Genomic DNA, 72089 nt, shown 5'->3' with positions numbered 1-72089 from the left:
TGCCAGAAGACTGAGATTGAACTGTCATCATGCAAAATCGTTTACAGATCAACTGTTTGCAGAAAAAGAAAAATATGTCCTTGTTTTTGTCAGTTAGAAGAACAAATATCTGTAAAAAAAAATCAGTGACATTGACTTTTTCCTCCTCCTTTTTTTTTAAACAAGTCAAAGCAGAAGCAGCCAGGTAAAAATGAATGCCAGTGTGCCGCAGACTGTGAAACATAAAGTCCAGCTTCAAGCCTGAGGGGCAATAAGGATACAGGCTGAATAAATAATGAACAGGTTTCAAATTTAGGGCTGGATCTACCACAGGTTTGCATGCATTAAAACATGTGCAAACTCATTGTACATGCCAAAAAATGCACAAACTGATTTACAAACAGCGCAAAATGAAGGTTAGGTCTTTTATAGGTGCAAAAAAGTGCATCTGAATGCAGTTAGTATGTCTGCCACAATGAATATGCAATGTGAGGCATTTGGATTCTATTTTGCGTGCTGGGAGGAAAACATTAATTTGGCATAGCAATTTGATCTTATAGAAAGAAGTTCATAGCAACTGCGCCTATATCTAACACGTTTAAAAAAGACAAGCAAACAGTCGATATATGTAATTTCACACACTTGACTGCAGTTAATGTGCCAACAAGGAGAGATCAAAATGAAGCAAAGATATGCAGAGAACACATTATTCATCCTCATGGAGTATTTTTATGATGAACAATGAGACAGTAATGAAAAATATCAAGCAAATCATATCTAGCATTTTGGAGCTGTTGAAGAGACTCAGGATGTATTTGGAGCCACAGGGAGGAGTCGTGTAATACCTGCAATGACACAACTGCTTGTAACTCTGCACTTATTTGCATCTGGGTCACTCCAGCGCATGGTAGCTGTCACACCTTGGATTTCCCAATCCTGTTTTTCAGATGTGCTGTCCAAGTCCAAGAATGCCTGGTGCGTTTTTAGATAGCTGGCTTGTAGGTGGGTCTATTTATGAAATCCTTAGTTAAAGTAAATTAGGTCTACATTAGAAAGGTGAGCCCAATTTATGTCTTCTTTCTTCTTTATGTTGATGCAGCAAACTACCTAATCCCCACACCCTTATCTTTTTTTTTTCACAAACATTTAAATCTAGTTCACTAATTCCTTTGCTCACCTACTAATGTCTACTGTGCTCTTTTTACTATGTTCACTGTGCTTTATTTTACTGACAGCATTAACTTTTTTTTTTTTTTTTTTTGTAAATTTACTGCCATAAATTGTTGATTTGTGTGGCAGTCAGATTTCTTTGCTGTGGGTCATTTAAGTGTTAGCCCTTTCTTTCCAAAGTCGTCATGCTGCAAACCCCAAAACAGGCAAAACCCTCATTTGAATAGGGAGTTTCCAGCATGTTTGCACTACTGCCCATTTATGCTTTTACTGTTAGTAAATCACCTGAAAACCATGGTTCAGCCCCATGGACAAAATTCTAGAGCATACACACAATTAAACTACTTGCAATTGGAATCTTAGTAGATCTGGCCATTAGTACTGAGGCTGATCATCAGTGTTGACACAGTTCACAGTTCAGCAAAAATCCTAGAGATAGTGGTTTAGTTATATTCCATTTGCTTAAAAATTTTAAATCTGTCAAAATACAATTTGCTACTTTAATTATGGAAACTGGGGGGAAAAATATGAGCCTGTCTTTTGCCATGAAATCAGGCTGACCACGTTTCAGGCCATCTCTTCTGATCAAAGATATTCTTATGGAAAGGCACACATTGATTTGGCCTATATCCTGCCAGGATTGATGAGGATGAAGAGGACTGAGCGTACTGTTTCTGTCCTCTCCAGCTGAGGTGAAATCAGTGTCCGACTGACACTCTGAAGTCTCTGTTCAGCCAGATGAAAATACTGTATTACAGATCTTCAGAAATACAGAGTTGCATATAACTTCTCTTATACTTTCTTCTCTGTCCAGATTCTCATTGGGCTTCTTCTTTGTAGCAAATTAAAAAAAAAAAAGAGGATGATCAACTATTTAAAAATCTAACACAAACCATATTTAGTGAATAATTCTGTAAGCATGAAGAGAAGTTTTTTAGATGTACCAATTTGACTTTGGGGTTTTTATAATATAAACTTCAAACCACACTTTAAGAAAAAACTAGCTCTAGATGTTTGTGAATTTCAAACTTCTTCAAACACTGAGAAACAACACAACACATTCAAGTAATGATGCAAATATTTTAGCTGCCTAAACTAAAATCTAAAGTTTGTGACCAATTTCTATTTGTATATTTGATTGCTACAACATCACACTGACAATGTGATCTTTACCTAAAAGTCAAATTTTATTACATTTTTTAACAATAAAAAATAAGACAATGATGCTTGTTTTAGAATAATACAATATGACATTAAATTGTCTACAAAGATTTCATGGCACCTCTTGTGGTTATATTAGCATTGTGAAAACTTGCTAATATTTCTTACTGAAGGAAAATGAGCTAAAACATCCTCCCTTGACCAAATTTGTGCATTAGGAACATCCTGTGTCACCAATGGAGACCATACCCTCTCTTTATCCCAAAAACAAAAGAATTTTATGTCTGTTTTCCAGTAATATTGCAGTTATGGCACGATGTTACATCAAATGTGAACGGTCCACAGCTATACTAGCTTAGCTTTTTAAGACATCTAAGGATCTGAAGTAAAAACAGAAAGAGCTGGGACAGGAGCAACAACAGAGTTTAGAAAATGTTCAGAAATACCTGTTTGGAACATTCCATAGGTGAATTGCGTGTACGATCTTCTAGCTGGGATTGGCTACACTCCACCACATCTTCTTCACCTGCTTCCTGGTTTGTTGCCCTCTGGACCAGTTTTCTGCTGCTTCATTCCAGGGATGAAATGGCAAAAAAGCCCTTTCAGTGAGAGCTGTGTCAGTATTATTAGACAGCTGCTGCAAATTCCTCAGGTCAGGGTTCGGCAGTCAGGTGCAACGCACAAAACACACTAATGGTCATTATGGCTAAGAACATTTAGGTCTGGAAACAATTGCATAATGACACAAGGTACGTTAAAGTAACAGTTATGTAATGAACATGAACCTGAACGGAAGAAGAGACTCAGTTCAAAGGGCACATTCACATCAGCCGTTTTGATTCGAATCCTGGTCCGTTTGCTCAGGAAGTCTGTGTTGTGTTTACTTTTTTGTGTTCTGCCTGGGAAAAATGGTCATCTGGAGTTACTTGAGGTCAGTTGTCTTGTTAAGATGCCGTTAATTGAAAGAGGTCCAACAGCTAACACTAATTGGCTCAGCAAAATGGTTTTTGTTTGTTTCATGGTAATAGAAAAAGAGACTTTCGAAAGAACACAAACTGTGTATCTGATTTTTAAATGCAAAGACATAATCTAATAAACACTTCGACATTCCAGTGTGTCAAAGGAGGGACACTTTTGGTGTTCCTACAAGACTGCAGGAATGCCAGGGGGTTAACTGAATAGGAACAATGCTATACTATCAGCAACTGGTAGCAATAGAGTACAAATTAAACATTACTGGGCATTTTTTTCAGTCATGCCATGAAACTACTATGCATCTGGCTGAATCTGAACAGACATTTTATCCTCATGTGTTTCACAATTCATCCGAGGAATTTCTATTTTGAGGAATTGGAAGTCCAAGGGCTGGGAAATACTAGCTGTTCACAAAGCATCATTGTACGTATCATGGCTTGCATTTGTAGCTGAGATACTTCAGGGTGATACCAGGATCCAAGTGTGGACAACAAATAAGTCAAAAAGGTTTGTTGCATTTCACTGGCAGGGAAACAGGCTGGAGATGAGCAGAGGAATGAAAATGGTGTGCATGCCAGGCAGACAGGTAGAGAGGTCTCAGTTCCCGAGAGGAGCAAAACAAATGGCGATTAGACAAAGGGTGAGGGACATGACTAACTAACGGAAATTAGAAAAGACCGCTGGGTAAACCAACAACCTGGCAATGACTGGAAGGTCAAACAGGTATACATACTACTACTGTTTACAGATAAGCTGCAGGTGAAGATCTTGGTTGCCAAGGAAACAGAGGCCACACACTGCCACACACTGCCACACACAGCGGAGCAGGGACATGGATCACAACAGCATCCAGCAGAAGAAACCAGGCAGCCCAAACTTTTTCAGATGGGGGTGCCAAAGATCCAGGACCAAAGAAGCACCCTGGCTATAATCTCCAGAGCAAAGGAGTGCTGCTTGAGCCTTCTTCCATATGCTGACGACAACAGCAAATGTGTAGCTGAACGTAAAGCAAGGAAACTTCCTCCTCCTGGGACGGAAAAAGTGGACGTTGGTACTGTTGGAAGCACTCAAAATGCCTTTTTTCTGACACCATGTCAGCTGTCCATGGAGTCTAAAGACATGATGCACCAGAAGGTCAGCTGTTTCTCTGGCAGAGGAGAGCTTAGGGAATGCACTGCTTTAGAGAAACGGTTCAGAGTGGTGAGAATTGTGCTATTACTTTAAACAAGAACTTCAAGAAGTCCAGTTACAAAGTCCAAGGCAAAGTGGGAACAAGGCTGGTTAGGAACAGGTAAATGATGAAGGAGCCCAGCACATGGTTAATGCAATGCATGTGCAAGTTGTGCAGGCTGCAACAAACTCCCAAACATTTCACCCCATGGTAGCCAGCAAAATGTTTGATTTAGTGAAGAGAGAATTTGGCCTGGCCAGGATGAAGGGCAATGTCCCACTGGAGGACCATTGAGCAAACATCATTGGGCACAATAATAGCATTGTGACCAGTACTGGGGCTATACCTTTGCCTCTTAGGCTTCTAACTTTTATCTCAACTTCCCAGCTGCTACAACACAGGATGAGGGCAGGATACAATCAGAAGGTGCTAAAGATCCAGGTGTGAATTGGTGATTTACTAAATAGAGTATGATTCTGGTTTATGATTCTTAGATCTAGGCCTGTCTGACAATGTTGAACTGATTAAAGAAAGGTGACCAACTGGCTTGTCAAACATGAATGTGTTTGGCAGACTGTAGGTACACCAGGTTTTATGGTCTGCCCAAATGATGAAAGGTAGTTTGGTTCCCTGTAACCAGTGTCACCACTACTCCAGAGCAAGTTTGATAGCTAGAAGGTCCTGGTCTCACACATGGTAGCTGTGTTTAGCAGGGGTCTGGTGCCTGGGAAAGATAGCACACAGATAGAGCTTATATGTGTCAGGAGACTGCTGGGACAACACAGCCCCAACTCCCATTTCAGATACATTTACCTCAACAGCAATGCCAGTTGGAATAAGGGTTAAGTGCTCCTTTAACCAGGAAAAAAATTTGAGCTGCTTCCTCTGAAGCAGCTTCCGGTTAAATGAAGTAGGAGATGTCAGTCATACCACAGGGGGCTACAAAGCGAATATAGTTCTGAATGAAGCTGTGTTAAAGTTGTTTCACTGAGGTGGGAACTGCACTGACATTTTCTGGATCTGACCTGCCCACTTTCAGAATGTTAGTCAAGGAAAAATATTGTCTGATGGAAATCACATTTCTCAGCTCTGATAAATAACGGTTTTCTGTGGCCTCCTTCTCAGATTTGGACATGATACAGAGATGGGTAGTGGGTAATGGTGCACCAGAAAGCATATCAATGGCACAGTCATAGGGTTGGTGAGATGGAAGAGAAAGAGCCCTTTCCTTACTGAACACCTCCGTAAGATCATGATGTTGAAGTATAAATACCGCTGATTACAGACAAGGTGGAGGTGAATATCCTGGTTGCCAGGAAAACAGAGGAACACCCACCAGAGCCACACACACCACAGCTGGGACATGGATCACAACAGTGGTGTGTGTTTGGCATGCTAGGATTGTGAGACCAGTCGCGTTGATGCAAATGTGTCGCAGGCATGAAATACAAAATTGACCTCAATGCTATTTGTACGTACACAAATAGAAGCATTATCACAAAGTCAGAGGTAAACACAGTCTTGGATAGTTTGATGAGCACCACTTGAAACTTGCTTGTTACTAATAGCATATTTATGATTGTTCCTCCCTGTTACAAATTGATAAGCACTCACACATTGAAAGTTGGCAACAGATTGGTAAACTAATATCAAAATTACGAATTAATTAATTAATTTACATAAAGATAAAGAACTAGGGTGTAATTTCCTTTGGATTGTAGCATGATGTCAAACATTGTCTGTGTTGATCTCCCGCCCTGTGTTTACCAGCCAGTCCAGCCATGCTTATGTAGGTTCATGTACATTTGTGTGAATTGCCACCTCCTCTCTCCTCTCACAGGCCTTGGCAATTGGTCCCACGTGTTTTCAAAGCAAAATGGAAAATGTTCATCTGAAGAAAACCAGATTCTGATATTACCTCCAAAGACACAATGGTTGTTGGCAAAGAAGTTGGAACAATGGAAACACCATAGACGTCACATCTGCTGAGACTGAGAGAGAAGGATCCCAGATCCAGAGAGACAACGGCAAGGGGGTCGACACTGTATTTTTTCAAAGTGGAGAGCATTGCCGGAGCAAAAGGGGCTACGACTCATAGCTGACTCTTCTTCTTCTGTAGGTAACTACATAAATATTATAAGTTACTTCAACACTCAAAATGGTTACATTGTCTTGCTCAGTGTGTTAGCATTTTGCACGTTTTTTGCAAACAGGTGAGTTCTGGCACGAGGTAGAGAGTGGTATGGCTCATGAGACACTTTGTTTTGTACAAGTAGTGCTTAACAGCCTTGCAGTCAAACAATTTCACTTTTTGTTCCTTTAAACTGACAGTAATCGATGTATACATATGGGTTACTTCAACTCTATTGACTTGAATATCCAAACAATCAATAAACCCATTCAGACTACAACAGCCATCAGTCTTTCACAAAGACAGAAAATGTTTATATATTACTCCAGTTCTGGTTACCTCATTTATTCTATTTTATTTTGCTACTAGTCTATAAAGGACTTAATGGTCTGGCCCCAAAGTACGTCCCAGACTTGTTCACAAACAACATGATCGGGTCTCACAGGTCATCCGGTGAAGGTCTTTTAGCTGTTCCCAGAAATAGATCAAAATCTGCTGATGGTTGCTTTCGACATCTGTAATCCTGCTCTCTAAAACCAAGTGCTCAAAGTCACTTACAGCTGAGTCTACTTTCAAAACTAAAATGATAGCTTCTCTAATCTTCTAAATGCCTGAAATGAATACCTGTGTCTGTGTATGTATTTGTATATATCAAAGTAGAGATGGATTTAAAATAAAGATAGATTGATTTGAATCAATTCAAATGTAACAAATCCAGAATCAAGTAATAAAACTCAGACATTAATTTATATTTATGTTTCTGTTTCCAGTGCCAACAGTGACGCTACTGTCTTCTGACTTACTCTGGCTTGGCAACAGTTTAACATACATACACAAATGAAATGTTTCATGTGTCGCTTCTCTTGTGTCACATAATGTCACATTCGGATTTTTTCATCAACCATTCACATGCTGTTTACCAGTTTAAAGCTAATACTTAAACTGCTATGTTCATTGGGCTCTGTGCACGCAGTGGCATAATGTGCATGTAAACGTCCAACATGTTGCTGGTCCATTCTAGACGTACATGTATGACAACTCAGCTTTGTTTTGTTTATTAATTGGAGGTCTTTGCTCACGTCGTGGTAGTTCTGTTTTCTATTTTCTTTTAATTTGTTTTGATGACGTGCAGACCAGCAAAGATAATGCTCAAAAAACAAGTTGGAAGGACAGTGGGCCACCATTGTGGTGTACCATTTTGCAAAGCGTCAGCCAGACTCCTACTTCAGTTTCCACATTTTCTCCAAGATAATCAACATCAGGCCTGACAAATTCATAGTTTCTGATGATTCAAGAGTTTGTCGCTAACACTTTCAGGCTAAAGACCTAATTCAACTACAGACTCTATATGGACAAAGACAGCTGAAAAATGGAGCTCTCCCTGTTCTCTTTTATTAGAAGAACTACTGTGTCCCTGCTCCACAGCTGGGAGTTTGGGAGAGAACAAAGCGATCTATTCATGATGATCTGACTGATGATTTTATGATAGTTGACGACCCTCAACTGAAAAACTATGACCATGACTATTATGCTGCGGCAGGATCCTTCTCTCAAGTGTAACGAGGACCTGCTTTCAATCTGAAGATGTGACCGTCAACAAGAAGTTTTGTTTGGAGCTTTTCTAAGCATCACAAGGTGACATCAGGTTCTTTAGGTAAATAATCACGGCTGAGTTTTGTTGACAAAATCATTGGGATGTACAGGCTGTGACCATTACTATCACAGTATTTACTGTTAGTCTGCACTTTATAGATACTTAGCAGCCAACTCCGATACCCCCCCGGCAATGACTTTCAGAAAAAAACAGCCCACACTATGTTCTTAAATTTTAGATTGGACTCAGCACTAACAGATTCTGCAATCTCAGCAGATTCATCAGACCAGATAATAAAGTACAGTAGCTCATATTTCTCAATTTTTTCAATGCAGGTGTTGGTAAAAACATGAAAAAAAATACTCTGCACAATATTTTGGCAGCAAAATGATAGACCCACCCTCATACAGTCTGGTGTTGCTTTCTGGGCCCAGAATTGTATTCCATCGGACTCACAGTGCGCTACGTACAGTCAGTCAGATGGTCATGGAGGTTCCTCAATCAAACCTAAAAACTACAGGAGACCTAGCATTTGTAGTTGTGACTCCCACTCTGTGGAACATGTTGTCTTTAACTGTGCAATCTGCAAGCAGTCTGTCAGCTTTTAAATCTGTGCTTAAGATGCATTTGTTTGCCTTGGCGTTTGGCTCAGTACAGGCACCATATTGGAGTTTATGTGTTATGGCTTTGAGTTTCGTCCCTGCGTTTTTATATTTTAATGGTTTGTATAAAGCCCTTTGGAGGCTTTGGCAATGTTAATGTGCAATATAAATCTAACTGACATTGACACTGACATTGGCATTACAGATATGACTGGTTGGTAAGGATTTTTTTCCCCATATTCAGGTTGTTCAACCCATTGATGAGTTTTTTCTGTTTATGAATTACTTGTCATTGGGTCTGATGCAGAGATTTGCCACAGCTCTTCAAAATGTACCAATCCACTTAAAGTTGCATCTGAAACACAAGGGCCTGAGGTATACTTCTGAGGCTGATGAAATGAAGAAAAGGTCTCCAGACACTAACTTGACCCTGTTCTGGCCAGTATGGTTGACAAGGGTTTCCTTGTGTGTCTTGCAATGTCTGCATACCTTCTTTATTGAAGAAAGCACACGGTCAGAACCAGAGATTACAAAGACTCTCTTTCCAGAGTTTGGGTCCACACTGAACGCTTCATCCCCACAGTGATGGAGCATAAAATATTTAGTTTGGAAATTCTCCTTTCACTCACAGGCAGCATCAATTTTACACAGCTGCCTGCCTTTTGAGTTATTGTCAGAATAAGCCATTGGTTTAAGCCTGGACAAGCACTCACTAATTCTGAAATACAAATAGCAATGCATTGTAAACAAAGGTTGTATTTTTTTCTCACAACTTGCACAGATTAATTAGCACCTATGTTACTCTGAATTGGATTAAGCGGTTCAGAAAATGAATGAATGAATGTTAAATTGACTTGTTATTTATACTCATTACTTTGGGATATGTGCAACTATGGAATAAGAGGCTGTGATTTCAATGAATGTATGGATGCAATTTCTTTTGACTTTTAAATTATGAAAATACAATGAATGTAAATACACAAAAATAGACTATTAAGAATACACTACAGAAAATACATTGGTATTAAATATGTTGCATTCAAATCCAAAGTGGAATACAATTCAAATAATAAGTTTTGATTAAAAAAAATTATATTGTGATTTAATTTCTTTAATACTTGCATGAGGACAGGTATTAATTAGTCTAATTCATCATCTCCTCAAGGACAAATGGTAAGACAGCACACTGCCAGTTTGCAGCATGCCACAGATGGAATTGACCAGTGGCTTGTCAGCTGAAACAGATGAGGAGGACACATGCTGCAGCCGTTTCGGCACGGACAGGTCCATTCTTCAGACAGCCGTCCAAAGTCACGCATCAAAAGCGCAGAAACGTTTAACGCTTGTTCCCGAGGGTTCAAGAGCATGTGCACCATGTTTTGATTTGTCCCACAATACTTTCACGGGGCCAGATAACTGTGAAATAAATAGATTCTACATTTATAGAAAAAAAAAACCTGGGATTTTTAATAAGGATTGTCAAAATTATGTTAAGTTAATCCAAAAATTAATTTATGGAACAATGGATTATTTTTTAATGCATAAACAACAAAGTTAGCTTTTACTTGAGCCATTTCAAAATTAAGGCAATACCTTGGCAAGAGAAGCAGATATATTGGCTCATAGGTGCTCCAACACAATTCCATAATCCACAAAAATATAACTTTATTCTCCTTGTTTATGAAGATACAGACAAATTTGTAGCCTTAAATTTAGAGGAGGATGACTCCAGTGAGCCAATCTCTGACTCTCGCTTCTTTGCCTTTAAAAGTGTTCAAAGCCTCTGAGATTCATGCATGAAGAGGGGCTCGTACAGAGGGGTTGAGGGGCAAATGGCAGTGGAGTTTGATAGACATATTTCTATCCATTTGTTTAGAACGAGCCGGTTAAAATGATTAGATGGTGATGTAAAAGTCAACATGGTCATTTATCAACACAGTTATTGTGTTCAATGCAAATGGGGAAATTTATTCCTATGAGATATTTGTGTAAAAAAAATAAAATCAATACTTCTCAAGAAGCGTCTGACATGGTATCTATTCCTGCTAGTGTTGTTTCATTGGGTAAACAAGCCGAAGCTTCTCCCTCTGTCACAGCCAGTTTTACAACTTATTATCTTATTTACTGACAGAAGATATAACAATGCTTTGATTAGAAACCTAGTTTCCTGTCACAGCTCCTCTATGTAAACACCAATGAATATTATGTAGATGTAGAATATAGTAAATGTAGACAACAATGTTTGGAATATCTTATTCAGAGATGCATGTAGACGACTCATAATCACAAACTATCACAGTCGGATCACACCCCGATATCAGATTGGATGGTTATCCAAACAAGTGTTTCTAAATCCTGGTCCTGAGGACTCACTGCCCTGCGTGTTTTAGAGGCAATCGTCTCGTACTACACTTCAGTTAAATGAACGTGTTAACAGCTTCTCTAACTTGAAGAAGTTTATTAATCAGAATCAGATGTCTTGGAAGAACACATACGACATGTAGGACAGTGTGTCCAGCTGACCAGGATTGAGAAACACTGATGTAAATGGTCTCAGTGTTTCATGAAAACAACAACAAAGCACTCATCTGGGAAAGTCTTAAATACTGTATTCAAGAAAAGACGGTGTTGTTACTTAAATATCAGTAAATGAATCAATATTGAATTGAAATTCATTTATTTGAAAGTGAATTAAAATTGGGCTCTTGTAAATCAAAACAGAAATTAAGGTTTATACCCAGACCTGTGTGTGTGTGTATGTGTATCCATTTGTGTATGTTTGTCTGTTTCCATGCATGACTGTATTACGTGCTTACCCATGTTTTGTCTGTTATTGTCACACAGTCTGACTTGACCTGATGTGTGTTGACTCTTTCAAACCTGATTAACAGGAGAAATGTCCATGTGATTATCTTGTGCAACCTTTATGTTTTATTTAACCTTTTCTTATTCATCTTAATGTTTAAGAATAAGCATGCGCTAATCCCCTTTCTGTGTGGTGTCGTGAACATGTCATAGTCAGCTGTTTGTATTTGTCAAATATCTGGCTGATATTTGGACTTGTGTGTGTTGTTTTCTTGTATAAATATTAAAAATAATGAGAAGGAAAAGAATTGCCAGGATCTCCGTTATTGTGTGAATGGAACACATTGCATGGTGTGCAGTAGAACATATTAGCTTAAAGGATTGCGTGTCTGGCATTACAATCAAAAGGAAACAGAATCTTGGTCGTCTCACTGTGTTGAGCTGTTGTTAAGAATGGAGGAGAGACACATGTTGCGTTGGCGCTAGCATCATACAGGAAGGTTTGTTCTTGTAAACATCAGGTATTGTGATTTAACAATATAACAACAAGCCTTCTTTGGTCCAATATGGTCATACTACGATCAGACTTGGCTACAGTACATACTCATCCTAAATTACTTGGAATAGGACCATCCAATAACAGTTGACATTGTTGACATCATTTGCTGCCCGAAACACAAATGAAGGATTTCTGCAACCACATTTAGATGGCCAGGAGTAGTTCCCTCCTCCTGCTTTGCAGTATAGATTTTCTCTGCAAGGTCAGCTGGTTTTGCCATATAATCACCAGATGACCTCTTAAGCAGATCAAATGAACTTTCAATCAATAATTATTCTCTTTTTTGCATCTTCTTCAGATTCACCTCTTTATATGATAATTTTGGATTGATTTCTGTGGTATCTGTGGAATGTGGACCCAAATTCAGACTCTTTGTACATGGAATGGAAACAAGATGCCGAGTGGGAGGGGGAATCTGACACCACAAGGGTGTAAAAGCCCTGAGGACACATAACAGGTGATGTTAGTTAGCAAAATAAGACCTGGTGTACTGATGACAGGAAGGAGAAAGCAAAACAGAATACACATTGGCAGGGTGGGAAACCCAAGGCCACAGTTTAGCAGGTTTTAGGAGTTTCCCTGCTGCAACTCAAACCAATGGCTAATTAGAGGACTGGTGCAGAGTTTAATGTGAATCTCTGCACCAGTCTGCTGAAGTCTGACCCTCAAGGACTTGAGTTGCCCACCCCTAGCAGAAGGGGAAACCTGCAAATACACAAGAAAAAGAGAACTAAACATGACAAGACAACTAAAATCTAAACCAAAATCCAGAGAAGTTGACAATTTTATCTGAAGATGATTTGTGCTGATTGGGTAGGGAACAACATGCAAAAAGCCTTTTTGTCCTTCAGATGTAGTTGTGCACAAGTGTGTGTGATGTTTGCATACATTACAAAAATAGGCGCCTACTAGCAGCTGCATGTAGATCTGCAGAAAAAAAAGATTTGCAGTGATAATGCATGGCAAACAAAGATCCAAGTTAGACTGGGGTGTCTGTTTTTATCCCATCATTTGTTGGACCCTCCACAGACACATCAAACCAAAATAGTTACATGATCAAAAACAACTTCTTGCAAATGATTAACCCATTTTAACCATCTGCACCGTATTTAAGGGAATTCTTGGCTTTAAGGTTCTTAATAGCCCCCTAAAACCTGATGTACTTGACACTAATGTTAATGTTCATCTTTGGATGCTGTGAATGATTACATTTTCTGTAATGTCCAACTTTTCTTTTGTTTTTGTTTTTTCTAAATCTGTGGTCGTGTCACCTATAAATGGAGACATCACATAAGGCATGCTCATGTTTTACTTTGGGTAAGTATGCAAACACTGCTGCCTGGGATCCATCCGTAATGTACTCAGACAGTTTTTATTCGGCTGTTCAGAGTGGATGTTTTGTTGGAGTGCACAGACCTACAGCTTCTCCTATTCTCCTCTATCACAGAGCTGCTTCGTGATTAAGTTTGAGTGCTCTTTTAGAAGTACTACAGTAAGTGAAGTATATTATTTTTACAGCGAGCATATGTCCTAATGCACATTCAATGTACACCTACCTACCTGTTAAAAGTAAATTTTAAAAAAATGTTCCATCTGTCTAGAAAACTGAAATGATCTCAACCTGGGTGGAAAGTTTGAGGCTTTATGATTAGGCCTGCTTATTCTTCTTTGTATAGCACCCACTGGGGTCATTTTTAGTCATTGTCAAGCGACAGGCAGGGATGGAGGAAATGGAGGAACGTGGGCTCAGAATGTATTCAGCTGCGACCAACCAGTCGCCCCAAGGGAATGAGACGCCATTCACATTTTACCAAGAGACTAAAATTGAGATGTGAATAAATCATTCAAGTCAGCAAAAGCTCAGAGGAGATAAATGACAAGCGTGCGAGAGGAAGAAAGACAGGGTGAACAGGGAGAATTCATAATGGACCCTAAAAAGAGATCAAGAAAAAAGGAAAAGAAAAGTGGAGTTGTCAGACGGGTGAAGATTTCATATTATTGAGCAGCATTATGTTTGGTGAGGTTAGGGGATCAAGAAAACGGCACAAAACATTTTTCCAGATATCGAATTTAGAAACAATGCCTGCCACAAATAATACCCCATGCTTATTGCAAAGACAGTGAGAAGCCCAACACATAATCATGAAGAGAAGCTTTTGCGGCGTCTGGACCGAAGATGCCCTGACTGCAATATGTGCACCGGTGTTATTGGTGCTCATAAAAAACCACAGTCATGTCATAACTCATATAGAATATTTCCATCTTAAAGGCACACAAGGAAACGCAACAATTACCTCGGAAAAACCACAAGCCCCTCATCTCCATTGGTGATGGAAAAACATTCCAGACAGATGAGGTTGGGGCCCTGGAGGAAGACAGGGTGAAATAAAAACGTCGGGCGATTACATTAAGCTAGCTGGACTCCTCCACCAAAGAAGGCCTGATTGCACTGATCGCACAGAGGTCTGCTTGCTTTATATACAATCACAAAGGTGCTATATGTGGAAATGTCAAACCATTCTTCATTCGTAGTAGTTTATGTGCTGTCAGAGAAGAATGCACATGTTTTGTGTCAGGAGAGCTCCCGGCTGACATTTTGGTGGTGTAGGTGTAAGATCAATGCGATGACACAGCTCCCACATTAACCATTAAGATGGAAGTTGTCACAATAAACAAGAGTTATTGTTTAGATTTACAGCAATTAATTTATCACTTGCAATAAAAGACCCATAGTTAATAACGGTGCTTGTTGTTCTCTATGGTTTTCTGAAATGTGCACCTATTAAACCCTCCTCAAATCAAGCTGTGGTTAACTGCTAATGGCAGGCTGTGGACATCATTACCCGAAACGTTTGCTAATAGGCTAAGCAGTTCTGCCTTTTAATAACACGCTTTTGTGAAGCTGTCAAACTGTTTAAAATTACACTTAATAACACCCTCACCTTCTGCAGAGGAAGGCGGGATATTAAGCAAAACAGAGTTGCACACACACACGAAACACAGCTTGCGGTATAACACGCAGTAAATTTAATCCATATGTTGAAGTAATGTTCTGTCTCTTCTCTGTCTGCAGTGGATTTTGATAACTTCTGTCAAATCCAAGAAAGTTTCTCCATGTTCTGTGCATGAGCTTCAGCAATGCGTGCAAACTGCAATTTATAACAAGAAGCTGGAAAACCAGAATTTTTGTTCACCTGCCAGCTTCAATCTTGCTAGATACACCAGATGATAACATGTTATGATGTATTTTTCACACAGACAGAAGGTTACTGGTGAACAGAGTGGTGAAAGGAAACGTTTTAATCCTAAAGAGATTTCAGAAAAACAGGTATTCAACTTCATACCGACCAAAGTATGAAAATATTCCTTTAAATTCAAGAGCTGCCTCTGAATAAGCGTGCTTCTAGAACTTGTAGAAAAAAGGTGGAAAAAAAAAGATCATTACTAAAACATGTTGGTGTATTTTGCCTGTTGGGATATGCAAACAATTACGATAGTCTTTTAATCATCACATCGACATTTTGATGTGAATTATGTCTTACTTTATACGGAGGGTTAGGGGAGGGGGGGGCAAAGATTAATAATGTGTAAAGGTGGCATATCAGCCTTTGTGGCTCCTTCCCTCTACTTGTGCAACAAGTGCTGTGTCAGATTGACCTGCTTCACCTTAAGTGGCACATCCAGTCTGTGTTTGAGGGAAATGTGCGCTCACTTAATTACAGGACTGAAGGCCATGTGTGCCACAGCAGCACGTTGTACTCTGTTCTACGACTTCAGCAAGATTGCAGTATCATAGCAGTATTTTGCATTATTTTTAACCCCCCGCTTCCCCTCGACTACACCCAGTTATACTCTTTCCTGTCTTTTGCAGTCCAGTTCTGTCTACAGTCCTTATCTATGGGTCAGCCGGCGTACCTCACTCAGTCCGCAGCCTTTCAGCAACTTCCACTTTTTTTCCCAAGCAACCCCCCCCCCCCCCCCCCCCCTTCCCTCCACCATCTACAACAAGGGTGCCTGAGTTCTTCTTGTCCTCATGAGAAACACGCTGCTTTTCCTCACTTGCCTTTTAATTTACATGAAAAAGCTGATACAATGTACATTTGCACAAAGAGCATTTTATGTTAATGAAAGTCATTGTAATCGCTTCCCGATTCATCAGTTTTTCAGCTGAGGCACGTTTGTTTGTCCATCCAACTCGTTTTCAGACTATGCAGAGAGAGCATTCAGCCATCACTGCAATGCAGTGAAGATGAAATATTAAAAATATGAAGATCTTCTGTTTCTCTGTTGGTCTTAAGTGTGACCAGTCTGTAGCTCTGCATAGAAAAAAAGAAAAGATGTTTACACCTGGAAAACAAGTGGCAGGATGTTTTGGTTTATCTCTCCAAACAGTGTTTTAAATGCTACTTCGCTCATATTGTTATGCCAAAACCTCGAGGAATAAATGAACATGGTTGGCACTTAAAACAAAATAATAATGACAATAAAAATTGGAAAAACTTGCTGCTGGGGGTTTATAAAGCTTGTCATAAAATGGAAACTAATTTCAATTAAGCCACTCATAAAGGGAGGTAAAATGAGACAACAGAAGCATAATACATTAAAACTCATTAGAAAAATCCCACACTTTGTTGTAACATCACAATATAAATTGGCTGTTTATGATTCCACCAGTCAGGATGGAGGCATTTTAAGCCCACTTTTGCTCCTACAATAGGAGCAATTGCTGACTTAAAAGCTGTGGTTATATTTCAGTCAAAATCTTGCTGCCTTGATTCTCAGTTCCCAAATCTACATGTCAGAGTATCTTTAGGTAAGAAACTGACTGCACTGACTGGGTTTGCAATAAACTTTTGTATAAAAAAATTTAGATTTCATTGAAAGATAGTTCTGCAAAAAATAGACAAATAAACACATTTAAAAGAAAGGTTTGTTGTACTGATTTAAGCACACAAACATTTTTAGAGTTAGCAGTTCTGGCAAGCATCAGGTTGTGGACTGAAAGAAGTCGTACTGGTATGTGAGGCTTAGACTGAATGTCAAGCTCATGACAGCCTAAATCCCCTTTACAATCCTTAAACAGAGACTGAATCCAAGTCCCCTCCTGTGACTCTGTCTGGCTCTGACCTGCACTCTGACCTTCCTGTATAGAAGCTAAATAAAAAGCACAAGGACAGCCATATCAATAAATAATGCTATAGATACCGCTGATATTCTGAGTGATGATGGATCGGTAGACTGGGACAGTGTGTGGGAAGGGGGAGACAGACAGGCACCAAAGCTGACAATAGAGATGCCACCTCCGTCTTCTCATAAAATGCTGACATGTTAGTGGTTGAAGGATAACGTCAGACAATCGGAACTGGGTTAGACATATAGAAAAATCATATAAATATGTGCTATGTAGGTATCTGAGTTACTTTGTCCACCCTAAAAGTATCCTGATAGCGCACATTTATATACAAACATGGACAAAATTGTTAGAACTCCCCTGCTAATGAAAGAAAAACACACAATGGTCTCTGAAATAAGTTAAAACTGACTGAATTAATCTTAAAAATATATTATTAATAAATTAAATTGGACTTTCTCGTGGGGGGTGGGCCGAAATACCTGTTGACAGGTGGAGAAGTCTCATTGACAGTTGTAGTAATTGTTTAACCCTTTAATAACCTGATCCACCATTTGGTTGAGGCAAATTTGCAGTGACATTGAAATTTTTTTTTAAATGTGAAAATAAACTGTACCAATTGGTTTTCAGTATGTAAAACCCAAACTAAGTGTTTGTTGCAACACAACTGTTTCAAAATTCAGTCCTTATGCTGTTGTTACATTAACTTCTTCTTTATAAAATGTTTCCAAAAAAGAAACCAAAGAACATTTATTCAGTTTTTTCTTGTTCGAAACAAACAGAAAAACATAGAGAAACATTTGTCTCTGTTTTTTTTGTTAGTGTGAGAGTTAAATGCAGTGTTTGCGGAAAAAAAAAGGTTTAAAATTAAGGACGCCATAAATTTTCTCCAGCTCTGTTTCTTAGGTTTTATAAATGATTCTGCTGAACATCAATTCCAGAGCAATGTCAGATTTTCATTGGTTAATCAATTCATTACCTTTTTTGTCATGACTTTTGTCAGTTTTAAGTTATTGTCCTGATTGTGGGTTTTTCTTTCACAAACATGGTTCTGCAGCAGTTTTGTCCATGTTTTTATGAATACTTTTTTTTTTAAAAGAAATACAAAAAAAAAAAAAAAAAGCCTGTAATCACCTGATAGTAAACAGCCACACAGACAAATGAGATTTTGTTTTTCATCGAGTTGTGTTTTATCACCTCAGCCCTGACTGAAAAGAAATGACAGTAAATTGATTTGCCTGGGGAAAGGTGAAGGAGAATAAGAAGCATGTCAACCAACAATAGGCCCATCAGTTCTTGTGTCTCAGATTTCCACAGACCATGCCAAATCTGGCAGGTGACTGGATGAGATATGTGAGACTTCTTGCTCACCTGATCTCACCAACTGTTGCCATGCCAACTCAAGATGTGTCTGCACTGGTGTATGCGTAGAGTGTGCCAGCCCCTGGCCATGCTTGCATACAAGAAAAGGTCTTGATCTAATGGTGTCTTTTTCACAACAATCATTAGAAAATATGCAGTAGCAAACTGCCAGTTTAATACTATATCGGCTCCACTGTTTAAAAGCAAAAACGAGTAAAATCTGCCCATCTATCCTACTATATCTGTCGTATCTTGTGTGATTTTTGCCCCAGCCAAATCTATTCTTGGCAAGCTTTGGTTGCTCTGAGGTGATACAGATCTTCTCATGTTGCCACGAACATCAAATTCTGACAAATAAATACCAAAACCAAGGTATTATTTTAAAGGAGCAAATCTTCAGTCATTACATCTTGCTACATAATAATGTCAGATATCTGGAGAACTATAAAAGATTCTGATTTAATCTATATTTCAATCATTCTGAGCTTTGGTCCATGTAGGCGTTGCTGTTTAATTACACTTTTAAAGCCCCTTTTGCAGTTGAAGGAACAGGTTGCATAACAGCTGTGTTTAATAATATTTCATTGACTATGATGTTCTTTTTAAGATATAAATCACACACAGCTTCTGTTGCACCAAAAGCAAAGCTGGTTGTCTTTTCAAAAGCTTTTGTGTTACGGATAAAGAGATGAAATATTGATACATTTTATTTTATTACATATAATATGAAGAACAAAAGCTTCCAAGCTTTGCTTAATGTTTTCATTAGAAAGGGGTTTGTGGATGAAACTTATAATCAGTTATTGATAGTGTTTTTAATACTACTGCATCTATCAAAAGGGATTATGATATCATTAATGGTTTTACTGTGGTGTGAGCAGTCCAAACAGACAGGAGAAAGTGCATCACGGGACAAATGAGGACTTTTCTGTAAACCCTGCTTGTTCTTTTCATGTATAACTATGATACCCAACTCACATTTTTTATCTGATTTTTTATCTGATTTTCCCACTGATAAAACTTTTAAAACTGCAGAGGAAAAGACGCCTAAACAGCTTAGCAGCGGCAAATGCAACATTTCACATACTGAGTGGATTTTATGTCGGTCTTATCAGTTTCCTTGACTGGTCTTGAGGCAATTTTCCCACGAAAGATTGCAAACTGCCACAGCTACCAGTCCCGCTTCAGGAACAAACACTGTTTGTGCTGCATTATTACTTCCAGTTCCACAACAAACAAATTTTGACTGAGCCTACATTAAACTGTGTCAAATGTGAAGCCATCAAAGTGAACTTGAAACGGTTTTAACCTCAGAGCAATCCGGCGTGGTGTCACTGTGACGTGAACAGAGGGAAGGAAGAGAAAAACGTTTTGTGGCAGTAGAGAATTTCATGCCATTTTACGCTTGCCTGAAAATAATAACAAGTGAAAATATTGCAGAGTGACAACACCCCTGTGTAAAAGTTTGATAATCTCAAAGTGTTTCTCAATGGAGAAAGATGTTGGTAATAAACGTTAATATGCATCGTGTTTCTTTGAGCTTATGTCCATTCAGTGGCTTTTCAGCTTCAGCAGAAAACTGCACCCAGTGAGTAAACTAGCAAGATTTGTCTCCATCACTTTCTAAACCCAAATACCTGACACATTGTTCTCTGACAACATCCTATATTTTTATAAAAAATAAAAAAAAAGAGCCAGTTTGAGAGCCACCAGATGAGAAGCAAGATTAGAATTTAATTAACTGTCTGTAAAAGCCTCCTCCTCTCACTGCCTCTCAGCCATGTCTCACCTCTTGCCTTCATGTGCCAGCTGGAGGAGGGCGAAGTAGAAAGCAAAAGGTTTGCAATTACCTTTGGATCATGTGGCTCTGAGTGTGAAATTGTTGCCATGGTTGAATGATGCACCTGTGTAGATGTTAGTTTCAAAGTGTTTGAAAATATGCCAGATTAAAGTCTGTTGGAAGAGGAAGCAGCTATTTTGGAGATATTAGTGTTTGCTGTTCATTAAGCTCTTGTCTCCTGAGGGATCTTGTGCGAACTCAGCCAACACTTTCATTCCTTTTTGGCTTTGCTACTGTGAAAAGGTTGAATATGCTGTGATCTACAGACAGCTGTCTCTAAATGAACCCACGGCTCTGTGAGTCTCCAACAATCATTCCGGGGGAGTTATGGTAAACACCACTTTGATCCCTCTCCGTGACGTCAACCCCACAGACCGCCAGTCAGATTAAATGAGCCTCAGACTTCACGAGGAAAAGGCCTATTTAGCATCTGTTTACATCCACGAAGCTATAAGGAGTTTGAGCCAAAGGTAATGTTTGTTGTCAGTAAAGCTCTGGGCCGGTGGGGGCTGTGAGATTTTCAAAGTTAGTACCTGTTGAGGGAAAACACACCACCCACACCTGTGTTTCCATCTGAACTTGCATGGGAGGAATCCCTGCGAGCAGTGATAAAGACTACTTTGTTTTTGAAAGGATGTGTTTTTATTTCAACAGGTCATAGCAGGAGTACAGACATGTCGTAGAAACTAAACAGTAGATCAATGAATCACATATTCGCAATAAAAATAGAAGTCCAAGCTAAACTCGGACTGATTATTGCTGGCAGTTTGCCTTACATTTAAAACTGGATTTCCTCCTTAAAAGTTGCAAACAAGAAAAAACTTCAGGTTTTTATATAAAATACGCTACCCGTGTATGGAATGATGATGAGCCTGTAGTTAACAGTGTATATATATCTATATATCTATATATATATATAGTGGTATAAATCCAGTCCTAACAAGGATGTTAAAATCACATTTTAAGTAATTATGCTGCAGGTGTGTGAAGGCACAAACTTCCACATGTTATAACCAGTTTGACCAGACGTGAGATGCCACCGATGGGTGGTTTTATGACTGGAACAGGTCGCAGATTGCCAAGTGTGTTCTCGACACAGACATGGCTGGGTATAGAGGCTCAGAAAACTGCTGTGCATAGGAATGCAGTAAAACAAGACTGCCCCCTGCTGTCACATTAAAGAATGATAAACTACCCTCTTCAAAGTCGAGAAAGATTCCCACCCTTTGTAGCCCCTCTGTCTTTACAGGAACCGACGCCTTGTTATGCATAGCTTCCAACTTCTTTTTATCACAGGCCAGGCACCAGGAATAGGTGTTGAAGCCCAGACGAGAGCTGTCCTTTTGGCCTTTCCGCTCAATCTGGCCCTCGCACACGCCCACCTTCCAGCGGCCGTCATCCACAGACACGTTCACCTCCCAGTACCAACGGCACCCCTTCAGGGCTTGGGATGCTAGGACTTGTGGGAAGGAGCTGAAGCGAGCTTCATGCTCTGTGTAGGCCTGCTGGGCCTCGCTATAGGTCACCCTTTTGTTGTCATCAGAGAGCTGCAGCTTTGGATGGGCTGTGTCAGCATCCAAGATGGGAATGGTTCCATCTGCATGCAGGAAATAAAAAATAAAAAAAATCAGCAGAGGGACTAAGCACGCTATATTTGGACGTTATTTGGAAAAAATCCAGGTTTAAGTAATTGTGATTTATTAGTTGGAGACACTTTAGCTGCATTTATCTTACACAGCAGCCTGTACAGGTCTCGGTCTTTGCCGGGTACAACGATGACTACAGTGTCCAACCGTTTCTCTGTCCACCTCTGCAAGTATTTCAGTCGGGCATGGTTCACTTCCTCTGGGGCGTCAAAGTGCTCCATACAGCTACCCAAGTCACTAGTACTAGTGGGGAAGAGTCAGCGGAAGACAGAAAATATTAGACATGGAATGCAAATTAAATATGTTTTGTTGAAGGTTTTTCGCTGACATCTGAAAAATAAAGTGCATAGTTTTCTCTAACTACTAGTCTTTTACATGAATGTTCAAGATAGTGAGTTTGTGATGGAAGTTGTTTGATTTCTGCTCATATGGAAATGATGATTTCCTTTTGAACAAATCAACTGCAAAAACCATTTCTAAGTCAGACTCTGGTTAATCCACAGAGTAGTGTTCATGCTTCTCATGTGGGACATTTCTACAAATGAAAGTCAACCAGGTAAACATGTTCAGAGTCCGTAAATTATCCAGACAAATGGACACTGAATCCTAAGAGACAGGATGAAGCTGATGTCGTTGTTATGAGTTTTAAAACACATCATCTGTTCATGCTACATTTCGCTGCTAATTACAAGCTGTTACTTTTCACACAACAATACAGAAAGATAAACCACTTACAGCTGAGAAACCCTGCTGTACTCCTGCAGTCAAAACAAAGCAAAAAAAAAAACAAAAAACAAACCATCAGATTTACTGTTAATTACAATAGTATTTAGATATTTTTCAAAGCCTTTCTCTGAGCATCAAACTCACCATAATGAAAGCCTGGTCCTGAACATGTCGATCTCCCCTGGCATCAGCCAGACCCTCCAGAGTGTTGAGACCATTCTGGATGGATTGCAGGGAGCTCCGGAGAAGGCCGAGTTTTTTCTCTAGTCCTCCCAGGACCCGGTTCTCCTCCTTGGTCACACACTGAAGAGCTGATTGCTCCTCCAGCTCCAAGGCCTCTTTGATAGCTCCATACTGCTGCTTTACTCCTGCGTGTGCCTCAACTAAAACCACCTGGACAAAAGAAACCACACTGTTCAGACCTTGCAGACATATGTGTACTAAAGGGGATCAGATCACAGGTGGACATCACTGCTCGGTAGGGCCGTGACGATACACTTTTGTCCCGATTTGATTCGATTCAGATTTTTTTGGGTGCTGATTTGATTTAAATTGCGATTCTCACAATTCTTTGATATTGCTGATTTTTAAAGATTAAAAACAAAATAAACGTATAAAACTTTTTTTTTTTGCTCGTAATATTTCTTGATTTCAATTAGAAAAAAACAACACAGTAGCCAGACCATCATTCTGCTGCTTTAACGCCCCAGAAGACAAGTAAAAAGATCAATAAAAACAATACAAATGACAAAATTTTTATACTGGATTATTTTTATTTGTTTGAAAAAAAAATCAATTTTTTAAAACAAAAAATCTATTTTAAAATTGTGAAGCAAAAAAAAAACCCCGATTTTCGATTCTTTGATCCGATTTTCCCATCCATACTGCTCAGAGATAAAAAAATGCACTCATGATGGAATCAGGGCCTTTCTGTTCACATTGTTGAATTTAATCTGAATGCAATATATCTAAGAAGTGACAAAAATGACAAAATGCTGCTACTGCACCTAACTGCAAAAGCATTTTATATTCGTAGTTTTGTGAAAATCTAAGGTTTTAGATTATATCTATGCTGGAAATAAACATTTGTATTGTTTTTACAGCTTTTAAAGGCACCGCTATGTGTGTATTCTAACTTTTCACTTTAACAAAGCGTGAATTTTACCCACCACATCTAAACTTGTAGAAAATATTACCTCTATTCAGAGTAGCTATTGTGTGATTTGAAGAAGTTTTATGTTCTTACTCTGGATGCCTCCTTCTTCTGAGTGAGATCATTCACTCTGTTCTTCACTTGCTGCTCAGCCTCCTGCAGCTGCTTGATGTCTTCTTTCAGGTTTGTCTGGTGGAAAACATCCACAAAAGTTCAAAAGAAATCCAGACTTTACCGCTGCTATCCATCTTTGACCACTACACTTTACAGACAACAAATATCTGGACTTTATTAAGTATTTTTTTCATTACCGAGGCGCTTTATTAGTGCAGAATTCAGTCTGAAATAATGTAATGTATACAATATTTTCAGGTTTTGTCCACATACAGAGACCAAAACATATGATATGGATAGTAAGCTTTGATTTGGTTTTTTAAGTTAACAGTTAACACATAATTTGATCAATCTTTGTACCATCAAAGTGAAAGAAAAGCTCATTTTGGATAACACCAAATCTGTATTCTCTTTACTAAAATAATCAATAGGAAACATTGAGTTATATGATGTAAGTACAACATACAACTGAATTATATGGTGTTGCTATGGAGCCAGAACTCACCCTGAGTTCTCTTTCTGCCTCCCTGATGCTAATGCAGACGTGGTCTCGGTGGGAGCCTATGACGGTACACACAGTGCACACACACACTCCACACTGTCTACAGTAGATTCGATTGATCTCCTGATGCTCCTGGCACCTCCACAGTGAAATGTCCTCCATCGGAGGAACCAGTGTGTGATTCTGGAAGACAGGGGAATCCAGGTGGGGACGCAGGTGTTCTTTACACATAGAAGCCCCACACACCAGACAGGTCTTCACCGCTGACTGACAACCAGTTTTAGGGCAATAATGACATGGGACAGGGCTGGTGGTTTTATTGTCAGGCTTCAGGAAGATACCACCGCGGCTTGTGGATGTGGAGGCAACTGCAGCACTTTTATTGGGTATCAGCGGTGCCTTGCTGGCTTGCTGTGCAGGAAAGGACTCTCTACCTGGAACGGAGACCCCAGGACGACTGTCAGAGTTGGCAGGTGAAGCAAATTTCTTTGGGGAAGCTGGAATTTTTGTGGTTCCATCTTTCTCAGCGGTAGCAAGAGGTGAATCACATAGATCTACTTCACTGGAACTGTCAGAGTCATCCACTGAGTCTGAATTGTGCTGGTTCTGCTTGACTGGGACAACATGTGGCTCCCCGCTTGTCGGCACAGCTACTTTGCTGTCAGAGTTTTCACTCAAGGCTGGCCCATCACTATGCAGAGTCTGTGTAGATGCTGAGTTTGCATTTTTGGATGTCGCCACATCAGTTGACTGCCCAGGTTTGTCTGACACGGAAGTGGTGGGAGTCTCGATGTCAGCGGACTGCCGGTGAGGAGACTCTGCAGTTGATCGCTTTGTGACTGGCTCCTCTACAATAGGTGTGCTGGCCTTTCTCTTCCCAAGGAGTCGGCTGGTGAGTGAGGGCCTCCTGAGAAACGAGGGATTTTCTTCATCGTTGCTGGAGGAACCTTTACAAAATCCAAACAACAACAACACCGGTCAGAAAGAATGTCGACTTAACTAAAATACTTTAAATCAACACCTCTAAGTTCACTGAATTAAACTGTTTCTTTAGATTAGCTGCAGATCTGAAAAAATAGCCTCTTCTAAATTACTGGTCTCTTCCTTTTCAATTTGGCTTAAAAGCATGGAGGTGTTTTGGTTTCTCACATACCTGCAGATGCTGACAAGGCTGCCTTCAAAACAGATGCATCTGCATTATTTCCATATAAAAATCTACTGGATAATAATCATCCCTCTCATGAACACTTCTTTTAATAAGGATAAGGCCTGTCTTGGTCAAAGCTGATTCATTGTTTTGATAACTGCGACTTGCCATTCTATTCTATCCTATTCTACAATTATTTCGCAGACGCTTTTATCCAAAGCAACTTACATATGAGTGAGAACAACACAAGCACAAAATCAAACAGTAGAGGACATTGTAGGAAGGCGCTAGTGGACTGTCCAGTTAGTATTCATCCATTCATTCATTATCCTAACCGCTTATTCCAATGAAGGGTCACAGGGAAGCTGGAGCCTTAGGGCGAAAGGCTGGGTACACTCTGGAAAGCTCGCCAGTCCATCGCAGGGAGCCATTGATGGTACGTTTTCCTATATATTTCTATAACAGGCTTTACAAATGTGTCTTTTTTTTTTTTTTTTTTTTTTTTGCTTTTGTTTTTTTTAAAGTGCTGAGTAAATAAACATGGTACAATGGTAAAATCTTATTGTTGATGTAATTATTTGGAGGGCAATTTCTATTTCAAGTTTGTGGCAGCACTATTGGTACTCTAGAAGTCAAATCAAGATTTTACATTCTAAACAGCGATACAATGGAAGCTTGCAGATTCACATCAACAATCTGATACAATAAAACCAGGTATATGTGTATAAAGCAGCCATTATTATGCCGTATTTTACAGAAACTATTGAAAAAACCTGCAGGACTTAAACATAGGCTTATCATTTAAAGTTGTGTGATTTTTGGACTGTTAACTTGGTTAGTTAACAGGACAAACTAGTAATAACAACGCACCACTGCGTTGTTACATACGTCACTTCCATCCACGGTACCGTGCGAGCGGGAGACGTAACGTTAGCTGTTAACCGTAACTCCGTCATTACGTATAAACTGCCGCCGTCATGTTAAAATATGTGGCGTTAACCTGCTTCAACCATACCTGCAGCGTTGTGAGGCGGCACCGGTCGAGCAGGGGTCGGGAGCCGTATGAAACTGCGATCAAACGGCAGAGTCTGGTACACAGTTTTACACCTCCACTCGGGACAGTGGTACGGCCCACTCGGGTGGACGCTCCACAGATCTCCAATACATCGTTGGCAGAAGCGGTGGTTACATTGCAGGGTGACAGGGTCCCGGGTCATCTCGTTGCAGAGAGGACACCTGGTTGGTGTGTCCAACACAGCCCCCATTTTGTTTTGGCTAATGTTTAGTTTCAGTTTCCGCAAAAACGGCGAGGAAGAGGCGGAACCAAGAATTTGAATTACCCCCTTCTCCCCCTCCTTCCTCCCCGCGTCTTAAAGCGACAGTCCATGTTCGTTCAGAGAAGAAGAGGAAGGAAGAAAATAATTTTCCATGATGGCGCTTATGCTACTTTAACATTAAATAAAATATGTCCCCAGTTAGGCTCATATGTCAAAGTGTTTCCACTGTTTTCACGTTATTAATTGACTAACTTGGAGAAAAAACGAAGTAAAAGGTCACAATGATTCACAAAGAAACCCCCATCTTTTTGGTCTGTTTGTTCATTTATTATCTCCAGACCTAATTTTATCCCTGAGGTCATTCATGAAAAAAAAAAAAAAAAAGCTCCTCATATGTAAGAAGATCCTAGATTCATAGTCTTCATCCACCACAGTGAATGCCAAATTTCCATGAGAAGTCATTAGCTACACATAACATGCCGGAGCATTGCATTTCAATGTATATGTAAAGAAACTACAATAGTGTGTATATTGCCGATAATTAAGTCGGTACTTTCAAAATTAGACAAGGCTTCACACAGGAATGCTGTTTTGTATGAGCTTAAAAAAAACAGACAAGATAAAAATTGGTTCAGCATTTTAAATGGTTAATAACTAAAATTATTTGTAAATAACTACAAAAAGGACATAACAGTTATTTAGTTAATTTACTCATTGATTTAAGGCAATGTAGTGAAGTTCTTACACTAATAGAATAAAGAACTCACTAATGAGACCTTTCATTACACACAGCCATGATTTGAAAAGATGCTGCAGTACTGCCTGCATTGAAGCTTAAGAGGACTCTTGGTTTTTTTTTTCTCCTTTTGAAACCAAATTGGAACAAGAATTTTGAAATTTTTCGTCTTTCTCCCCACAGCATTCTTTACTTTATGGTGGTCTAGACATGTGACATGTGACATGGATAAAAAGGCTATTGGGACTTGTGAGTAAGAGGTTAATCTTTCCTAATCTCTTTCAAGTTTTGTCTCTCAACAAAAATGTAATTTCTTACTTGGGTTGCCTGAAATACGAAGAGAATGTTGAGATTTAAAAGTTCACCTGTATTATCACTATTATTATTATTTTCTAAATTTAAGGGATAATTTATTTCCTCTAATAGCGTTTTTGTTTGACTAATAAACTTTCAAACTGACCCTTTTAATTGAGATTGTGCTACTGGATCTGACCTTTATCTGGTAAAAAAAGCTTGGCACATTTTCAGGTTTATGCAAAAATGCATGCCCACAATCAATCGTCCAATCATCAAGTCAGGATCAATATAGAAAAGAAGTTCAGCATTGTGGATTCACATTTATTTATATATTTGATTAAAAATAAAGCTATAAACTTCTTTTTAAGAAAAAACAAAAGACTACTCAACAGGGGGTGGCTGAGTGGAGGAGGGTTGTGTGGTAGGTGGTGCCATGGTTTCTGGGATGTATGGCTGAAACATTTTATGTGCTGGTCCATGCAGAGTGCCCGTCTGGGTGGGCCCGGTCTTTCTGGGCGATGTATGCACCCTTTACCTAGGGCACAATCACACACATCTTTGAACACTCTTCATTCCTCATATTCTGCATGCTGATACGGTCCTCGTGTTGTCATGTGGCTTTGTGAACTAAATGCTACTTTTGTTTTGTTATTTGTGTGTTTCTGGTACTTTGATTTTTGCTGCAATGCATTATTTTCAACTTGTTCATCTCTAAAGGTCCTCCTGATGATTGCCTGCTTTGTTTTCCTTTGAAAGCCACGGAAAGTTCTTTGTTTCTGTATAGACCTAGCAGTTGTATGCTGGTGTTTCTGTTTGAATTGAAGGGCCATTGTTTTTTTTTAATCTGGTATATCTCTATCTCCTTTCTTGGTTTTATTTCTTGGTTTCATTTCTGTTCACTCTTTATAATTTTTTGTCCCCTCAGATCAGGTCCAGAAATATTTAGTCAATTCAGTAATACAAAAGTTTGAACAAGTATGCAAAAAATAAAATAAAATAAAATAAAATCCATACTAAGATGAGCCTTAAACCCATAAAGCTCCCCTTGGCCAAACAAGAGGAAAAGACAAGTTAAAAAAAAAAAGAAAAAGAAAAAAGAAAGGATCCTTCCTGCTGGGAGACAGCAGTGCTGACCCCCACAACCCACACAATCTTTGAAAAAAAATTGTCTTTATTGGTGGATAATGAAAAGACGATAAATCATGACTAAAATGTTATGTCTGTAGCTGTGTTTAAAAATCACTAAATTCTGTCCAGGAAGCTCAACAAACAAACAATGAAAAAAAAAGACACATCAGTTTTACAGTGAAAACCTTTATTAAGTGTTCATATATTCTTAAAGGATTCTCTTTAATTGCTCAAAGTTAATCCTGTTGTCCATATTATTATTAATATCTACAGCGTATCTCTTTTTAAACAGGGAAATAGGTGAGGCTGGGACAGGTCTAACTCATCATTACTAGAGCTCAGTCCACATCATGCTTCTACTCCTTCATGTTACCCTGTTTGTCCCAACTAAACATAGAGAGGAATATAATCAAATAGAGAGAAACAGAAAGATCCAACAGCAGACACAGACAGAGACACAGCTTTAGCTACAAAACAGGACAATTGAGTGTGAGGCCGGCATGTTAGTTCACTAACCCAACAAACTATGACACAAATCGCGCTCACACCAACGTTTACTGTATATGCATGCTCTCACTCAAACACACTCATACACGCTCACGCAGCAGCTAAGAGTCCTGCAGCGGTCAGTCCTGATAGCCACTATCACAGTGTAGATAGACAACCTAGAAAACACCAGCAACATTTCCTCTCAAAATGAAGCATTGTGCAAAATTAGCTAGCAGATCATCGAAGGGATTTAGTTCAAATTTCCTAAATTGTTTTCAATAATCAATGTACATACACTGTAATACAAGTTGTCTCATTTGGATGATTTTTTTTTCAATTTTTTTTTATTTTTTTATAAAAGTCTTCATTTTTTTCCTCCCCCAGTACAGTAAGGAGAACAAAGTGGCATATGAGCAAGAGAACAAACTAAAACTTTGATTTCTTTGTCAAACCTAAACACAACAGATTTACATTAACCAGATATTATCTAAAAGCATTTTTTTCTTCTTTTCACAAAACATGATATGCATTCTGACCGTGACACACACATCTAAGTGTTAACATAGTTAAATACTTGTAATTACATAATTTAATATTTAATAATAATGAGCTGTTTGCGTGGGTTTGTGTACAGTTGTGTTAATGATTGTGTATGTGTGTTGCTCTGTGCTTGCACTGCAAGTGTTGAATGTCAACCCTGTGTCTTTTCATGTAGGTAGTGGGTGTCCATATATTGTCCTTCTTAAAATAATAACAGTCTCTGCCCCTGCTGTGGTCTATGCAATGCTGTGCAAGGGGGTAGTTCTGTAAACCCGGGATCACATTTGGATGCTGGACTCTGTATAAGTGCTGATGATGTAGAGACTGTGAGGTGAATGGGCAGGCTTCAAAGGTAGGTTACAATAGGTTTTTGGCAGGTAGATGTGGTAGGCAGGCTGACTGGTTCAGTAATATTTCTCTTCCCCCACACACCCAGACTGGGCTCCTCCAGGAATTTGATTTCAGGGACTGGTTCTTCATGACAGCGGACACATCTAACTTAAAGAATCTGTAAGAAAGAAAGACAAGAGAGATTTTTGCTTAATAACAACTTTGCTCATGTGCAGCCTTTTTCTTTACACCATGATGATAACATGAAGAGAACCAAAGAGCCTGGTACAGCAATATAAAATACATAGACCAAGGTTCAGCCAACAGGCTTTGGTCAAACATAGAAAACAAAACTAACTGGTGAGTGTCCACAGAGTCCATACAAACATGGAAAAAAACTCAGTCAATAATGGTTGATAAAACCAACTGTCAAAGAGATTTATTTCAGGTGGGTGTCTAGTACTACGCTTTCCTGATTTTTTTTTTTTTATGCTGGTGGATTAAATGACTAAAAAAAGGGAGCTGATAAGAAGGTCTTCTACAAGCCAAGAGATAATGCTTTATTGAACCTGACTCAGTCATTAAATGTCTAAATCTATCCAGTTCCTTTAATGGCATAAACCTTAGAAATGATCAGTTAAAGGTGCAATCAAATCAACTACAGAAATATGGCTTCGGCATGCATTGAAGTATATAATTCAAAATGTGTTGTTCTTTTGACTTACCTAAAGATTTGGTTAGGCATTTCCTCCCTCTGCAAACAACATAAACACAGAGAAAACGATTAAACATGATGCAACATGTCAAATAATGAAATCGCTTTTGTTCATTGCACATAAAACACCAGCAGGTGGCACCACAGGAAAGGCAAACTCTTAAAGACTCTTACTTGAGTAGCTTCTACATGAACAAGTCTCCAGACAATGCACTTATGCTATATAAATTTTGGTGAAGGTTGTTTTTTTTTTGTTCAAGTTTTTCAGTCATATTATTATACCTGCAGGCTTTCAGATGAAAGAACAGAAACTTTCTCTATGCTCTTCAACACATCTTTCATTTATTCCCACTCATTCATTCTCATCCATGTTTTTTTTTTAGTAGTTTGTTAGCTGCTCATACCTGTGTTGTTTCATCACTCACTGCAGGCAATGAGACCACTAATCCCATTATCCGCTGGGGGACATGCCTGCAATATATTTTTTACACTGAACCATATAGTGATGTTGACTTACACAGAGAATGCAGATCAGATCAAATCAGTGTATTGAAGCTTCTCGATAAGACAGTAAGGTTTCATTACATGGATTATATCTTCTTCTCATTTTTGAAGGATACAGCAGGATGTGACTGATGAGCATGAGTAACATGTTTGTCACCGCATCTGACTGAATTTTCACTGAGATTTGAATACAATTAAAATCTTTGATGGCATAAGGCTTCACTTCTCTGTTTGCATAAATCTCCGACACCCCTGAAGCGCATATGGATAAACCAATAAACCATTTGCTTTAGCAGCTTTGGGAAGGAAATTCTCAAATAATGCGTGTTCATGTAAAATTAATGTTAATTTCCTATTTAACCAGTTATCTGAAAATAAAGATAATTGCATTCCTTCATTTATGTTCAAATGATACATTTGATGCTCTCTAAATATAGCTTAGTTTTTTTTTCAGAGGCTTTACAAAAAGCTTTATTAGTCATAATAACATGAGCGCACCAAATGTTTTAGGGTGTTGCTCTTTAAATCTATTTGCCTCCTTTATTCGCCTCTGTGATGACTGTGCACTTTCTATTTATGGTTTATGAACATCACATGGGATTGTGATAAATCAAGATTCTATTCTTGAAGCAAGCTTGGAAATATTAATATCTACTGAAAGTATGTGTTTCAGCAATCTGCCTGTTACACAAATTGTATTAAGAGTGCATCTTCAGAGCATTTCATCTGGTCTCTTCAGCCAAGAAAGAAAAACACACACTATCGACTGAGATTTATACCTCAGTATAACATTTTAAATAATTTTAAATTGGAGAACGGAGATGGGTGGGGGTTAGTTGGCGTAACCATCCGCTTACTTACAAGAACCAAATGCTACATTAAAATATAAAAACAACTAGGTATAAACATACAGGTACTACATACAGTAGTATGTAGAAGTTTATTCACGCGTCACCTTTCTCTTACAGATCATAGCTAAAAACAATCAGATTTTCTTATTTATTTTTTTAAAATAAAAAATAAACGATCTGACTTTCAAAGACAATAATCCAAAAGGTGATATAAGTCTATAACAACTAATGCAGTACTTCTCATAAAAATGAACTTACAGCAAAGGTAAAAGCATTCTGCATGATCAGTACTTGTGAGCAGCTTCTCTGATAAGTATCAAACTATAGCTGACATGTTTTGTAAGCAGATAAGTCCTTCAATTTATTCTCCATGAATTTAAATAAATTTTTCTCCCAAATATTCATGTTATATGAGCTGGAATGAGCACCTTCTGTATAAGCTGTTCCTCGGACAACTCGGAGGGTTTTCAGACAGTAAAATCACTCACAGTGTTGAAATTAATGTTCCCGGTTTTATCTATCCAGTTTATTGTCTCCTCAGCTATGCAACTGCTGCTTGCTGCTGAAACTATTGAATTCCTCTATATGTGTTTTTCAACAGAAACATTACCTATTAGAGTGAAAAGCTACAAATGAACTAAAAAAAAAAAAAAAACTAGTTAGGCTGAAGAGCAACAGTTCTACTTAACGTTTTATTTTTAGTTACTCTAAAGCCGTCTCGCAGATTCCCAGAAGAGATCAATAAGATGCGTTTTATCAGACTAGTTGGCACCTCCTCACCCTTGCTTTCAGCCAGCAGCTCCTCAGACATGAGTCCATCCTGCCGGTTTCCCAGGACGAAGGCCAGGAAGGACAGGATGAGGGCGTCCAGGATGCCCATGATTGCCAAGATGTAAGCCCAGCGCACCGAGCAAGCCCCCAGGCTGTATTTGTCTGTTTGCTGTCCACACATCTGCCGGACCTTCTCACTATCCCAGCCGTCAGGGTAGATCATACAGCCCAGCACCAGACAAACACCTAAAGTGGGAGGCAGACAAGGAAAATGAGTAAACAACATGGTTTTATCAGAGGATTAAATACAATGAAGAAAAGAGGAAAAATAAAATGTATATACACCCAGGAAATATAGAATCTGAGGATAATAGGTCAGTGTAATTAATGCAAGCAAGAGTAATTATACTTGTAGGAATCTGAGAGCTGAAGGGCAGAAATTATCTTCTAAAAATGCTCTAAGACTCTATCATGCTATAATTCTCTGTAGGTTCTACTAAATTTATGAGTTATTGCATTCATTTCACTAATTTCCATCCCCCATCGCTCTGGCCTGCAGAAGCCATGTCTGCAAGCAGAAACAAAGACAGCTGCATCAGTCACACCCAAATACCAATGCAGTAAGAAATAGTGCAGTAATGTCTCTGAAAACATTAAAAACCCACAAAAGTGGCCCAGGATTTTTTTTTTTTTTTGGATTCAGTTCGATAGTTCTACAACTTTACTTTGTGGACTTTTCGTGACTCCTCTCCATTTCTGATTTGAAGTAATGATAATATTATCCTTTACCATGCAGCTCATCATTTTCATTGTTTGCACAAAGACTCATTTTCAATATGGCTCAGGCTCATCCTCAGTTTGAAAGAAATTTCTCTTTGAGACGACGCTGCGGAACGAGGAAATCAAGAGCCTTCATGCTTCTCTTTTCGGTTTTTGCCCAAAGGGTAAAATTTCCTCCCATCTTTAATTTGGATGAAGTTCTTTTCTGAGGTGGTGCTGCAGCAGAACAGCAGAAGAGCTGGAAAAGAAGCTGACTGCACATTTATGTGGAGCGCATTGCACATGAATAATAAAACAGACCCCCTACTTCTTTATCCCCCAAACACTGAGTTGCTTTCAGTGTTTCCTCCATGAATGTTGTTTGTTTGCATGTTACGGTTTTGGGCTGTTTAACATTTTCATAGTTTGCTCCCCATGTAATCTGGATGCTGAACGCATATTTAAATAAAACTTTGTGTGTCATGCCTATTTGCAGCCCCTCTGAGGTTCTTCTGTGGTCTTACAATTAAAATGCTCTCTTTCTCCCAAACTGCCCTTGTGCATGCCTCACAAGCACTGCAGTTTGTTAGCAATACTGCAGTCTTTCATGCTCCCAAATTATATGAATAATTAAGAGATGTTTCAGCGGGAGAAAGTGAGTAAGACAGAAACGATAGGGCCATACTATGCAAGCTACAGACATAAAACAGATTTCACAGAGAACTGAGTAACACCTAATGTAGACTGCTCTGTCTTGCCCCGGAATCAGAGTCATGCCTAATTCATAAGCACCAAGTGCTTCAGAGAGCTGAGATGCTCAGCTTGAGCAGAGAGCTGCAACAAACTACAACTTCAGCCAATTTAATGACATTTACTGTAGCACATGAATAGAAATGCATCTCTCAACAGCCTTCTCAGCAGACAATAGGCGACACAATTAAACAAGAGAGTTGCACTGAAAGCTTGGTTTTATGAATGGGCAGGGTCTGCTTGGTTTCCGATGTCTCCAGGCAGCCACGCTGAATCACACAACAAGCCCTTCCATGCAAGAAAGACTCAACGTGGCCTTGACAGGTCATGACAGGAGCTCACAAGAACCTGTGTCACTCATCCCACCCAAGCGCTATATGTTGTAGCATCACTGTCTGTCAAACATGCCTCCGGAGTCTGGTTTGTGAATCACCAACAAAGTGAGTGTCTCTGAGGCTGGCGTGTACGTTATGACTAGAGATAGGACTACTGCTAAGGACAACAGAGGAGGAAGTGGTCCACTTCCACTTTTGGCCACAGAATGTAGAGTACTGGTCCGTGGAAACACACAAAATGTTGTTGAACTGCCACTTGATTTAAATGGTTATTGATTTGTTCAAGAGTTTGTTTGTTTTACAAGGTTTCTGACAAACAGATAATTAGATAAGTCTGAGGAGGAGTTTGATGCTTTCAGTGCAGAAGACAGAGAGCTTCACAGCTCATCCTTGGCTTTAAATTTTACCTTCACTGTCAGGCCGGGATTTGCTATCATTAGTCTCTTCACAGGTGAAACACAATGATACAAGCATCACCTTTAAACAGATACTGCATTTATTGATTTTATGTTATATTAATAGGCAGACAAACTACAGTATTTTGCAAAAGTCCATCATGTTTTGATTTGTTTTGGTTTTTTCAATACTGGGGCTGAGAAACCACACTTTACAGCAGTGTTTTGCTTTTTGGCACCATGTCTTCTGAGAAACACAGAGAACCTTATCAGAAAATGATAAATCAAGAGTCATATAGACTGACGTTTACTGTCTGGAGAGTGTTCAAAGAAAAGACAGGATGTGAGACAAAGGCTGAGTTTAGTGTGAAAAAGCTGACTAAGTTCACCTGTGTGACTTCAACATGTTTTCTAAACCCAACCTGGGAGTGAGAAGTGTGACAGTAAAGTTTTGGTGTGCTACTGATGGAGCATATGTTGTTCTCGTTTAAGCCCCCATGAGAAAATGTCCAACTCTTACAGTCGCTGTTATGGATCTTTCCAGAGCCCAGACCTCAACATTTTGAAGCGGAGTGGGAACATTTTGACAGAATAGAACAAAAGGCAGTCAACATCCAAAGATGAGCTTTAAATTAATTTCTAAAAAGTTGGGAAAATATTCCAGATGAAAATAACAGTAAAATAGTAAAAAGAATGAGAGGAAATCTTTCCTTCGATGGTTCAGGGTACTGACATCTATAATTTCTCATTGTTATTACTCATTGTGTCTAATTAATGTATTCCTGATAATAAATAAGGATATAAGACTGATTGTGTTTAATCTCACATCAAGCCTTGATCATTAAACTCAAAAACTTGAGTGATGTTCATTTCAATATCTGGTTTAGCTAAAGTGGCTTTTGTATTTGGAGAAAATCATATGGACAAGGCTTTCTTTTCTTTTCATTTCCTCTTTTCTTTACATTAAATAGTAGGGTGTGACTATATGCTTTTGTCCCGATTTGATTCGATTCCAATTTTTTGGGTGCCGATTTGATTTAAATTGCGGTTCTCACAATTCTCAGATATTTCGGATTTTTGTCGATTAAAAACAAACAAAAAAAATGTATAAAACTTTTTTGCTCGCCATTTTTCTTTATTTGAAGGAAATATTTGAGGAAAAAACAACGCAGTCGCCAGACCATCATTCTGCTGCTATAATGCCCATGAAAATAAGTATAAAGATAAATTAAAAACAATAAAAATGACAAAAATTTGATAGTGCATTCATTTTATTTATTTGAAAAAAATTGATTTTTTTAAACCAAAAAAAAAAGAAAAAAGAAAAAAATCCCAATTTCCGATTTTTCGATTCGATTTTCCCACCCCTAATAAATAGCAATGAATACAGATCAATTGATCCTATAACTGCCAGTCGTACATTTGGAGACCAGCACCTCAGCATGTGTCAGAAGGTAAAAATATTTTCTGAGGACTATTAGTCTAAGTGTTGATCTCTGTGTGTTTTGTCTTGTGGGACAGATTTTATTTTATTTCTCCAATAATGATGGCATCTGTTCTTGGTTCAAAATATCTGATTTTGAGTTACTTTCTGCAAGTCTTGGATAGTTATATTGGCTTGATGCTGTTGCAGCAGCATTTATTTTCACACTATGTAACTATAATTGAAACAAGTATTCTCAGTTGAATTTCTAACCTCTTGCCAGTATCCAGATGAATTGTAACAACATGATCATTGAATCAGATGGCTGGATAAAAACATTTGTTTCAGTCATTGATGTGAAAGTGCAAGACAATTTTTAAATGGATATATATATATATATATATATATATATATATATATATATATATATATGTATGTTTTTTTTTAATTTTTCTTATTTTAAATGGATATAGAGTAAAACCTAGACAGATCAAACAAGATTTAAAGCACTTTTATGCTTATTCATTCTCCTCTTCGCTCAATTTCATGATAACATACCTCCACTTCAGTTCCCAAACAAGATAAAAGGACTTAATCTGATGTCCATCTTGAGATGGAAGGAAAGCTTTTTACCATTTTGCAGTCTTATCATCTGATGTGTTTGGTTGTTCTTGTGCTGGGAATTTGAACAATAACCAAACGTCAATATTGACGCAGCAATATCAGTATCAGCTCATGTTTTCTTTTGTCTTGGACCAATACCTACTCATTTCACACAGGTTTTTTGCACAACACATAAACACTGTGTATTTGGGGTTTTTATGTAAAGCGTTTCTATATGGAGACAGTGCAACAGACCAAGTAATGCTTGAGATTTAGAGAGTCACTGCACATCTCTGCTCACTCTCATTCATGATGCATTTACAAAGGTAACGCAAGCTTTTCCAGATCCTTCTGGGTGTCTCCCGCAAGCCTTCAGCTCAGCTGAACCCAGTCATGAATATTACATTGAGGCTTAGGAGAAGAGAGAGCAGGCTCTCAAAGCTCTGGAGCTGGTTGCAGAAAAAAGAAGGAAGCTGCAGGAAAAAGACAAATGCTGACATCATCAGGGGGAAGAGACCAAAAGAAAACAAGAGGTACATGAGCAGTGAGTTTTCTGTCGCAACCACTACTGAAAACTATCCCCTCCAAAGCCTGTCTGGGCTGATAAACATCTCTGAGGGATGCAGTGGCCAGGATTATACCAACAGAGGGTGTCGCATATGTCGCCCTTGTTTCCAGAAACAGCTTGTGAGAAGAAGAGCACATGTCCTCCCCATCACTGTAACGAGAAGTCTACTAATCTGACATTAGTCAATGGCAAACAAGCAGACCCATTTCAGCAGATCCAACGTACACAATGAAACATTTATTTCAAAAAGAAGATGTATAATTCTGCATACTTTCCTCAGAAGCATTCAATAATACATCGTAACATGGGAAAACCAGTGGGACATTCCTGCAAGCATTCTGTGCCGACTGAACAGAAGTGAATCCATCCTTGTACAATATTCCTTTTTTTTTTTTTTTTTTTTTTTTTTTGCTTCGTTTATAGCAAGTCTTGTATAATTTGGCAGCCTACAGTGGGTCAACCTCAAACTCACATATTCCTCTTCCTTTGCCTCATTATTAAGCTTAATTGTGCGAGTAGTACGCTGTCTGTGGAATCATTAAGACGGAAAGTCATGGTGCTAATTAGAGGTGCAATAGAGTCCTCTTTTTATGTGATTTGTGCATCTGAATCTCCCTTCTCCTTCTTTCTCCAACTTGCAATCTGGAAATGATTCACAGTCTAATATTGTGAAGGATGTCTCGGTTCCTAAAATGTACCAGGAGGAGAGAGGAATAAGAAGTTAGGATTCTTGCCTGATGAGCTATAACTGAGCATTGAAATCATACATTTGTAAATCAAAAAAGTTTGATTTCACAGCTGTACCAGGTGATATATTAAACTGATATAAATGCCAGTTTTGATCCAATTTCCCCTCCATGGGAGGACTATATGAGGAGAGGAGTCAGGAATCAAATGTGGGATTATAAATTGGGAAGTAAAACAAAGGGCAAGTTCACCCCCCAGTAACTGCTTAGGCTGTGTTCCAGTTCAAATTTAATTGGTCACAGAGCTTTTGCCATCGTTTTCCAACTTGGTGGTGACTCACAATGAGTACGTTCAGTTCTTACAGTAGAGAAAGGCAGCCCACAGGTTGGCCACAATATAAAGATATGTTTTATCACCACACCTTTTTTTTTTGCATCCAAAGTTTATTTTTTTCTTTTCAATTCAAATCTTTAAATATTATATTGATTTTCTTGTGCTAAATTTATTTTCTTTGGCATTAGGACAGGACGAGTCAGGGTTTGAGACTTGGACATCTGAACACATTGTAAGAGAAGTTCTAGCATCTGATGACAGGCAGGGAATATATGTTTAGATTTTATCGTTTCTGTTAAACTGTCATTTAATGAAAACAATAAGATATTCAGACCATCAGATCTGAAGATCTTCAGGATCTGCTTTACTCTTCGTAGGTTAGGTGGTCACATCTGACTTTCTTGTAGTCTCTCTATGGCTGTTATTAGCTTTTATCTCAATACAAGTAGTTCTGAACATCTGCTATGTTGCCTGCTGGTAGTTCATCACGCTGCGAATATCTTGCCTCTTTTTTATATGGTAAAAGGTTATAAATAATAATTTAAAAAAGGGTAAGTGAAGTAACTAAGGTGCAAAAAAAGTTCCAAAATATTAAGCATGCATTGTTGCTCAGTCTGTATCCCAGTTCTAAAGTCTCTGGTTACAGAACTATATCCTATTTCTCTGTGTGCAAAGGGCTTGCAAAATACATCTCATAACAATGTGTAGCTACTGGCTTCATTTGCTGATGCATGACTTCATGCTACAGTAATAACCAATGCACTCCCAGTCCTCTCTGCAGAAATAGCTGCATACCTGACAGAATGCAGCTGTCAGTCGGAGTTCAGACGAGACATTAACTGATGGCATTATCCTACCCTTTCAGCTTTGCCCTTCTCTCCATCTCTTTCCTGCTCTCTCTGGAGAGCTGCAGGAGAGCGATGGATGGACTCAGAGAAGGGAGAGGCTGATTATGAGGCAAGGCGCGGCAAAGACACACAGAAATACAGGATGTATGCATGCGGTTGGTTGGTAGGAGACTGGAACTGAGCCATGCTCCAGTCCTGTGTGAGCCTGCCAGCAAACACTCAACACCACGCTAACGTCATAAGCACCATATGCTGAAGCCCCCCCGGCAGAGTTATTCTCGGCAATTATAGTTTGTGCCTTTTCAACACACCTTCCTCTTTTTGTGTCTCCCTCTTCCTGAGAACACTGGGATAATGCAATTGGAAAACTGGAGTGAGAAATGCGTGCTGGCTAACAGCAGCTTATGTAAGACACTGTAGGTAGGACAGATGAGGTGCAAACAGCGCTGCAGGAAACTCTGACGGCAGACCAGCAGATGGTACAGAATGGCCGTGTATTTTTTTTTTCCTTTTCACCATTGGTTTATTTTACAAAATATATTACAAATCCCATGTTAACCAAAAGAGTCTTATTGCTCTGTGTAATCTCTGCATGCCATTTGCAAGCAGTGGAGGTGAGGAGAGGTCTAGGGTGACCTCTAAAGCAAGCAGCTTGATTGGATTTGTGTGTCTGGTTCACCAACAAAGGAAAATGGCCCTGTAATCTGTTTTGCTGTGACAATGCAGCGGCATGTCTGAGTGTGTTTCCAGTGTTTCGGATTTTTGTCGATGGGGCTGCATGCTAGGCAGAAGAAAACATTTGCAGGCATCACATCCGTCACTCACACGTCTAAGAAGCCATGAAAACGCAATCACATTTTTCAGCTCCTACGTTCCTTTACAGATCATATTTTCTCCTCTCCTCATTTAAAAAGCTGTGACCAAGTTGATTATGCACACACACATCCTAAAAGGCACTATCTTACACCACATATGGATTTAGCTCAACTGTGTACTGTGACGGAATGACAGGATGGAAAGCTTGAACGCATCGCACAGATGGATTAAAAAGGCAACTTTGACTGAGTGAGACAGAGGTCAGGCGCAGGATATCGGTTCATGAAACAAACTAAACAAGTAAAAGTTTGCTACACTGTGCAAGTAGACTGGATTGAACCCCCCCTTTCGCCCTTAGAGCTGTGTTAATTTCTCAGAGATTTTGGTCCATATTGTCATGGAAGCATCCCACAGTTACAGCAGATCTGTCAGCTGCTCATCCATGATGAGAATCTCATGTTCTACATCGTCCAACAGGTGCTCTATGACTGTGGAGGTCATTGGAGTAACTCACCATCATGTTTAGCAAGCATGCTAGAAAGAGTTCAAGCGGTGAGATGGTGCATTGTCCTGATGGAAGTAACCATTACAAGATGGACACACTGTGGTCAAAAAGGGATGAACATGGTCACAAACAATACTCGTGATGTCTGAGGTTTTTAAATAATGCTCAGTTGGTACTAAAAGGCCAAAAGTGTACCATGAAAACATCTTCCATACTGTTAAACCTCCACCAACCTGAACTGTTGATAGAAAGCAGGACAGATCGGTGGTTTTCATGAAATTTTGACTCTACCATCTGAATGTTGAGGCTGAAAGGGACACTCATCAGATCATGCAACATTTTATAATCTTCTGTTGTCCAATTTTAGTGGGCATGTGTAAATTGTAGCCTCAATTTCCTGTTCTGAATAAAGAATAAAAGAAGGAATAAAAGACAAAGAATAAGGAATAAAAGACAAAGTTAACATAACAGGAAAATATACAAATTGAAAACTGCATACATCACAGAAAACTCTCTGTAAAATGGACATGACAGTCCCTTCTCATGCTGTGGTGATTTATAGAAGACCATGTTTACTGATAACATATTCTCTGGTGAGTTAGCTTGTTCCTTGCAAATCAGGATTTAAGGTCAGTGCAAAGAAGAAAATCAGCACAGGCCTTCAGGGATTTGCTTTGGTTGTTAATCTTGATATGGCTTCTGATGAATATGCATAGGTATATCCACTTTAGAGTCATAACCGGTATAACATTAACACTGGTGAAATTGGGACCTGGATGTTAGAAAAATCCACCTGGTTTAATTAAAACCATTCCTAGAAAATAACTAATAAAGACACAATATGAGTGACACAGAAAGACACCCAATCCTGGTTGTCAGGATTGTGCGTTACCTTGCATGTTTTAGATGTGCCCTTGCTTTATTCCGCCTATATGAAATGAATGGATCACCTCATTCACTAGATACCAAGTTCTACAGAAGCCTTTAATGCGGCATTAATTTGTGCCATGAGTGTTGGAGCAGGGAAACCTGGGCAAACATGCAGGGCAATGGGTCCTGGGGACAAGCACTGAGCGATACTGATCTACATTGCTGTTTTGAGCATAAAGCTCCAAGCAGAATGAGACTCAGGCAAAATGTGACAGTGCAGCCGGGTGCTTGAATGACTCACAGTGCTGAGCATGGAGACAAGATGCCCAAGGCTGAACGCCAAATTGTAGAAGGATTTAAATGGTACAGTGGTCCTTCCTGAACCACACAGTTGCATCTATTGTGTATGCCCACTCATCTTTTTTTTTCTACAGACAACCAAGACTTTTCAAGTGTTTGCCGAAATCTGCCTAAATTCAACTCCTAATAAAACAATTTGGCTCCATCTTGACCTACAGTTGTTCACTTCTGAGAGCTTTAAAGAAAAATGATGAGTTCAGGATGAGACTGATTAATCCCGTCTTTCCCATCGTGGCTAGCGGGCAGCATCAACCCCCTCTTCACACTTGACAATTAAGACTTTTCTCTGACTCCAGTGATGAGACGATGAGTACTCAGAAAGATGGCCTAAAACCATGACAATATGTCATAATTACATGCAGATAAATGGAACAATTAAGAGTGCATTATCCATGTAGTGAGACTAAATGGGGTGTGAAAATGTGTCACTGCATAATCCGGTTCCCTGCTTCAGGTTTATGAGGTAGAAACAGAACAAAGAAGCATGGACATAAATACAACTGAAGAGCTTTTCAGAAAGAGTAATCTAATGACTGCTTGAGGGAATTAGATTGGAAATATGTGGGATTTATTACCCAGTGGTCAGGGTATGAAAATGCTTTTAGACAGCTGGCAGGACACAAATTTGCGTCAGTTCTCTGCAAGTGTAGCTGCAAAGTGTCAAAGATACAATGAAAAGTGGAGCAAGCAAAACTTTTAAAACCATCTCAGAGAGTATGCTCTGAAAGATGAGCATGCTTTTTGAGATGAGCTGTCTACAGTCCAAATCTATTTCTGCTTCAGTTGCTGGCAAAACTCAACGCCCGCTAGAGGGGAGCGCAAAGCTTCCAGGCATCTTCTGCATTTCACTCTATCAACATCTTTGGTCGTTTTCTGCACAGCAAGCACATAATGTCCAGAGCTTCCCAATCAATTAAATTTCAAAGGATTAGAAGAAGCAGGAGACGGATTATTTAATCAGATCACCTCTGTGCTGTTCTGAGAAAACTTCTTAAGCATATTGTACTTTTGCAGGTAATCTTCTGAGGTGTGTTGCATAGAAGGGTGTCGACTGCAGGGGCGCTTCAACCTCTACAGCAGAATAGACTTAATAAATAAATGAATGAATAAATGAATGAATAAATAAATGAAATAAATAAGAGAAATTGAAAAGAAATTAAGTCAACAAGAAAAGATGGAAATGTGTCAGTTCTTCTCCAACTTTCTTCACACAACGGCTTCATCTGGTCAAAAGTGCATCATGTTATTCTGTTGAGATCTTAAATTCCTAAAATTTTTCTTCAGATCTGGTTCTTTGACTTTTTGGACTTAATTGACAGGGATTTGTTGTCTTTTAAAGCTTTTTTTGAAATCTTGCCATTCTTGTTGTAAATTCCTACACAGCCTGTCTTTTGACTCTTTATGTCCACATAGACCATCTGGCTGTTGCCTCATTATCACACACTGACTGAAGTTGGTATTAGAAAGTAGAGCGGGCTGCAAATGCCTCGCGGGGAGCAGGACATTAAGTAATGAGGGACGATGGGCTCTGAAATGACCAAGTGGCAGCACTGAAGCGACATAATGTGAGCCTGACGCATCAGGTGTGAGATGTGCAATTTTATATCAAATATGGCACCTCAGGTTAAAGCAGAGCCGGGGATGCGGAGGTAAAGGGTGCAGAGAGGGGGAGGAGCTCGACATAAAACCGCAGTGAGCAGAGCAGGAGGGTGTGGAGGGCTTATGTAACAGGTCCAGATGCAGCCTTTACCTCCACAGAGGATAAAGACTGGCAAGGGCAATGGGGATCAAAAAGACCTATGAGTTTTGGGGGAAATGAATTTGACTGGGCTACCAGTTTTTGGACCTTGGAGGCAAACAAGTTAGGGAGGACTGTGCTCTCTCAGTCAAAGGTTGAAATGACCCATTAATGCTTGATGGAACATATGGATAATACTGTTCACATGTTTAGAGGGCGACTCATGTCTAAAAGCATTAAGCCATCACATGCTGAACTGCTCCTGCACACTACAGCTCAAATAATGATCTAATTCTAGTGATGTCATATTGTTTAAATATTAAACCACTTTTGTGCTCTTTGGAAAGTGCAAGCTAGCTGAATGAAAGTAATATAAATGTTCTATTGAATATGCAACACTTCCATTACATCATTATAAAACAGCCTTAGTCACTGTAACATGTAACATGTTCATAAAACTCTGCGATGCATGATTAACATTAGGATGCTATAGACTCACAGGCCACTTTAATATGTACACCTTGCTGGTACTTTTTGCCTTCAGCGCTGTCTTAATTCCTAATAGTAAAGATTCAACAAGGTGCTGGAAACATTCCTCAGAGAGTTTGCTCCTAATTGACATGATAGCATCAGACAGTTGCTGCTAATTTGCTGGCTATACATCCATAATGAGGATCCTCTCTTCTGTCATATCCCAAAAATGCCAAAAAAGAAAAACATACATAAAAAAAAAACAAAAAGAAAAAGAAAAAAACAGCTTGAGATGGTTTTAGCTATGTGATGTGGTGGATAATACTGATGGAAATAATCATCAGAAAATACTGTGGTTAAAAATAGATGGACAGTCACCAGCAATATTGATGTATGGAGGACAGAAACTAAGAATTGTATTTCCATTTAAAACTTATAAAATATAAAAAATACATTTATATTTACTTAGTCATTTTTAGCTATTTTAATTTACCTTTGTATGTTTTCATTGATTTAATTTTTGCATTTTCTTTCCTTGAATTCTTATCTGTTAAATTTTCTCATGATGCATTTCTGTATTTTATGTTCATCTAACATTTTATTTACGTATTTACACATTTTTTTTTGGTCATATTAACATCTTTATAATTTTCTTGCATTTTTTGCATTTTAAAAACATATTTCACTGCACAATTTATTTTAAGAAAACATTTTAAGTTATAGCCCGTCCTTTTGGTTTTGTCCTTGGACCCCCTGTTAATTACTCAGGGTCCTGCACCCTCCTTTTTTGTACAATTCTCTTGTAGCCAAGTTAGAAGTTGTCGCCATTTGATTAATTCTTTATCCCAATCCATGGCGGCACAGCAGTGTACTGGTAAGCATTGCTGCAACACAACAAGAAGGTCACTGGTTCAAGTTTGAGCACTCACCTTTTGAACTACTCTCCGAACTGGAGCAGACAACATTTTAAAAGGTAGTTTATGTTTTTCCTTTTTATTCCCAGCAAATAAACAGAAACTTTCTCCGAGAGATCACGCTTCATCATGGCAACTTAATAACCAGCGCAGCACAGAAACGCTGATCATTCATCATAGACGGTGTCCTGGTTGTATCCAATGGCCGTTTGAGTTACTGATGCCTTTCTGTCATTGCCCAGTTTGCCCAGTATACTCTGAACTCTGACATCAACAAGGCAGTTTGTTAAAGACAACAGCGGCTCAATTGGATATTTTCCTCATCTTCAGAACCATTCACGCTAGATCAGCATTTTCTGAAAAACACAGACCAGACTGTCTGGGATCATGCCATGTTTACAAATCCTCCTTCATCATTATGATGCTGTTTCTTTTATTTTTTTATTTAAGTAATCTAGAAAGCGTACTGACCTGTTGCCCTGCAATGAACTGATTAGCTATTTATAATAACTGGTAATTGCAGATGTATAACTAATGAAATGGAAGTTGAGTGTTTCTTCAATCACTATTTCTGGTTTATTGTATTTCATTGTTGCAGCGGCTGAAATTAAAAACTTACATCACAGCTTTAAGGTCTTGTTTATCGGAAACTGCATCCTGTAACCAGAACAGACTTAACGTAAAAGACTTCTGTAGCTTGTCATGGAAATGTTCAGGTTGCTTTCCTTCAAAATTGTGCTTAAGGCCCTTAGGAAAGTGTTCATTTCCACCACTGTGCATGCAAAGCACACACTTTACCTGTGCACTACATGAGTCATTGCTGCATGGAAAGTATTTTCATGGGTCACAGTGTCCTTGCTGTCCCACCTCATCCCAACCTCTGTGGGATAAACTGGCAGCTCATAGCAACCTACTCTCCCACCCTGCCTCAAAGAACACAGAGATTATCTTTAGTAAATCTGTGCTCCACACCATGCAGGGCTTCAGGAACACTACACTCGTCTGACATTTAGATTTTGTATTCTGCTGCAGTATGTTCAAATTAGTGAAGTGTGGCCAAATTAATTAGTATTGATCTGTTTGATTTGATCTCCAAAAGCATCATCTCGGGATTTTCAGATAAACTAACTGGAGCGAAATCGCAACCAAAACAGAATTAAATGAACAAATCTGCAGCTGTTCATGTGCTGCCTTAGTACACATCCACATCCATGCCAATTACTGTGTTTACATGCACAACATATGCCACGGTGTGTGCAGATATCCTTCATTTATCCTTCCCCCTGCCCACCATCAGCAAAACTGTGAGATGCATGAATAATAATATTTTTAATTATATGGTGTAGCTGTGTGTGCTTCTTGATTACAAAAATTACAAGATGGGCAAGTTTTGACTGAGAAGGGATTTGGAAAAATGACTGGAAAAAAAAACCCCAAAACAAAACAAGACAAAAGAGAGACAAGCTAAAAAGAGACAAGTCAGTGTGTTTGTGCTCAAAGATTGATCTTATCTTAAGTTTAACTGCTGCTCTAAAGGTGCACTGTGAGAATAGGTGGATAAATCAGCGGCTTGCATCCGTTCTATGAAACTGTCTCTATCAACCTCACAAACCTATTCAAATATATGATTTTTAATAAAACATTTTGCAAAATTCTTCTTAAAGCTGAAGTAGAATTGCATTTCTGTTCAGAAAGATCCTATTTCTACTATTCTCTTGTTTCCTTTGTCTTTTAAGTGTGAGTGCACTCTCCAAATCTCTGGAAGCAGTCCTTCTTAGTAATGTTTCATTATTAAAAGCATTGATGTCTTTTACTGAAATGACAGGAGACAATGCTGTTGTGTTGTTTCTTTCTGTCACATAAATCTGCCCTGGTGACTATTCGACTGTGCGATGCAAAGAGACAGGACTCCCTGATCTCCAGCATCATGAGTGACTTTATTCAATTACTTTATTCATTTCTAATGACAAGAGTGCAAAAATTATGAGAGTAATGAGTCCCTTAACTGTCACAGATTGTTGTTTAATAACAGAGGCTCACACACCCACCCACAGCCAACTAACACACATGTTTAAGAGCATTCAGTTTCATTCTGCATTAACATAAAATATAATGAATGAATGAAAATACTTTATTAATCCCCAAAGGGAAATTCAATAATAACAAATAATAAATATAAAAAATAAATATATTATACATATATATATATATATATATATATATATATATATATATATATATATATATATATATATATATATATATATATATATATATATATATATATATATATATATATATATATATATATATATGTATATATATATATATATATATATATATATATATACATATATATATATATATATGTATATATATATATATATATATATATGTATGTATACATCAACTTTTTTTGATAAATATTAAGCAAACCTACAAAAATAACGGGTGATTTCATCTTTCTCTGTAAATTGTGACACTGTTGGCCTTAGAGGTTACTTTTGTCAGAAATAAGAAAGTAAAACTTTACTTATATAGCACCTTCCAAGTGATAAAATCTAAAATCAACCTGCTTTACAAGAGTCAACAGCGCATCAAAACAAAAGAAAAAAAAAAAAAAAAAATCAAAAGCAGATTTGAAAACACATGTTTTGAACTGGCTTTTAAAAGGGACCACAGAGTCCATCAATTTCCAAAGTCCAAAGGAAGAGTTCCTGAGTCTGGAGCATTTTGAACAATCTGCAACCACTTTAACAAATGAATGCAATTATAGATTAGATTTAGTTTCACTTTATCATGTTACAGTCATCTCTTTATTTATGCCACCAAATATCATTTACTATATTGCTGTATGCTCATTTTTGATCCAGCACCGTGTGGTTTGGTTTAGCATTCATTACACCTTGCAGAAAAGCACAAAGAATACTTTGAAAGCACTCAGGGAGCGCAGACCTCCAACAAACAGTTCATTTCCACCCATACTGTGATTCAGTCCCTGTGCTATAGCCCTAAATCTAATAGAGTCTAAGTTGTAAGACACATTCAAAAAAGATAAAAATCTGTCCAGTTGTTTTTCCTTCAGGTTGCTAACAAACAGGCAGACAGATGAAAGTTGGCAAAAACAACCTTCACACCCCTCCTTAGCACAAGTAACTAGAATCTGGAGATCCAGCAGAATCAGCTCATCTGCAGACACTAATCTCCTTTTAAAGAACTAATAGGTGTCCGTACAGCACTACTCGTTTACAGCATTTCATTCTGCAAATCTAGAGAAACTGTGGTCCTGTTGCAGTGACAAGTGCAGCATTGTGACAGCTACTCTCAAGCCCCAGCACTCTCCACCTCTAAATTCAACAAGGCTTTAAACCCTTTCAAAAGCAAGCCTCTCAATTGAGCTAATGGATCATGGGGATGAAAACCAGGCACACAGAAGCAGAGATAATGGTATGCTGAGAAAAGTGACCTAAAGGTTCGCTCCGTCTTCTCTGAGCTCTGGTATCTGACTTGCTTTCTGTTGCCCTCTTGTTTACCTCCACACCTCCTGCTTCTCTCTTGTTTTATCTTCTCACTTTTTATCCTTTCAGTCTTGTTCCTGTCATCTGCCTGTTTTCCTCTTTTCATTTTTTACATTTTGCACATAACAAAAAACAATTGTGCAGAACAGCTGGTTTGGTCTGTGGTTGGCATCTTCTCCCCACATCCTATCAAAGAAGTAAACACATTTACACAGTCAGTAACTATTTTAAAGCATATGGAGATGTTGGTAGGCTCCTTGATACGTCTCCATGCTTGTCCTGCTTCTTCTGATGAGTGGAAATCAGGTTGCATAGAAATGAGCTTCTGGTGTGAGTTTCTTTAAGTGGCTTCATATTTATGAAACAGCAGGTATGTTGATATCACAGGGTACACAAAAGCATTTAACTAAAATGTATATTATGGATCTTTATGGCTATTATGGCAGCATCTTATGGCCAGTTGTTGTTAGAATAAAATGTTCATTAGCTCTTTGAATTGATGGTTAGTGTTAGCTTATATAAGAAGGATGTGCATAATATGGTACTAAAACAACAGCTAATGGTAAAAAAAAATGCCTTAACATTTGTTAAGTGATGATCTATCAAGTGAAATATATCTGAAATATTCACATAAATCCCCAGTAAATTTATGATTAATCCATCGTGAGCAAAAGAAATTCATGACATTATTAATTCATTAAGTCATGCATTATTGTAATTAAGGATTGCTTAAGTAGATGAATTGTACACTTATAATGAAGTGTTTACATGACAGTGAAACATAAATGTAGCCAGTAAAATGCATTTTGTCAGATGGATTTTTTTTTCTGTTTTATACCAGTTTGCAGACTGCAACAATCTGCCATCTGTCCTGCTATGTATCTCCAAATCAGTTAAAAGAATATAAAAGCTGACATTAAGATATAAAAGGTGAATGTTGTCACATAGCAAAAAAACCAAGACATTGAATATGAAGTTAATGATGAAACAAGAACTTCTACATCTTCAAGTAACGATTAAGTTGCTACAGAAAACACAAATAATACAATATGGAGGCCTCATTCAGTCAATATAAAAATGGTTTGAAACTGTATATGACTTCTTTATCTCACAAGCTGTGGTAGAAATGAATGAATATTGAATATTCTGTTACAGTCCACAGCACAAAACTTTACTTATTTTATATTATTATGCATTCAGCTGACAAAGAATTGTTTTCTGCTTGCACGAAGCATTTTTTCCCACAAAAAGTTTGAACTTTTCTCACAAAAACTTATAGCTAGCTCAAAGGCACCCAGCCCAATTAAATCACATTTTTCCCTTTATTTAAAAGAAATAGTTGAATACAGGTGAAATGTTTTTTATTCTCCACTCTGAATAGTATTTCTCATGTTTTTAGGTTCACACTATACAAGAATTAAGAGGTGCAAAACTATAAAATAATTTAAAAAATAAATTTAGTGATCATGTGATTGGAAGCTTTATAGCTCTGTTCAGCAGTTTAATTACAGGGTTTAAATATATTGTATTTCCCCAAACCTTGATAAACCATGACATATATTGTATTATGAATAATACGTACAATAAATGCAGACATTTGCAGCCATTTGCAGACATTTCTTTTTAAATATTTGTTTTGTAAATTTTACCAATAGTTTTCAACAATTTATGTTTAATTTATTATATATATATGTATCCCAGCTAAATGTATGCAAAATCATTACCAAGAAATTAGTTAGAAATTAGAAACCAATAGTTTTGCATCATCAGACAAAAACAAAACAACGATGATGAAGTACACTCATGGGCACAGTTTTAATTAGGGAACTCTCAGTCTTTTTGGTTTTTTTTTTTTTTTAACAAACCTTTGGCTTCTAGTTGTTTGAGCACAAAAAGCTGCAGCATAAAATCTCACATCAAGTCTGACACTTTCAGTTCAGCTCATCATCAAAGGAGATCATGCAGATGCTGCAGGAAGCACTGGACTGTGCAGAATCTTTACTATGCAGGGTAACTAACACTTCAGTTATCCTAGCATATTAACAGCAAAACACATCAAAGGAGAAGCACAGGATGTTCCTGGGGGGCAATGCTGACATTCTGCATGCCTATAAAGTCTGAAGCAAATCTTTTCTTTCTTAATTATGTTGGCACATTGACACACATGCAAAGACAGACAAATTTTAAACCACCACGACAGAGCAAATGACAACTTTTAAATACAGTACAAGGGTTTCATCTATTACATCTATTTTCTTTTTCTAAAAACAGCCCACTTTGTATCTTTACAAACAGGCCAACCTCATCTGCACACTTCTAGTGCAGACTTTATCAGATGCCATGTTTCACATGTATGACTCACATCTGTTTTTGAGACGGAACAGTCTGACAAAATGTAGAAAAACGCTGACAGCTGCCGTGACAGAGCGCAGCATGCACACAGGTTATGCAAACAGAGAAGTGATTATAACTGACCTCACAGTTCTCATAGTTAATTGGTGTGCATGCCCAAGAAGAACTGCAGTTACAGGATGGAAAAGAGGGAGGGAGGGGGAAAAAAGACAAAAAGTAAAATGCATAGAGCTACAAAGAAATAAATAACAAGTGAAATGAGGTGAGATGCACACAGGAGAGAAATAAGCCATAGATACATATGTATGGTATATCCTGCTGCGCTCAGCTCGGCGAACTAAAGCACTCTCTAAAATCTGCATGCCGTGAACAGAAATAGCTCCTAAACAGGGATGCGTGTCCATCTAGGGCAAGACATATGCATGAGCACTTTCTGCACTTAACTTAGTTGGGCTGTCATAGACATGCCAGGAGGTTGGCCCCATTATCAAACATTCACCACTTGCACCTGAGCGCTAGAGATGTGTGCCAGCTCTCTCTCTCTGTTGGAGAATAACACAACAATCTGTCTATCTATCTATCTATCTATCTATCTATCTATCTATCTATCTATCTATCTATCTATCTATCTATCTATCTATCTATCTATCTATCTATCTATCTATCTATCTATCTATCTATCTATCTATCTATCTATCTATCTATCTATCTATCTATCTATCTATCTATCCATCCCAGAGTTTCTGATAGAAGCCAGATTTGCATCAGTTCTCATAAGCTTTCTTGGGCTGAGGTTTGATAGTTCTGGATAAAATTGCAACACATCTATATGTATAAGATATAAAAAAGTTTTCTGTATTGAAAAAAAAATGAAAAAAATGAAAAAGAATGGAAAAAAGATCCAAGATGGTGCTTGTTAGAGCCGAAAGATAGACTGATGCCATGGAGCAGAGACACTTCTCTGAATACTGACTGTGTCATTTTTGTCCTCTGACCAGTCTAGCAGCAGGATTGGTGACAACAAGCTACAGCTGGCCCACAGTCAATTTTCATTTCAGTTTGCTTTTATGGCATGAGACTTGACATGCACTTTGTACTCTGTTGCCAAAATGTTTCAAGGAGAAAACACACTGCAGGGAAAAAAAAAAAAGAAAGGAAAAAGTATTTTTATTTTGCACACACTCCACCTGACATGTCATATATCACAATCATACTGATGATTTGTTCCTGTATTAAAACATGAGCAAGTAAATGGACATCACTGGGCCACCTGTCTTCCGCAGGGCAAGTCAGTGAAGGCAGCGTGAGCTTAACAGCCAGCTAAGAGTAATAAAGTTTGACAGTGCTAATCAGCCAAGCTTGCTCATTAAGCATCTCTGTACCAGATTACCGTGGCCAGGGTCTCTCCTCTTGGCTTTCTCTTTCATCTCTTAGCAGCAGAAGCACAAAGCCCAGCGGTCTCCTCATTAGACAGGCTTATTGCGTTAATTCAGCCCAACATAACACACTCAGTTGGAGCTGTTCCAAATAATTTGTGTTTGCTGCTAACAGGATGCCGACTGCTTTGACCACTGGTACAGCTGAGAGGACTGATGTTTGGCAACGTTTGGGCTCTTCAGATCATGGAAGCATCCACTTACAACAGATGACATTCGTCCACAGTCACAGTGACTGCCAAAATGTAGCCAGCAGCTAAACCACTGACTTCTACAAATTTCAAACATCAACTTAGACACACACACACACACACACACACACACACACACACAAAGATAGACTGAAGATTATATGGTAATCTCCTGATAACCATAGTTCAGATTGGTCTGGACTACATACATATGAGATGTTATATAAGCAAATTAAATTGCAAAGTGATTATGTAGCCTAATATCTTTTTTTTTTTTTTTTTTTTTTTTTTTTTTTTTTTTTTTAATAGTTTGAAGAGACTTAGCAGAAATTTGAGAGGATATGGAAAATCCTTGCATAATGTTATCTAATAATTCTCATAGTTTGCCCATTATTAAAAACAGATGAAGCGTATTCCCAGAGGCTTTATACATGTGCACATTTGCACGCATATAAAGCAAGCCAACAAAATTTTGGGTTGCATTATGTATAAAATGTGTTATGTAAATCTGCCTTGCCATGTTGCATTCAATGAGAGACTTGTAGACATAAAACATGGTTTCACTGACAGATCACTTATATAAAACTGCTCATGCAATCCCATCAAAATCTGATAAAGACTGGTTAGTTTATTTATTTGCTTTAGGAGTCAAAAATACGATGACCCTCATGACTTCTTCATATGCTCATCATTACTGGAGTTCAATTCTAAAATAGTGGAACGTTGAAAAAGTATTTAACAGGGTTTATATCTATGTACTCTGTTTATAAGGTATAGTGAATGTATAAGCCTATAGTTAAATAAAATGTCATTTTAAGAGCCTGCAGATGCAGACTAATGACATTTCAGCACCATGGACAGCACTACTTTCCGTAAATATTGAAGTAAACACAAACTGTGCAGTATACATACATACATACATACTTACATATATATATATATATATATATATATATATATATATATATATATATATATATATATATATATATATATATATATATATATATATATATATATATATATATATGTATATATATATATATATATATATATATATATATATATATGTATATATATATATATATATATATATATATATATATATATATATATATATATATATATATGTATGTATATATATATATATATATATATATATATATATATATATATATATATATATATATATATATGTATGTATATATATATATATATATATATGTATGTATATATATATATATATATATACGTATATATATACATATATTTATACATACATATATATATATATATATACACATATGAATATTAACTCAATAAAAACCATGTAGATTTGTTGTGAGCCAGCTCTTTTAAACTTGTGCCATATGAGAACGAGTAATAGATGAGTTGCAATTCTCTTTCAAGTAAATTAAAAAAAAAAACGTGTGAGCTTGAAAATTAAGCAGTTAAATTAATATAGTCTCATAATGAAAGATACATGTTTGCATTAATTATTCACCAGGCTTGTCTCCATGTTGAAAAGGCAGTAGCTAAGCTATTCTCGCAACTTTCCACTCTGTGTTTTGAAGACTCCTCAAATTAACGACCACTCATGTTTAAGTTTCTATATCAGAGAGCAGAAAAGAAAGACAAGATGTAAACCCCATAGAAAAATAACTTGGTAAGATCTTGCCACTGAGCCCAAAACGTGTCCATTTTCCATACAACTATTTGTTTCTTTAGCCGAAAGTTGTTATATTTAGACATCCTTTCATACAGGCAGAGCAGGACTATAAAGTAGCAGGTGAAAAGCCACTTAGCCTACCTGATGCTGCTTGCATCCAGCCACAGATCTTATACACGGTGGAGGTGCTCAGGAGGAAGAAGAGGCTGAAGCAGCCGATGCAGGTGACCACCAGCATCATTGACATTCCAATGAAAAAGGAGGCGGCCTTGAACGCACCAGAGGGGATGGCGGAGAACTCAGTGAAGCTGCCCTGGCAGGCCAGGTTTCTGGAGTGTCCGTCTCCAATGCAATAGTGAAAAAGGCCGAAGTAGCCGGCCTTTGGTGTGTCCACGCCATCCCCAATCCAATAGGGCTGCGAGAAGATGGTCACGTTAACAATACCGAACAGGATAGTAAAAATGGCCCACAGAAGTCCGATAACACGGGAATTGCGGACGTAGTTGGTCTGGTACAATTTCGCAGCTTCTGCAGATGGTAGCATTGATGCGGCAGATCCAGGTATCATCTTACGCAATCCCGAAATCTAAATGAATGCTGCGATCCGCTCGTGTCCAAAGCGAGGATTGAACATCTAGGCTATCGCATCAACAACAAGCAGAATTGGGGGGGCTTATGCATGTGCAGCTGTAACACATCTGTCAGGGGCGATCACCTCATGACGTGGCATCCCAAAAAACCAAGCCAGTGAATCAAACTGTGGGCTTAAACCCTGGAAACGACTCTAGAAACTAAATGGCCAGCTCTGAGAGAAGCTGCCTCTGTGCAACGTGCTCCGTCCAGCCGGCAGACGTGCTCATCGCTGCCGCAGTTTGGTGTCCTTGGAAAATTCCGACTGGAAAAGAAACGTGTTCTCATCCGGCAGCTACAGCCTATCAGCATATGATGCACGCGTTTCTTGCACAGCCCAAAGAGAAAAGGCAACAGCCTGGATGTAACGAGCAGTTTCAATTTGTCTCCAAAATGGGTCGCGTTCAGGAACGCGTAACAAGCTTGTTCACTTACGATTACTTGTCGCGATTACTCATTCAGAAAATACGACAGCCCCCCCCCCCCATCAGGATCGTCAAACGGGAATTTATTCTTTATGACAGAATCGCGGTGATGCCAGTGAAGCTGGTAGTCAGTCAGAGGAAGAGGAGGAGGAGGGGGAGGAGGAAGAGGGGCGGGGCGCACAGATGGTGGACGCAGAGGCAGCCCGAGCACGCGATGCGCGCGGCCGTCCGTGCAAACAGTTACACTCTCCTCCTGGATTTATCGACATCCAGTGAATTGAAGAAATATCATGAAGATTTAAAGTTGTGCATAAAAGAGCAGGGACGTTTGTGCTTATTGCAGCTTTTAACGACCCGAACATGATGGTCGCTCAACACTCGAGTTCTTGATCTGCTGCTGCTACTCTGATACCAAGAAGTTATATAACACCCCCCGAAACTATCAATGATGCCCTGGGGGAAAAAAAAGATTATGGGCTTTGCAGGATAAAGAAAATGTGGAAATATGGAGAATTTTCAAGTTTCTCAAGTGAAACGGTGTAGATACAAGAAAATAGAAGGATGCTCAAGACCTTCTCTTTGCTCACAAGAAACCTATTGACCGAGGAAGATGTTCAAGCATCAAGATTAATCAAAGCAGTTTGTCTGAAAATTAGAAATCAGAAAATGTACAATAATGCCCACCAAACACAAATGAATGGAAACTGGAGTGAGAGCTTGGGTGTGATGTGTAGAGACCAGCTGAAGAATCAGTGGTTTGAAGGCCAAACATCATGAACAGCAGAAATCAAGGTGGGAACAAGAGAAACAGTAATGACTGTGGTTGATGTTAAACAAGTAACATTCATTAATGAATCAGTAATCTACAAGGAGACATAGACATTTTATAGCAGGTCCAATGAAATATAGAAAAGTTTAAGAACAACTGCCCTAGGTATATGTTTCTACAGTCATTCATTTTCATGCATTTTACGCACTGCTTGGTTCAATTCAGGGGTGCGAGTAAGCTGAAGCATCCCAGTTATTAGCAGACGAGAGGAAATACAGTTATTTTATGTAATTGCAAGTGAGGTAAGGAAACAGACGTAATGAAAGTCTTTACCTCCGAATGCAGACCTGCACACAGGATTTTTTTTTTTTTTTTTTTAGAAATTTTGGTCTTCAGTCAGTGTTTGGGAGTAGAACAGTGCATCCTGCCACAAAGCAAACACGGTTAAAACTTCCTCAAGACATCATCTCAGTGACATGACCAGCACATGAGGTAAATCCCATTTACTGATATATTTCTGTCTGTAGGAGAGAGTTGATGATCAGCTTGAATAATTCAAATCCAGCTTTTCATTTTATTTGTGAAGTCAATACCTGAAATAAAGTAAACTGTTAAAAAGAACAACAAAAACAAGACAACAAAACGTCATTTTTTGTTTCACAGTTTATTAAAAGTACAATCATCACCCAAGTGTGGTTAATCTATATCTTTTATCAGGAGTAGTGCTGATAACACTTGTTTAGATTTGTGTCCTTGGGAGTTATCAGGTGAAAATAAAATAAAACAAGCAAAAGGCAAAAAAAAGAAAATGATCAGAAAATGACTACAGACCATATGAACTTCCTTTTCCAGTTATTCAGGCATAAGATAATTGAAGTAAATATTTTGTATTCTGTTACCATTTGCCCCTTATGTACAAATGAATGCTAGGTTGACAATTTATATGAAGGTCTGTTATAACTTCAATGATAAGATACTGTACGTAAAAACAGATTATAATATGCAAGAGCACAGTTACAAAACAATATATAAATGTACATGGGCCGCTGCATCGTGGATGTCTGTCTTGCCATTAACATAGAATAACATATTCAGGTTTTACACCAACATGTTTCCATCCTGTTGATGGAGTGGCGACCTGTCCAAGGTCTACCTGTCTCTCATCTGCTAATAGCTGGGATAGCTTCCAGATTCCTCATAACCCTGAACTGGATAAAGTGGTATAGAAAATGAAAATGAATGACTTAATTAATTATAAATGAATGAATCAATGAATGAATGCTCCCATTCAAACAATAATAAAAGCCACACTCATGTCAGACAGCAGGACAATGCCAAATCCCACTTCATTCACTGTAACACCATTACCTTATAGTAGAAAACTTTAGAGACTTAACTGTAAAAGAAAATCTGTGTCATAAATCTTCCATCAAGATAGAAAAGGAAAACATTTTACCTTCCAATCTTTAAACTGTCTTTTTTCACATGTTTACAGTGTTGATGAAAGAACAATGGTTCTGATACGTTTTCACACTTTTTTAAAATGATCTTATCAACATCAAATTTAAAATGACAAGATATCTTTGTAAATGTATAAAATAATAACATTCTCATTTTCTCTCAGTGCTTTCTGTTCCAAATTCTCATCATGAGTCACAACGCTGCTCTTTAGCTGTAAACCATCTTTGAAATGGACTTGTTTCTGTATGAAATGCATTGTCCTGATTTACTTGCTCCCTTGGTGGCCACACTGCATAATGCCAGTTATGCATGGATTAGTGCTCTGAGGATTTACTGTTTGATGCAGATTTATGAAAGCGCTGATAGATTTGAGTTCATTGGGCACAAATACTGTAGAACGTTGAGTCATGCAATATGCAGTGCTGTGACACAAAAAAAAAGATGGATTAAAATAAAGAATAGAAAAACTGAAATTAAGAAACATGTTGATTTAATTCAAATGAATGCTAATATAGAACAATTAGCATGTCTATCTTATTAAGATACTGCATGCATATGAGACTAATCTAGGTCATTGTATAAGTGCCAGAGAAATGAAATGACAATCTAGTCAACCTGATGGATGAACATTTCAATAAATAGTGGGCTTTAAAGTAGGGATTTACTCAGTTTGTATGAAGAAAGATAAAGCATTAAGAGCATTTACTAAAAAAAAAAACCTGGAATGAAATTGTGTCTTCTGGGGAAAAAAAAGAAAAAAAAGAAAAAAAACAAACATATGGTCTAACAAAGAAAATTCTGTTAAAACCTTTGCTCACCAAGTTTGCACCAACTAAATTAAAAGTAGGACTTGATCTGAATTATATGGGCCAAAGATTAGTGGAACTTGAAGTAATTCTTGTTTTTAGTTATATTATTATTAATAATAATAATAATAATAATAATAATAATAATAATAATAATAATAATAATAATTATTATTATTATTATTGTTATAGCCTTATTCACATAGCATATTTTAAACATAAGTGCAGTCCTAAGCATTTTACAATTAAATGAATAAATAAAAAACAAGAACTTGAACTGTCTGCTTTATGAACCTCTTTGTGGTCATAACGCAACTCTTTCTGTTTATTTTAAATGTGTCATTTTTCAAATCACTGACTTCTAATTTTTGTTTTGTCATTTAATATCTGTTCCTTGCCAAATTTTTTCTTTTGCTAATACTTATTGCCACATTTGGTGTGGTTTTTCACTCCTTTGAGGTTGTCAGACACCTCTGTGTTATATTGCATTTCTGTATTTTTATGCCCATCTTGATTCTGTTTGTTGTCATGCTTATTTTCTGTGCAATGGATATTACAATATATTTGTGTAGATTTTACATCCGTTCGGCGCTCTTTCTAGTCTCTTTGGCATTATTTTGTTTTACTACTTGCCTACTTTTTACTTGTCAGTTCTTGTTATTCACTCAAAATATGTTAATATTCACCAGTTTAAATACTTGGGCCACAGTATCAGGATGACCCCTTCAATCATTTTAAAATGTAGTGAATGGTTATTTATCTTTTTTTTTTTTTTTTTGTCTTGTCCAGCATTTAAGCAAGCATACTGATGTTCTGGATGCTGTGTTCTGCTGAGCAAATTTATTTTGCCAAGGGGAACTTTTCTAGATGTGAATGGTTATTTATCTAATATAGGTGTATAACTCCAGTCCTCCAGGTCCACTGTCCAACAGATTTAAAACGTTTCCCTACTTCAACACACCTGACTGAAATTAACGGCTAATTATACAACCCTATACAACCAGCTGATGGAGCCATTTGATTTGAAGCAGGTGTGTTGCAGCTGGAAAACATCAAAAACCTGCATCACAACGGTCCACAGGGGCTGCAGCACAAAGAATCAGAACTTCATTAGAAAAAAGCACCCTCCAATGTACATGAGATTAGTTTAGCAAGAGAAGCTAGAAATACAGCTAACATTGCATCAAAGTATAAGCAAATAACATCATGATCAAATATTGTGGTTTTGCCACATTTACACCTATTGTAAAGGGCATGTACAAATATTTAAGAAATGAAAGACTGCAAATAATTTTATATTTGACAGCTACAGAAAAAGTATTTACTAGCACTATACAAAGAGCAACAATATCAAGAGTTGCCAGCAGAGCTGTTTCTTCCTATAGGCAAACTAGGCAGATGCCTTGGGCCCCCAAGCCACCAGGGGGCCCCAAAGCTGCAGCTTCAGCCTCTTCTGAGGAGAATTAAAATGTCTGATTTTATCTGTAGCTCTCTCATGTATTTATTTCACCCCTTATAAAATTTGCTTCTGCTATTAATGATCATAATCTGTTCAGTCTTTTGTCATTTACTTTGTAAAGTAAATGAACAAGTCTGAATTAAAATGGAAATAAGGAGATTCAATAAGTTCTTTAACTGTTCAGATAGGCTACTTTGTAATTGTCTTGACAGTAAAATTTTGGGCAACAAAGTCAGTGACTATGTATTCGTGGAAAAAGGACTCAGAAGATGCATGGACCTTTTCTAATTGAATGATTTGAAAGTGGACAACATTGTCACTGTCACACACAGTCTCAGAAATATCTGAGAGAGGGAGAAATAGTTCCTTGAGAAGGGTAAATAAAAATTCATGTGCACATGTCCCTATCACATGGATCTCAATTGTATACCTCAGTCCATAAAGAAATTAAATAAATGTATTTAATAGATATGTGTGCAAATACTAACAACCCTCTATGCAAATGTTATGAGGTTTTAAAATCAATCCATAAAATAAAGTGGGGATTGGCTGCAGAGTTCCACTACAAGGACAGTTCTGGTGCAGGCTCCACTCTCAGGACACCATCACCGTCGGGCAGGAAGAAACAAACTTTCCTTCACTCACCCCTCCCTCACTCAGTGTGATTGTATGAAGAAGAAGGTTTGCCAACCACCAATAAAAGGCAGCAGAAGAAATAAGCATTGACTGGTGTTGAGGAAGTGGTTGCCCTGCATTACAAACCTTATATATTGGACAGTAAGAACCTCCATGACAGGACCTGAGAAAGTGACCAAGTGGAAATCCATTACAAAGAATGGGCATATCAGTGACAACTCTGCTCCCAGTGTGCTCATCCAGAGACTCAAATAAATAGTTTCAACAAGGTTAGTGCATTTTGTCATTGGTTGGATCATTATGACTGTATGTTGTTTAATAAATAAATAAATAAAAAATTATCTTTTTTTTTTTTTTTAACTCCGATGGCACTATGCAATTTTGAGCTACTTATGAACAAAACAGTTCTTTGTGATGTGTTAAGGTCAGCCATGACCACCACATATCAGCTATAGTGTCATTGTTTGTTTTGCTTCAAAGAATGTAGTTTTTGAGTTTATGGTCAAAATATTGTTTATTCTATACTCTCATATTTTTTAGGATAATAAAGTTTCACTTCATGCCATCAACAATAAAAATAAATACATTTTCCATTTTTTATTTTCATTTTGTGAGAGCTTATATTTTATATAAGACAATGCTTATATTCAAATACACGTCATTACTTTTTACATTCACAAATTTTTGTATAAAAAACAGAACAAAAAAAAAAGAAGAAAAAACAACATGTTTGAAAATTTTTAACAAATTGGAAAAGAGAGGCTTGTGCGTGTGTGTGTGTGTGGAGTGTAAATTATATATTTTATATGTATTTACACACACACACACACACACACATACACACACACATATATATATATATATATATATATATATATATATATATATATATATATATATATATATATATTTATTTATTTATTTATTTTTTTCAAACTGTATCTTTATAAAGTGATGGATGGCAGAGAACTTTTTACAGCTTAACCAGAACAAAATTGAAGTTTTATAATTATTGGTCCTGAGGACAAGGGGGAGAGCATTTTATTAAATTTACATTTGAATCCCTCCTAGTGTGTGAGCTGGATTTCATTCCAAATATAAAAAAATGTAACAAAAACAGATTTTTATCATCTAAAAAGCATCTCCAGAGTCCACCCATTTCTCTCTCTTGCCAGCACAGATCACAAATGCATGCTTGTAATTCTAGTAGGTTAGATTACTGTGATGCCCTGCTCTCTGGTCTTCCCAATTTACAGCCTACAATTACTTCAGAATTCAACAGCACGAGTTCTGATAAGGAACAGAGGGCAAAAAATACTCTCTCAGGAGACTTGGTCAGACATTTTCCCAGCAGACCCTCACAACACATTTAGACCTGCCGACTCTGACCAGTTGTGGTGGAAATTATGCGCATAGTGTAGTTTTGATGTGTTATTCCTTTATTAGGCTTCTTTTATGTAGTAGTTCAGAAAGCTTGCTTTAGTAGGTTCATATATAAAAATTAATTTTCTGTTCAAGGCCTGTTTCAGTTTTGACTCTTGTTATCCTCGAGCGGGCAGTTGTTTTGACTAGTTCTGCCAGAAGAAGGTTGTTTGTGTATGCTTAAAGAACACTGTAACACCCTGAGCAGGGGCAGAGCTCTCGAGACCTCTTTCTCGCAACATCTGTACACGGTCAATAAATTGAACAGAAAACAATTGATTTCTAGAATTATTTCTCATCAGATAAATTCCACGACACCAGTATCCTCCTCCACTATCTGAGAAAACTCACCACCAGGTGGTGATCAGTTGACAACTCCATCCCTCTCTTCATCCAAGTGTCCAATCTTTTATTTATGTTGCTTATTTTGTTAACTTGCACAAGAAAAAAACCTTTATATTTTTGTAGGCTACTGTCAAATTTAGATCCTCTGATAAAATGTTTGACAAAGGTGACTGGTTTCAGTCACTGTACAGGAAATTAAACTGTTGATTATGTAATATGTAATACTGAACTTACTCTGCCTTTTTGTTGCGCCATTGCTTATCACGTTGTACTGAAAAACAACTTGCGAGTTGGAGTGATGTCGCTCCCTGACCCTGACCTCTGATTGGCTGCACCCCTGACCAATGGCGGCATGCAGTCTGGCGACGTCACGCACAACCCGACTCAGCTCGCTTGGAACCTGGGCTGAGGAGTTACAAAAACTGTAACGGTTAACTGGTACAAATGCCTAGTGGAAAACACTACAAACCGAGCCGAGTCGAGTTGAGACAAGCTGATACTAATGGAAAAGGGCCATAAGACTTCTCCCAACTGGTCCATATTCAGCCCCCTTGCGCTGGCAGGGTTCTGGACCTGGCTCATGCGTCTTCTTTGGATACCCAAGGAAAAAAAAAGACATTAATAATTATGAATGATAAACGGAATGAGTCATGGATAACTTACTTCAAGCTGATTCATATAATTTTAATTGTCTACATTCTATCAAAATATGATGACTGTGTGAACATATTTGGGTAAACAATAGTTGCGACTTTATGCGCATCAGTCACGGGTTGCAGTTTTTTGGTTGCTTATTTACCTACCTGGAGTTCTTCCTTTATAAACATGCAAATCAAGTACAACCAATATCGCGTTGGAAGTGGGGAAAATATATGAAAAAAATATAACAGAGTAGTGGAAGACAGAAAGTGAATGAAGGACTGTATCCAGCACCAGGTGAGAGATGATTCAAAGCGTTCTGGCGATTTTCCAAGTGCGAAAATTGCGCTGACTACGCAGACTTGATACCTGGCTAGGCTAATTAGCCTACTTTCCTGTTGATTTTTATTCCTCCCTTTTTCTTTTAAACGAGGGATAGTATAAACAGTGTTAATATGTCAAATAGCGAAGCTAAATGGGCTTAGCAAGTCGAATAAATGGCAAATCTGTTGAAAATAGGATATTTTTAGCATTTATATGTTTGTTACAATAGTGCTGTTGTTGAGACTACGAAAGCTGCTCCAGCTAATATAACAGGTGTAAGCTGTTTAAAGCAAATTAGCATGTTTAATTAGCAGCTTAATTGAAGACAGCTGTGTTCCTCAAGTTTATGACGGCTTTACTACATACCGATGGTTTCCTGCCACAACAAACAAAAATGTTGTTATTATACCAAATGGTTCATTTCGGAACGGGGGGCAGTTCTACAGCAGTTCTATAGCAGTGACAGGTAAGGTGCCATGTGAAGGTATTTCAGTCATAGAAACTAAGTATAGAGAATACAGCAATCTTTCTGTTTTTGGTTTTGTAAAAATTACACTTTGGCTTTTAAAAGGTGCACTGTGACAACTTTATGACCATCCATATCTTAAATATAAATAAACATTCACGTTATTGATATTTTTTTAACCCACATATAAATATTCTACACATTAACACTTTTAACAGTAGTTTTAAACCGTGTTAAACCTAAAAAAGCAAATGAAAAAATAACATACAGTAATGCAATACCTCATTTGACCACCAAGGATCAGTATAATCTAACATTAGAAAGCAGCATAGTCAGATTAGATGATAATTCAGTGCCTGTCAAGTGGCCTGTATTTCCAAAGATCAAATATGGAGATGTTTATAGCTACTGTTAGTATAATCATGTAAAAATGTTCCCTTATTTCATGCATTGAAATAACATTTCAAATAGCTTTTGCTGTATAAATACGAAGAAGAAAAAGCTCCTAGGTGCTCTTGAAGATGATTGATGACAACACTAATCACATTTAATCTATAGTCTGATCCCACTGAGACTTGTAATGCAGATTTAAAGGCTGTGTGCTACTTACACTCTTTGCCCCCTGGACTATGAGTCACTGAGCGTGGTATGCAAAAAGCATTAAGATGTAGAATTAATAGTTATATATATATGAGACCAGATTTAGGATGTGTTATGCAGTGGGAATTGACATAGAAGATAAAGTGCAACTGCACACCTATATAGCTGTAACCCAGTAAGACTGACAGGATGTTAACTGTGTCAGCGTTACTCTGAGCTGCTTAAGATGGACTTGATCGTCTTAATGGAAACGCTAGTGAAAGGGAAGAACACAAAGTATTAAAACAGGAAATTGGTTAGTTTTGGTGTGAAAATGGGAGAGAATTTAAATGCTGGGACTGAAAAGGGAACAGTGCCTTTGAGGGTTGACAAAAAAGAATGACTGGTTGAGGATGAGAGAGATTTGCCTCCTTCAATTTTGGGATAAAAGATGGGCTTGTGTATATTTGCATGTTTGAGAGAAAAAGAGTGAATGAATGCCAAAGAGAGAAAGCCTGGGTGTGTTGAGATAAGCCTGGGTCGTTGGGTGCTTGTTGTTTTCAGGGGCACATTGTGTACATGGGACTGTGTGTATTTATATGTGCACATGATGTTTGCCACTCATTGTTGAGTAGTTTTTTGGTACCACAAACAGCTATTTCCAAAGTGCTGACCCAAATGCCATATTTTGTTAGTATACCCCTCTTCTGTTTTATTGTTTCCAGCCTCTGAATGGAGCAAATACACTATATTTTTTAAAAGTTTCCCTACTGTTTTTTACTTTGTTTATTAATTTATTTCATGTATTCAAAATCTTTTTCTATCATCATCATTTTGGACACACGGCATGTTCTGTAATGTCGAATTGCCATCCTGTAATTCCTAGTGAAAAGTCAAAAGCATTGCAAAAAGGCACTACATGTTATAGAACTGAATTGGAACTCGATCATGTTGGATCATGCGCGCTTTGATATCTATTGATTTGTTCTGCTATCACTTGTCACTTGATGGACCACTTACTGTAGAGGAAGTTGTAATTTAGAGAGTAAATTTTCAAAAGGGCCCATTTAAATGACATTTATGCTAAAATTGTATATAAACTGGTTGTTAGATGTTGTTAGATGAACATATAAAACAGTCACTGAAATTACTTATTGAAAAACTTATTGAATAACAGCTGTACATGATCAGTCTTATAATCAGGTTTGAGTCAGATCAAGTAATACATGAAATAATAATACACAAAAATGAAGATTTTTTTTATTACTATTTTGTTAAAGGGTTCCACAGACCTCTTTTTTCAATATTGTCTTGTAATAATCAAATCATTGTGTTCTTCATACTATTTGTCAATGCACTTTGGCAGACTTTCCCCCTCTGTTCTTTGTTTTTGTTTTTCTATTCAGTCAGCATCAGAGTAATCGTGGCATTATCAATGCAAAATTATCCCCAGCCCGCTGGGCAGGACCACAGTTTCAATAGCTGAAAGGGCTGATTAAACTCTCAGGAAGTTTCTATAGTTTTTTACTTTTCACAGTTGTCGAGGTGACCCCTACTGTGTCACATAAACACTCCCTTGCAGTCTGATTATCATTACAATGCTGACACTGCCACTTTCCCTCACTGTCAGGAGGACTCATATTTATGTATTTTCATTGTAATTACAAGGCAATGTTTTTGAATTTCAGTAGTGCCCTTGTTTTCCCCCACTGGTGCTTTTCATCCACATCACAGATCAAACTGAAATTCTGCCAACACTTTGCCTCCCAGAGCCACTGAGAATAAATCTCACCAGTCAACAAAAGATAAAACACCAAAATAAAAACTGGAGAGGCAGTAAAATCAACACAATGAGAGGGTTTTGTTGAATAGTCTTGGTGTGGGGGTATGCCTGATGCGGCTTGTGTTGGAATTTGTTCATTACTGGAGAGGAATGTGCGTGTTTGTGACGTTTGTGTCTGTCAATGTTAAAATCTTCTATGATTTTGAAGAATCACCTGTAATATTTATCAGATAACCTTATTAGTTTTTTGATAAATATATTGAAAAACTCTTTTTTTAATTTTTTTTTTTTTTATAAATAGCCAGTCCTTTCATATATATACCTGATATAGATACTTTATATATATCAAGTATATATAAAGTACATATTTGCTACTCAAACTTTGAACAATCATCTCTATTCTTAGTGAATGAACATTAGTTCACAAACAGGAATGTGACAGAAGTACTAATTCATTCTTTTGCTTCTGTCTTCTTGATTTGTTGACAATAAAATGAGATACACTTACTTTTAATGAGTAAAATGTGATATCACAACATGTACAACCGTACAGGGAGTTACAGTAAATGCTAATTGTATGTACTCTGATAAAAGTTTCGTGGGATAAGGAGATGTTTAGGTGGTGCCTGGAGTCTGCTTTCTTGGCCTTTTTTTTTGTCTTTCCAAAATATTTACAGTGCGCTCTTAGACTAATATCCCCCTAATGAGCCATGTCCAAGATATACCACTGGGCCCAAGCATATATCTTTAAAATTTATAACAAGTAGAATAACAAATTGTTCATATTTATATAAAAAAAATACTTAAAAACCTTGAAGCAAGAATATGGCAAGAGATTAATAGTTCTTATCAATATTACTGTTTTTGTGCTGACTGGCTGAGTTTAAATCTGCCTTGATTTAAGGTCTGGTCTTTGCTGTAAATGATGTTGATATGAATGTGCACAATGATCTGCAATTGCTCTGTTCAAGATTCAAGATTCCTTTATTTGTCACACAGTGGGGAAATTTATGATAATACAGCAGCAAAAGAGAACACAGCAAAAAGAGCTAGGCAAATAGAGATAATAATAAATACAAAATAAGAAAACAGTTGTTTTTTTTTTATATATATTGAAATAATACAAGAACTTATTAAGGAAACCTTCAAGTGCCGTTTAAAATCATCATTATAAAGGACATAAAAACTTAAAGAAAAGTCACGTTTACTCGTTTAGTTTTGTAGGATCTGGAAAAGAACAAAGAAAAAACAAAACACAACTTTGACTCAACAAGTGTATGTCCAAAGATTTACCTCTAGAGGGCAACCTTAGAAAAGACTTGTAACCCCATGGTGTTTTTTTTTTTTTTTTTTTTTTTTTTAGTAGACTATAGGAATGTTAGAAAACACCTGCCATCTCCAAAGGTGTGTTTGTGTGTCTGTGTGTTTCCTTTTTTTTCTTTTTGATGATTAAAACTCATTTGAGATTTACTGAATGTTAAAATGGAGACTTTATCACATCGCTGTGACAAACAAGCTCTTGTAGTGACACATATTCCCTATGGTGGCACAGTGATGCCAGCTCTGTTTGTTTCTTGTGATTGTTTGAGCTTGTGTGTTTATACATATGTAGTAATTTTATCTTTTGCATTATGAGACAGGTCACATTGGCTTTGCTGTGTGTGCCTCACCAACAGGAGAGAGTCAGGAGCAGCGGACACCTATGAACAAAAGCTGAATGTTGAAGAGGGAGATTTCTTTACAGCAGGTCAGATTACCTACATACTTGGACTTCCTTTCACTGTCTAGTGAAAACACTGGGCAGCAGCTCCTTGTTTCTCTCAACCTGTCCACACATCACAATCCTTCTCACTCCCTTGCTCTCTTTCCCCTCAGCTCAATCGCACCACACTGGCTCTCTTTTCTTAGCAAACCTTTCTCTCATCCATTATTGAGACTTGTTTTTTTTCCTTGAGTCTCAGAATAAAGAAGGAGAACAGATCTTTTGAATCTTTAATATCCTACATAAAAAATGTAACATCAGTCATTTCTCTACAATACGAGCTAGTAAACTTCTAGTAGGATACAACACGCTAAGTCATGAGATGACGCTAGAAAAGGATAGAGGAGGGGAGAAAAAGGCAGGTAGTCATTTATTATTTTCCTGGAGGGAAAATATATATTTACAGGAGGGGTTATCAAATTTTTCTCCATGGAACACCCTGAAAAACAAAGCTTTTATTATTATTTTTTTTTAAATGAAAACAGGTAGAGGAAAAGGAGGTGAAGTTGAACTAGAAACAATTTTTTAACTTTCGAATGTTAACTGATTTTCTTTTTCTACCTTGCTTTTGTGTTCTCTAAACATACCAATGGGAATAAAATCAAACTTCTGATGTTTTTTTCATGTAGGTTTTGCATACTAAGGTTCTTTCTTTTAGACAAGAAATTAATTTGTAAGAGCATTGGGTGTATTTCTGCGTTATTTGTTTGAATATGGTTATTTTATGCTCCAAAATGACCTAAATGATTTCAGTAATATTGTACTTAGAGTTTTGGATGTCCATGAAAAATGTGCATCAATGTAATGTGTGTATGAGTGTGTGTGTGTGGTCATGCCTACAATATTATATGATACTCAATGATTACATTAGTTTCACAATGTGGGTGGAGTGTCCAAGGAAAGGTCCAAAGTCTCTTAATCAGTTGGTTGAAATGAACCTCGGCCATACCCAGGATCCCATTTGAAGGAATCATGATTTTTTTTCTTTTACAATGATTTGATCTTGGTCTGATCTTTTTCTGTAGCTGCTGTTACATAGTTCATTACAGTGGGAGGCTTTGTGCTGGAGATATGCTTTCTTGGTAGAACTGTGAGGAGAAAAAAGAGGTTTAAAATAAGCAGGAAGTGGTACCTGATACAGAGAGTAGGTTGTGTAAATCATCGTTCTTTTGTCTTTTATGACACATTAAGAATGCCAGGCTCCTGATTGTGTTCATATAAGTACTTGATGTATTCACAAGAGTAGGGAGTGAGGGGAAAGCGGCATACAGGTTAGAAGAAAGAACAAACTGATCAGCCCACACACTCACATGCATCGTAACCGCACATCACTTAGTGTATTTGCTGACACATTCATACATTGAATCACCAGCTGATGTTCTGGAGATTTTACTCGGGTTTTGAGTGGAAACTTGCTGTAGAAATTTGTTGGCAACTATGACAGACATTTGCGTTTTCACATCTGTAGAATATTTTAAGACCTTAGTGGGGTTATAAAAGTGTGGTACATCACAAAATTGTGTGTTTGTGTGTTTTATTAAATTCACTAAACTATTTTATTTTCTTAATAACTAAAGTGACATGTTTTATTTTTTTATCTTCATTATGAAAAGACATTGACTCAGCTGTGGTGGCTTTAGAGAAGTTTATAGTTTCACAAGGACATGATAAACATTTCTTAACTGAACCTGTGTTCCCGCCTCCAGAAGCACCTCTGTATTACAGAATTATCAAGTTGTTACTGTGGTACTGACATTGGGATTCGTAACAAGAATAACTATGGTTATGTTGGAGGGGGAGTGAGATTTATCCAGATAAAAAGTACCAGAAAAAGATGCAAAAGAATTTGAGAAAAACAGCAAAAAACTTTGTAGTTTTATTCTTCTTCTCCTTGTGTTTTTGAATGGTTATAAGCAACTTTAAAGTTGTGTATCACAACTACCAGCTGGTGTCAAAACGTAAATGTGAACTCTGACCTCAGAACGGCCCACTAGTGGATTACTTAACAGCCACGGCAGAGTAAAAGATGCATGGGAGTATGAAAGTGGATCTATGACAATGTTTGAAATGGACGTACCTATTTGCTTACATAAAGGGGAGCTTAAATGTACCTTTAGACTATGCTTCAGCAGAGTTGATCAATAAGTACCACTGCAGGAAGGTTTCTGACAAGCCATCTAAGTAGTCAGTAATCTTACAGGTTATTGCAGAGATCACCAACTCCAGACCTCTTGAGCAAGTGTGCTGTAGGTTTTTGATCTCTGCAGCAGCACACCTGAGTCACATTAATGGCTCATGAAGAGGCTGTGGAAAACTTGCCAACAAGCTGTTGGAGGACCATTTTATTTGAACCAGATGTGTTGTAACAAAGAAATACCAAAAATGTGGAGCAGACAGTCCTAAGAGGTCTGGAGTTGGTGATCCCTGGGTTAGAGGAGGGGTTCTGAAACAACCCTTCATCAGTTGTTATGTTGTTACAGGGATGTTATTAATGTGCGTGGGCAGGGGAAGCATGCAGACGGGGTCTGTGTGTTTGTTTGGAGGGAAGATTTCAGAGTTTTGTTCTGGTTGACGCCAACAGTAAACCTTTTTTGAGGCTCTAAATAAAGTAACAGATACCTCAATCTATTGTCTTCAATGGTTCCTGTACTTGTGGACATTACAACATATATTCTATTAGTTACGCTCAAATTTCATGTGATATTGGCACATTCATATATTAGATTTGCTTTTTCTTTTTGTAATAACAGCAGATATTAGACATCTTATATTTAGTTTGTCATCTGTTTACATTAAAATTATTTAAATAAAATTCAACATTTATACATAACATTTATACATACATGTGTCTGTGGGAGCAGGCGAGTTTGGATGCAAGTTATGCAGGAGCAGGTGGGAGTGACTGAGACAAGCAGCAGGAGTGGGTGGTGATGGTCAGAATTTCAGCAATACAGCTGTCCACAATGAATAATCAAAGTGAACCAATCACATACATCATTTGGGAAATTAAATAAATAAATGATGAATTATTGCCTTTAATTTAAAAAACAAAAGAACTTGATGGAAAATAAATTAAATATAACCTTAAAGTGAACCTTTTTTAATAGTTAACCCCTTATCTCAGGTAAGTCTTTTTCAGGAGAGCTGATCTGCTTTTCAAGGGATCTGAGCTCCTTTTAGTTCTCAGTAATTCAAATCCTGGGTTCAGTGATGCGGTATAAAGGGGATTCTTATAGGCATCGAGATATCAGGATTTGATAAGTATCTGTTTGATAGAGCTTCTGAAATTGAGCTCTGGAAAAGGTGCAGAAGATGAATGGGCATGTAGATTATTGAACAGCTCTATAAGAGAGACTGGGTCCAAACCAAGAGCAGAGATTCTTCCACCCTGGCTTAAAACCTCTCAAGCCCAAATTGCACAGGACTGTAATGCTGATGCCAGCCTCATAAAAAAATGAAGTATGTATAATAAGTCTGTGACAGTGGACTAATTTGCTGGGAACATTATCACACTGGTCACCAAACCCATTGATATGCTACAGTGAAACAATTTCCAGTCTTGTATAGAAATGCGGTGTGATCCTGCTGAAAGTTTTCTTCAGGGTTTTTTTTTTGTTCCCCAAAAAAACTGAGATA

At 37.8% G+C, this 72089-nt stretch overlaps 2 protein-coding genes across 2 annotated transcripts; both read right to left on the bottom strand.

Moving 5' to 3' along the window:
* Positions 1 to 21156: 21156 nt before the first annotated feature.
* On the bottom strand, positions 21157 to 27033 carry LOC306771000 (tripartite motif-containing protein 14; the record flags this gene model as incomplete). Its single annotated transcript, XM_079260021.1, has 7 exons — positions 21157 to 22077; positions 22215 to 22369; positions 22862 to 22884; positions 22997 to 23245; positions 24099 to 24194; positions 24625 to 25568; positions 26784 to 27033. 7 exons carry the CDS (start codon positions 27031 to 27033, stop codon positions 21533 to 21535), a joined length of 2262 nt encoding a protein of 753 aa, XP_079116147.1. The 3' UTR covers positions 21157 to 21532.
* Positions 27034 to 31302: 4269 nt separating this feature from the next.
* On the bottom strand, positions 31303 to 55515 carry LOC306768730 (LHFPL tetraspan subfamily member 3 protein-like; the record flags this gene model as incomplete). The annotated part of the gene is made up of 3 exons (XM_079257149.1): positions 31303 to 31319; positions 33416 to 33652; positions 55089 to 55515. 3 exons carry the CDS (start codon positions 55513 to 55515, stop codon positions 31303 to 31305), a joined length of 681 nt encoding a protein of 226 aa, XP_079113275.1.
* Between the last annotated feature and the right edge of the window lie 16574 nt (positions 55516 to 72089).

The sequence above is a fragment of the Telmatherina bonti genome, assembly GCF_933228915.1.
Source record: "Telmatherina bonti genome assembly, chromosome: 2".
NCBI classification, from domain to species: domain Eukaryota; kingdom Metazoa; phylum Chordata; class Actinopteri; order Atheriniformes; family Telmatherinidae; genus Telmatherina; species Telmatherina bonti.
Note: the sequence above shows the minus strand (reverse complement) of the source record. Positions and strands in the feature narration are given on the sequence as shown.